Source organism: Buteo buteo, chromosome 4 (assembly GCF_964188355.1).
Source record: "Buteo buteo chromosome 4, bButBut1.hap1.1, whole genome shotgun sequence".
Lineage (NCBI taxonomy): Eukaryota > Metazoa > Chordata > Aves > Accipitriformes > Accipitridae > Buteo > Buteo buteo.
This window is the reverse complement of record NC_134174.1, coordinates 29,244,193-29,298,512: the sequence shown is the minus strand read 5'-3', so window position 1 is coordinate 29,298,512 and position 54,320 is coordinate 29,244,193. Positions and strand designations below refer to the sequence as shown.

Here is a 54,320-nt window from a genome sequence, read left to right as displayed (position 1 = left end):
TACTGGTTCATAATCCTTCTATGGACGCCAGAAATACAAAGACAACCTCTGTGTACGTTTTGGGTCAGAAATACAGCCTGGTCTTCCATAACGAGTAAATAGGTAGCTAAATTAGAACAAAAGTGACAAGTTGTGTAAGACCAGGAACATTGCCAGATCAACAGGTCCTTAATGACAATCAGGACAGCTTTAATAGAGAAGTCAGCAATCGATGGCACACAGGCAGATTTTGAATAGTGCCTCAGCAGCGCTGGGATCTGCAGCGACTTCAGAGAGGTCCCTACTTGCAGCTGCTACTAAGACAGCACCTGGGCTCCCTGACCAGCACAAGGTAAGAAGCCATCGATGGCATCCCAGGCCTTTAAGCTGTATGCGGCAACTGTCTGGAGCACTAGAGCACAGCACCTCTAACCTGTGAATTCTCTACAGTATATTAAGAGCAGGCTATCTCCTCCCACCACAAGCAAGAAAGTTTGCTGCTTTCTTGCTCTTGGTTCTGGCACCTCAATTGCTCACCTGTTTTTACTGAAGATACTCACAGGGAAACACTTTCACAACTATTTATTTTGGCCAAAGTTGTAAAGTATATCATATCTTAGTAAGAAACAAGGCAACAGAATTCTAAGGACTCTGAAAAACATTTAGCCAAGGTAGTCCATTTATTGAGCTATCAACTAAGTTTTGATTAACACGGAAAAAAAGAAAACACTAAGCAACATAGAAAATAAATACTGAAAATAACAAAAAGTTCCCTTCATACGGATAAAGTTTTCTGAGGACAAACTTTAGAAGAGATAAAATGTATTCTAGTTGGAAGAACGTGCCTCGGGTTTCTTAGAAAAATTTTCCTAGAGAAACAGATTCTCTTTAACAATTTTCATACAGCACTACATTTAGAAACTGAACCATATGCTGGAGGAAAAAAAACATAAGGGAGAAAAGGTTTATATTTACATACAGGACAAACAAAGCATTAGCTGGACATTCACTTTACATTTAAATTTTATACCATTAGTGTGGGTGAGCTACTGAATGGGTGAGCTCTGAGTTTTTCACAAAGTTACACTACTGCAGGCTCTAGGTGGACTGCCAAACTGTGGACACCTTAGTCCTACCGATCAGTACGAAAGCTGTCCGACAGCACTGGTTTTGACAGATATCATTTTAATAGTGCACATTTCCTTCAAGGCAAGTATTTATATAAATGGACAGAGTTTTGCTCTTAGCCTCTCCATTCTTGTTGGAAGAAGACCCACCATCTCCTTACTGAGTTCTAGTTCAGTTTCAACAGCACGGACAGCATCTGGGTACTTCTCACAATAGTCTACCAGAAATGTGTAATATTCCAATGATGTCTGCATATTTTCCAGTTGCTTTTTGCTATCCGAAGTAATAAGCTTACCATATAGTCGTGCAATATGAAATTTAGCCACCATTGCAGGGCGAAGAACATCTTCCTCGAGTTCTTCAGGAAACACCTTATCTGGATTCCTCAAAGAATCTAAGAAGAGTTCATAATATTTGATTGCTAACTGAGCCAGAGAATTAATTTTTTTAATTGTGTGGGAGTCCAGCTCCTCTAACCTGTTACCAATAGCTACCTTTAAATCCATCATCTCATAATAGGTGTCGGCTAGTTCAAACTGAAGCTGCCTACTAATCAACAGATAGTACTGTGGATTCAAGTCTGCATATATAGGCTCCAGCATGTCTATTCTACGCTTGTGCATTTTGCAGCGCCTCTCATAGTCTTCTTCAAAGAAAGCAAGTACCTTAAACAAAGCACTGTGATCCTGAACAATTTCAATATGGTCAGTAACATAACCATCAACCTGAAAGAACTCTTTTGCTTCCTGAACATAGTTCTGACCAACTAGGAAGATTTCTCTGGCTTCTTGAAAATCTAAAGGATATACACTGCTCACTTTCTCTTCCATGGCTAAGACAGAGTCACATATATCACTTGTCCCAAAAAGGACAGCTTTTTTCCTGCCCTTCTCTTTTTCATCCTCTTCTTTTTTCCTTTGGGCTTTAAGTTCCAATTGCCTGTCTGGATCCAGCTCTCCTATGTTATCCTGAAATGACAAAGCACACTAATTAAAAATGCATGTGGCTTACAAAGAGAGACTTACACTGAATCATTTTATTTATGAGTTACCTTTGAAATACAAACTAGTTAGCAACAAGACAGAAGAGAAGATACGTTGGCATATTAGACCTTACATTCACAAAAAGTCACGTAAATTACAGTCTCGATTCTGTAAAAATATAACACTAAGACAATTTAGTCTCCCTACCCTGTGTGACAATATAGCCTAAACAACAAATGTAAAGCCCAAAGGCCCTGCTTCTGCAAAGCATTTCAGCAAATGTCAAGTTTTAAACATTCGAATGAATGCTTGCATGAATCAAATGCTTGAATGAATGAGAATACCAGCACACAAAACTGTTGCATATTAAGGAGGTGTTCTTACTAGCAGTTAAATAAGAAATAATCTGCCAAATCAAGCTGCAAGAAAATGCAGCAGAGAGGAGGGAAATTTCTGAAGTTGCTGTACGAGCAGTGCACCGATCTCACACTACAGAGCTGATCTCCTATCCGTGCTTATTTCTAAGTGCTGCATTAAAGTCAAAGCATACTATGAAACACTTGCTACATTGCAAGCATCTACTGTAGTATTCATTGGGCAATTGTTTATCACTTGCTACCAACTATGAATTGATTCCTGCTACAAACATCAAAACAGACTTTGTTTGGTTTTAAACATTGACAGCTACAGAACAGGTTTTCAGTTACCTCAAGTAATTTCCGAGCGCTTTGCAGGAGATTCAGGCAATACTTAATCCAGCATCTTGCAATTTCAGCTTTCCTCTGTCGAAGGTCCTGTTGGTCTTGCTCCGTTTCATCTATTGAATGGACATAAACACATACAAGCTTTAAAGGAACTCAAGCACTCCAGCAAGAACTTCAAATGTTACATGCAAAGAATACATTACTTGTATTTAATTAATTTTTCCTCATTGTTAGACAGAAACATGTTCTCCATGTTAGTCTATATAGTAATTCTGTAAAGTGTCATTCTGGTAGAAATCCATATAGATTAACATGGATTTGTCATGCATGACTTCTTCAGAAAAATAGATCATAATGCAGGTTTAAAAAGACCTTTGATCTTGAAGGTGTTTTACTAGAAAATGTTTTTGTGACTCTTTGTAAGAAGAGAAAGAAATCGGGGTAATTCATTTTCTGAGATCCAGCCGCCTGCCCAGTAACTGTTTCTGAGGACGATTAGGGCATTTGTATTGCAATGGACCCCAGACTTGCTACCAAAAAAGGGAACAGAAGTAGGGGAAACTGCCATTGGTTTATCTGCCTGGTACTAACATAAGATTTATTGGCTCTACAACTTCTGTATTTTTCTCCCCACAGTCTCCCCACCGCCATAAGTAGCAGCACTGCTGATGTCTCAGGATAACATTTGCAGAAGCCAAATGGATTTCAAAGAGAACTCATTTCCCAGTCTCTAGGCAGAAGGCACTGAGTTAGCTGAACAGTGAGGGGATGCTAGGATTCCTGTTCACCAAATAAAAAGCCAACTTCACACTCAGATCCACTGTGTTCATTATCTTTCATTAGAGCCAATCCAGTTGTTCTTATTAAGGAAATAAGAATTGTTGCTAAGAAAAGGCACCTTTATTAAATTTCTCTGTTTACATTCCGATTAACATGATAAAATGAATGTGCTTGAGAGTAGCCGATGCTGACTGTGTATTAGTCTTTCTGTAAGTTAGAACTTTCTGCATCATGTTCTTCAAGTCCAGCTCTCTGTACCGTGAAAAGGAAGGGAAAATAGGATAAATGTTTACTCCATTGAAACAAACACAAGTATCACTACTCCTATTTGGTGTAAGAGAAAGTCAAGCTAGAAGTAAGTTGACATAACCAAAAGTCACACAAGAAATATATAAAGTACAATTAAAAATAGGACTCTCATCTGCCACTTCCAGTCTTGCGCCTGAATTTGAAACCATAACTGACTCTATTTTCTACACACATACCAAAAACATAACCTCCTTTTTTGGCTTAAGTAGCATATTAATGAACTCTGACAACTGTGCTGTCAAGTAGCTATGGAAGCCCATAAACACCAACTCAGACATACTGAATCTTTCATAACATATTGTTTTCAAACAGCCTAACAGATTAGCATAACCTGACTCTGACAGCCCTTTTTCCCTGAAACTAAAAAGCTTTTGGACATCATCCTCAAAGTACTTAAATAGTAAGAAAGGCAACTGCATAAGGTTCTGTATTTTTGAGCTAAGAGAAATACTAAAAGCAATTAAATTAATGTACTGTCACTGAACTCCAATTGACTAAAGCTCAGTTGTGTCTATTCAGGTTGTATTTTAACCTCAAGCAACAGCATCAGTAGATTAAAGAGCCTGTGTTATAAACAGCTCGAACCATTAAAAGTTAACCAATATATTCACTGTTCAAAGTCAGAGTTATAAACTCACACAGGGGCTACCCTGAGTACTTGCTCACTCTCCACGAGTTAAAGCTCTATTTATTTGAAGCTTTCAGTTGCCCAAGACACAGAATGTAAAAGGCTGTGCTGTAGATAAGCAAAGACTAAGCCTAAAACAGAGGACTTACGTTGAGTACTGACACTACCATGTAACCACAGGTCCTTAAAACTGTGGTTATTTCACTAAAAGTTTCTTTTATTGATCTTCACACTGAACCACAAAGTTGTTCCTTTGCATCAACACCCAAAAAAACAACAAGGAGGGGAGCTACAACTACAAAAAAAGCTGTTAATGAGGCTGCGGCATCCAGCAACAAAAGATAATACAAGTACCTTCTGGATTTGGGGTTTTTAAGACTAAGACTTTTAAAACTGTTCCCAGGAAGCATCTGGTTTGGTTCATTGAATCATTGCCCTCTGATGACCAAGCAGCAAAGGTAAGCTGCATTTTAAGGACATGTACAAAGACAAATGGATGAATAGAACCATTGCCACTACTGAAATGGATATTGTTTTAAATTTCACTTTTATTCTGGTACACTTTCTGAAACACCAGCAACAGACACTTGAGTTTTTCTCACCAGGTTTCCTCATAGGCAATCTTAAGCTGTAGTAGCAGCAGCTCTTCAGAAACATTCCAATTTATTGTTAATTAACAAGATTTTGGAAAACTAACACTGGCATAAGCTTTGTACATATTGCTAGACTTCACTTTTAACATTACTTATGCTTAATTCACAATATTTTATTCAAAACTTTTATATGAACTTACTGTCTTCAGCAGATGGCACCTGTCCAGCTTGGCTAAAGATGACACTGGCTGCTGCTAAACAGTGTCGGGACTCCATAAAGCATTCCTGAGAGAAACAGAACGGCAGCGTTTATCACTGGTATAAGCAGCCCAAGCACTGCTCTCAGCTTGACTAAACCCCTCGCCTCAGATAGTAAAGATACACAAACACAAGAGAAATGATAGAACTGAGAGGCCCTGGAGCATATTCCCCTGGAGACTGGAAGAAAAGACACAATTTTTCCACATCTACTATTGAACACAGTATCTTCTAACCATTTTCTCTCTACCACAGCCACAATAGCAAGCCTTGCTTTTAATATTAGATACATACATTGTGAACATTGTCACTGTTCTGATCTATGCTACCATCGCTTCCTTGCGGTAAAGGAAGTGATGTTTTGTGGTAGAGATTGCATCACGGGGTGTTAGTCGGAATGAGCTGGACATACAAGTCAACATTATGAGGCAGATTCAGATTCCTTTACTCATATTTGGCAGTGCATTGTTTAATGATTAGTGCTATCATCAATGCATCAAAAAGACATGGAAATTACAAGTTACTATTGAAATTAGCATTAACTGGCTTAGGTGTGGTAGAAGTCTTTTAAGCATCAGAAAAGAATATCTGAATAGTCTGGAATATAGAAGTTCCTAAATAAAGCTGAAGCATCGCCTAACGCAGTAAATTATTTAGAGTCAACACAGGCGTGTGGAAGCAAACAGCTACCATCTTACATATTGACTTTAATGTTCACATAGGCTCAAACAAGTCCTAAGCACATGCTAAGGTACAAAGGACAATAATTTATAGGAAACATGCAATGTGCAATACCTTGGCCCTCAGATGTTTTCGTTTTTAAACTCTTTATTGTAAGATAACATTATAAGAAATAATTTACAATTAAGTGATTATAACCTTAAAATTTTACTTACAAAAATCATGTCACATCAATGCTAATAATTCATTAACTATAGAGCTTTTCTTACATCTACACCCCTGCTCATTTTTCCCATTGCCATCACAACACTACAGGAAAGCCACTATGTCCTCTTCAGAAAAAACTAACAGATGTTTCATGTCAGAAGACAACTCACGGTTTTGTAGGAGCACATTTTTAATTCGACGTGGAGCCCTGTTCAAAAAGCTGTTTAAACAATTATCTTCCCTGGTAGTTATGTTTATGATATAATTACAGCAGAAAAACATTAGGTATATTACCTTAGTGAGATAGTACTGTGACAAAGTAGCAGCATTGAGTGCCCATTCTACTGGGTAATAGCCACAATACTCAAGCTGTCGTTTAAGAGTAGTATGGCAATACTGAGCAGCCTTCTCAATCATCTCCAGGTGTTGGTAGACTTGTGCCAGATAATACAGAGTATGTGTATAGGCTTTTTCAAATCTGGAAAAAACAACAGCCTCTTTAGATCTCCTCTTCTTTTTTTTTTTTTCCCTTCCCTAAGTACACCCTCATAAATTTATAAAAAAGTAATAATAATCTAGGTATGCTGCTACACACCCACCTTTTGGATCTTTCTTGGTCTGTGAGTTTTTCTTCTTCTGCCATGAAATGTTCACTGGGATCCAAGGGAGGATTTCCATCCTGCAAGAGTACATGAAATACTCAGTAAAAGACAGTTCTCTTACTTTGTAACCTAGTGCTCCCTCTTCTGGCTGCAGATGATTTACCATTTTCAATCCCAAATCCAAGAAAATTTCACATAACACACCTACACCTATCTCAGTGTCACATCTCTGGAGCAATTCCACAAAACTTAGGAGATTTAGAGGACAAAAGCCACAATTCCACCTGGAATTAAAAGGTTTTCAGCTTGTAAAAGACTTCTGCTTACATACTTTAAAGTTATGCATGCTGCCTGCACCAGAAATACTCAACCTGGATTCTACAGAACTACAATTGGGTGTCTTTATTTTGTACAATAACATAACGGTTTTTAAAGCATCAATTTAATACTAAGCATGCCTTCAAGTGTGAAATACTCATTTGCCCAGCTGCACTAATCAGTAACAAGAAAACATCCTACAGGAAGTACTGCAAAGAACATTACGTGCAGAGAGTGCTCAGCAGACCTGCTGTAAACACCACTTTGAAAGGACTCCCTTTATTCACAAGCTGGTAAGACTATTTACTCAAATATATCAATAAGACAATAAGACAACAGGCAATGTCTTTAGAGGATGAAGGCACTAAACCATGGTATAAGGCAATGACCTACATGCAAGTCGTTAGATGTGAACTACTTCATTTAGGAATGCTTTTTTGTTTTTTAAACCACGAGTTCTGTCAGAATCCTTATACAGACAACTATACATCTTTCCGCATTGCTCTGCTCAACCTTGCCTTAAAACAACCATCAATAAAGAGTCAGCATAATTGGCAAGCCCAACAGATTAACATTGTTTATGGCAAAGTTTCATTAGTCTGTGCTTATCTAATTTCCTTTGTAGTTGTGAATAACTTCAGATGCCGATTCTAAAACACTTCAAATGAAGGTGTCTTTCTAAAGGTGGCTTTTTTCCATCACACAGTGCATCCTAAGGGATGTTCAACATGTCTGCTAGCAACAGAGCCCAGTTTAGTATGCAACTTTCCTAGCCCTTTCTTAACCCTATTTATTTCTTAGCCCAGGAGAAAATAAGGCAACAAATAAAAAGCAGTCCAGAGAAACACTTTTCATAAGATAATACAGACTCAGGCAGGAACAGGAGCAAGGTAGAGGATGCTGTCACTTTATAGGGAAGAAAACATATTCTTACGTTTGTACTTCTCATTAAAAAATCCTGAATGGATTTGTTTGTTTGCTTAATCAAAATGTTTTATCCATCCTCAAAGATGAACAAATGGGTCTGAAACAGACAGTGATGAATAAATAAAAGTGTGTTTAGCCTACCAGAGAGGCGTAGATTTTTTTATATGACCTTTTAATCTTTAGGGTTTTCTGTTTATAACTCATTGGTTTTTAAGATGTGAATTTATAACCCTCCATCTTGTTTTCTCTAGATACAAAGGTTTACAACCTTACAAAGGTTCCCAAACCTTACAGCAAGTTTGGAGTATATTCTGGCAAGACTAGAGCTATTCCTGCAAAGAAAGCAATTGAAATGACGCAGTAAGCAAGACCTTTGCCTCCTTCCTGTATCTACAGATTTACCCTCTGATGTCAAGCCTTACACCTTTAATGATCCTTAGGAAGAGCTCTGCAGCTCTCCCTTCCAGGTGGACTTCATTAGCCCAAGGTCCTGCCCATAAAGTTTAGCACCTTCAGATTTTCACTGCAATGCATTAAACAGTCAAACAGCTTTCCTAATAGCAAAATGTTGTTAAAATAGCTAATTATTTTTTGGAAAAAAAGAATTAAAATATATGTAAACTCAAAGCATTCAGGAGCAGAATGTAAAAGGATCTTTTGTCTCTACCAAAATAATTTTATTCTTGCAATTGCCTTGGTTTTGCTGGAGTTGCTTTAGGGGGAAAAAACCCAACCCCACCCAATTTGTAAGTTAACTAGACTCAGTTAGTAAAAAACTAAATCCACCAGTTCAGGAGAACACCTCAATCATAGAATCATAGAATCATTAGGTTGGAAAAGACCTTTAAGATCACCAAGTCCAACCATCAACCCAACACCACCATGCCCACTAAACCATGTCCTGAATGGACAGTCATCATTAACAGTTTAGCAAAGATTCCCGGACAGGAAGACTTCCTGATAGCCTAAAAATGTGGAATATTAAGAAAAGTATATTCACATTTTTATAATTTGTGAATGATGAATGTTGACATGATTGTATAAATCCTAAAGATCAAACACCACTGCAAGGAACTCAAGTCCTCTCTATAAACCAGTAAGCAGTTAGACAAGCTCCACCATGCCTGTTTTTTTGGAGTTTTTTGTTAATTCTTTGCAGATTATGTCAGAGTTCAGCATTTTCAGAGAAACATGATGAAAGGCAATAAAGTTACTACAAAAATCAGTCTTTCGTTGTAGTTCCTTCTAAAAAAAAAAAGTCTTTAAGCATAGCTACGTGTCATGGTTTAACCCCAGCCAGCAACTAAGCACCACACAGGTGCTCACTCGCTTCCTCCCACCCAGTGGCATCAGAGAGAGAATTGGGGGAGGGGGGAAAGTAAAACTCATGGGTTGAGATAAGAACAGTTTAATAGGACAGAAAGGAAGAAACTAATAACAATAATAAAATGACAACAATAATAATAAATAATTAGAATATACAAAACAAGCGATGCACAATGCAATTACTCACCACTTGCCGACCAATGCCCAGTTAGCTCCTGAGCAGTGATCCCCCAGGCTAACTCCCCCCAGCTTATATGCTAGGCATGATGTCACATGCTATGGAATACCCCTTTGGCCAGTTTGGGTCAGCTGCCCTGGCCGTGTCCCCTCCCAACTTCTTGTGCCCCTCCAGCCTTCTTGCTGGCTGGGCATGAGAAGCTGAAAAATCCTTGACTTGGTATAAACACTACTTAGCAACAACTGAAGACATCAGTGTGTTATCAACATACTGAATCCAAGACATAACACTATACCAGCTACTAGAAAGAAAATTAACTCTATCCCAGCAGAAACCAGGACACTATGTTTGATTATATAATGCCCTGAAATATAAGTGGCAAATAAAAAAAAACACTGGGGCAAAAAAATGTGACAAGTGATCTGACATGGGCTTATTGACAGTCATGTATGTATATGCTAGTCAGGCAGCAAAGCCCCAGGAAGAATACTCACTAGCCACTACTAACAAAAGTTAACCGTTTCAGAAAAGTCCACAGTGAAAATGCGAAGTATTTGGCAGCATTGTTTAATCCACTGAAATACATGGTATTACCAGTTCAATTTCATTATCACTGGAGCAAGTGCCAAAATCTTTTAGAGGCAATGTGGAAGCTAACAATATCATGGCTGTGCATAAATATCAAAGTTGAACATCAGGAATTAATTAGAGAGGGGGTCTGTGAAGAGAGGTAGTATCTCTAGACCGACCAACTGATCCAGAGGGCCGAAAACAAACAGACAAGCTTTTCAGCACAAGCGGGTTTTTTTCTGGATCCATTACCTCCCTATCACTGTAAACCAGCTACAAAGGTGGGAATATGGCAGTAACCAACCAATAAAGACTAACACATTCTAAAATTTCCGTGAAAATTATCTGTGCTATAAAATAAGTTCATATAAAACCTGAACTGTAATTTTATGAAACTAAGTTCTGTCCAACCTTTATAGCTGTCCTGAGACACAGATACTGCTCCTTTAAGGCCACAAATGTTTTTAGCTCACTCACCAACTGTCCCTGAGGCAAGTCGGTGTAGTGTAGGGACAGCTTGCAAAGAGCTTAAAAATAGCACAAGGGAGTCTTTGTCAATACACAGCAGAATCCACAACTCAGAAGGATGTTTAATATGCATGAGAGGTTTAGCTGTTTATAAGATTGTCCTCATGGATATGGAACTAAACTACTTGCCTCCACACAATACTGTGCACAGTCAGAGCAAACCATGCAAATGTTTCAGTTTTGTTTCCTTTTCCCACTGAAAGCAATGGATTGACATTTTACAGCATTTCCAAGATAAGATTAAGAATAGTATTAATTAAAAGCCAAATTCTACCTGACTTCAACTTTGGATTATCAATTAAAAGAGTTTTCAAAAAGGACCATTATTTTCAAGCAAAATTATTTTCCTGAAGAAGTGCATTTTGAAATTAGCAAGTGATCCTCTACTTTGCTTCTTCCTATGCTAGAAGTACAAATCAAATCACTTTTCAAAAATATCACAGCAGCCAGTATAAAGTGCAGAAACTCAAGTTCCAGCATATTTTTTTTCAGATTACTAGAACTGTAAATGGCACGTGAAAGTAAGACCTGACACAATATCAAGGAACACAGTACCTCTTTCATGTATTGATTATACAAGGCTTCCGCAGATTCCAAATAAGTTTGTGCAGTTTTAATTTCATCCCTTTCAGACCACAGGATACCTAGATTGTTCTAAAGGTAAAAGGAAAAACAAATTAGTTACTTTCCCATTATGTTCCATTTACGTTATACATTTTCTCCAAACAATTTATCAGTCCTCATCCTTATATATGCGTGTTCTAAAACAATGGATTTCAAAAAGCAAAAGTTATGCCTACCCATTTTATCGCAAGTTGCTCAAAAGGGAGGCTTCTCACACAGCAGCAAATACACACAAAAGTCACCTCAAAAACTGTAACTTTCTGTGTTTACTCTGCTAAATAAGGACTGGTGTGTTCAAATAACAAGCTTTTTCCACACAGTATGCTCTGCATCTGATTCATGCAGCTTTTATACTGTATACAAATACCATAAAAAGAGCCAATGAATTAGAAATTTGTCATCATGACTCTGTAGAAAAATGTAACAGGAAAAAGATACACTAGGAATGAATGCTTGTATATTCTCAACAATGAAAAGAGATTAAAAGAACCGTTAAGATGTAAAAGCTACAGATTACTACCTTCAAATCTAAACTGCAGCAATATACGTAGTAACGTTACTGCATCTGTGAATCCACCTTTTACAAACAATACCTCTAATTTTATTAATAAAATGAAGACATTAATAACAATCTATGTCTGATGTGCTAATTTAATTCCTAGGCAGTGTTGTTACAAAATCCAACAGGACCTTCAAAAGAGTTAGAACGTGTAGCTGTGTGCCAGCCCTGTGTCACTTTCAATTCAATTTATTTTATTTTTATAAGAAAGCACCACATAGCATGATGTTTATGAACAGAAATACTTTGCCCACGGCCGAGCAGTGGAATGGACCAAATTTAATTAGACAGAAACAGTGATACACATCCTTATGCAGAAGCTCAGGAATTAGAAGTAGGGCTAAAGAAACAGGCCCAGCAGGAAAAAAGAATGCTCCTTCTTTCAGAATAGAAGTCAGTGCCATGACAACATATTTGATACGTCCTAGAATGTGGAGAAGTATGGCTACTGTTGTCAACTACTGCTTTTATATCAGAAATGTTTTTAATTAAATACTCAAGTCTTCTACAGCCCTCGGAACAGAAAGCTGAGGGCATGCTCATTTACCATCACTGCTCTCAGCTGCATGCCAGACAACAGTTGACCTGTTTACTGTTGGACCACAGCACTTCACATGCATAACACAGAAACTTTATCCTGCTGTTTCCTAAAGGCCCCAAATCAGGAAATTCCATGCAAACGTTTGTCCAACTGCACTGATTTTGACTGAGATAGAGTTAATTCTCTATTTAAAAAAAAAAGAGAGAAGTACTGCTTTCCAACACGCCAATTCAAAAGCACAGTGGAATCCCTGGCCCTCAACCATGAAAGCAATAACTCCCTGGGAACATACACTGGGAAGATGTTATCTTATTTTGATTGGCTGCTCAAGTAATCTCCAATCTTATAATGAGTAATAGATTTGTAGCGGTGTACCCAAACCGTCACACTGAAAGACAACGAGCAGATGTAACCTCATGAATTCCAGACAACTCGGTTAATTTAACCAACGCAAGACAAGTCACTGTTTAACTAGCACCTTTCCACATGAACACACAATTCCTTGACAGTTTTGCAATGTTTGACAAGGAAGTACTACCAAACCTTTTCTAATTAGAGCAGCCGTTTTGATAGAGATGCCTAAATAACTGCTCTATTTAATTTAAAGCCTAGAGGTAGGTGTCTTAACTACACCCCAGCTGCCACGATGGAGTGGCTGAGCAAAGGCCCTTTTGTGAATCTTCATATGGTAGGAATTAATTTTGTTAACAGTATCACTTTCTTCATTATAAAGAGCTGAATAGTACTACTTCTAGCTCTACAAAACGGTATTTACTCATCTGGAATAAAATGTAATAGATTAAGAGATAACAGGCAAGGCTGAAAAGTAAACAACAAAGTGACAGCTTTTGAGAACAATTTACCTTTTTCAGGATACAGCATAAATAAAAGCATCTCCCAACTTTACTGTGGCAACAAATGACAGTTAAGGAATCACAAATACGTTCTGGACGTACCGAGGTCTTCTACTAATTTATCCTTGCCCAGTTCTTACAAGTTCTGTCTCGGTCTATCCTGGAGAGTACAATGCTTTGTCAACACCCAGTTTCTATTAAGAGAACACACCACTAGATGCTCTGCATGCCGAGGCATCAGCAGCAAGCTTGAGAGAACAGCATTCCTCCACAGCCGCCACCTGTGTATTATTTCTTCAAGCAAGAAATAAACGCCAGGGCTGCCGGTGTTTTATTATTATTATTACACAAACCATACCCATCACGAGTCTGAAGCGCCACGAACCTCCCTCGCTCTGCCACCCGTTGCAGTGACCTCGCAGCACAGCTCACAGACACAGCACGCACCCCCACCACCCCCCCAGGACTCCTCAGACCCTCCGGCCGGCCGCTGCCGGGGCGGCCCACACCTCACGGCCCCTCACCACAGACACCCCCCCCCCGCCTTGGGCCTTCACAGCCCCAGCCCACCTGGGCCTGTATGTAGAGGGAGACGCAGTCTGGGGAGAGGCGGTGGGGTTCCAGGAGCTGCGTGCAGCGCTGCAGGTGCTCCTCGCCGGCCGACAGCTCCTCGGTGTCGGTGTGGTTGACGCCCAGCTCGTACTCCAGCACGGCCCGCCGCACGGCCAACAGTCGCGGCTCGCCGCCCTCCTCGGCGGCGCTCAGCAGCTGCTTGACCTCCTGAAGCAGCGCCCGGGCGCTGTACTTGGAGCGATAGGGCTCGGTCTCCGGGTCCTTGCGCGACTCCACGGACGAGAGCGTCCGGGCGGTGCGGAACTTCTCGCACACCACGGCCCAGCCGCCCCCCGCCGCCGCCGCCATCTTCCCTCCGCCAGCCGCCCAGCGTCACGCGCGCAACCGCCTGACGCGCCGCCGGCCAATCACCGCCGCGCTGCGGGGCCGGCCCCGCCCCCTCCTCCCGCCCCGCCGTCATGGCGACCGCAGTAGCGCCCCGCTGCCGCCGCGTCTCGCCGTGCTCCCCACGCTCCCCTCTCCTGCCGTTTCAAATTCTTAATGTTTTTCCCCCACAGCCTCCGCGATGGGGCTGAGGGCAAACGGTACCAAGCGTGGAGTATCATCAGACAGCACCCCAATGGCCACCAGAGCCCCGGCTACCCTGGGACGCTCTTCAGGAAGGGGGCCGGCAGGCTCGATCTCAGATTTTTCTGAAAAAAATTTTTTTTTAGAACCAGATTTTTTTAATGCAAGGGCTGCTGAACAGGCAAGGTGCAGAAACCGTCCATGTTCGGAAGAGTGCTGTTCCCCCACAGTGCTGAGTTTCCAGTGAAACACTCGTCCCTCCAAGACACATATGGAGTTCAGTTTGACAGCAGGAAAATGGCTGCAGCTGATTTGATGGGCAAAAAGAAGAATCTTCCAAAAAAACAAGTCATTTCAGCAAATGTGATTCTTAGCCATCCTCAAAGACAGGCTGCTTTATCAAGGAATAAAGACAAAGAGCAATGTCTAACAGGCTTTTTACTTTTTGATAAAAATCACCTCAGTCCTGTATCTGTACTAGAGGTTAATCAAGTGACCTGTTAAAATCATGTCCCCGGTTTCCATTCTTAAACCAGTTGTTTCTCTTGAAGCCGCCATCACCTTGCCTCCCATTTCCGAACCTGGAGAACCCTCGTCCCGCCTCCTGGGGGTACTCTTCCAGCTCAGGCAATTCCTTTGCCACCGACAGCTGCCAGCGCCTGGTGTCCCTCCACTGTTCCTGAAACAAGACCAATGTGACGAGACTTTATGTGCCTGCAGGTGCGTCCAACGTACCCTACATCATTAAAAGCACCGTTGAATGCAAAGGCATTTCCAGACAAATCCCACCCGCGCCAAAATAGGTCAGCAGATCCCTCTTGGGAGACAACTCATGGTCCTGTGACAAAGGATAAACGATCACAGAGGGACAAGAGGGAGTGAAGTAGACAGAAAACTGGTTAACTCTCAAATACACTGGAGAGGTCAAAACCCAGAGTAGCCATAGAACACAGGATTTTGTTTAATAAAATCAGGTAATACTGAAACGAGAAAGAGGCATGCCAGGATATTTTCTAACAACTGTGCTGTGCTCTTTCTAGTGACATTGTTCTCTATGCAACATCCTCACTAAAACACAAACTTCATCCTCCCAAACCACCCCATATTCAATCCTATCTATGGCAATCACCAAATTTCAAATCGCCAGGTTCCAAAGCCAGTTCTGGCTACAAAAACATACCTGTATATCACTCAGTTCGCCAGCAGGGATATCAAAGCACACCCCCTATAACAGAATAAAAAGAAGCATTTGCTTTCCAAAGATATATCTAAGAACAGAAACACACAACTCCAGACAGGCAGCACCTGCAACCACTCACACACACTAAGTGTAGAAACCAGAAATGGCAGAAAGCATGGTCTTTTGGTGAAAGCTTTTTATAAGCTGAAGGAAAAAGCAGTTAAAACACAAAAGCTCAAAACAAAACGAATATTCGAATGCTCTGTGCTGACAGCAGCATTGCCTGCAATCAGCCTGCCTGTTTAAAAGACAGTTGTCGTCTGGCACCACAAGCTCTCTGAGAACACACTTGCACAGAATACAAGTGTCAGACAAGTCAAGAGCCAGGCTGACAGTCAGGTGAATGCTCTACTGCTCAGGTCAGGCAGTCAGTCACTGCCCTGCTCTACATCTGTCTTTTCAATGCAGTGGTATACAGTGTTAGCACAAGTTTACAATGAAAGAAAAAAAGTCACACCAACCACTCCCACTATATACGTATTTCTGATGCTTTTTTCTTTTTTTTAGGAGAGAATTTCTGCATTACCTTTTAGGAGCAATGTCTCCATTCAAATAAGTGTCTTCTAAAACACTCAACTAGCTTCAATGGTTGGGTTTTTTTAATAGTGTATACATAAACAGCAGTTTCAGGGGGTTTCCTAACAGGTTACCATTTTCTGAGAAATTAGATTGAGTAGGGATAGAGTGAGGTATCAACATTTCTATACTGGTACTTCAGAACTCCTGCCTTAATCAATGTAAAAACTGGCCCTATGTGTACACACACACAACACCCTCCTTCACCAAGGCTGGGCCATCTTACCATCTTCCCCTTGAGGAAACGCATTCCAGATACTTTGTTATCGACTTCCTCACCAAGCTGTTCTTTTAGTCCTCGCCAGGCATAGCCCATGGTACGCATTTCTATTGAACACATTAACACCATCGTCACAAAGCCCTTCAGGAAACAAACAGAGAAAAACGTTTACAATGCTAAAATTGCTGGACAGCCTGTAACTCACTAACTAATGAGCTATGCAATAACTTGTTAATGTAACATCGTATTTAATCCTAAGAAATCAGCTTCCCAAAAATGAAGCAACTAAAAGTCTCCTAAGAAGCTGAAGGCATCCATCTAACCTAGGATTGCCCATCAATACAAAGGCCAACACCATTTCTGTATTTTTAGCCAGAAGCAGAGACAAATTTATTCAATACATAAAGTTACCACTAGAAAACAGGTTAAAAAAAATCCTGATACAAGAAGCACAGTCCAGTCACATGCTATTTCCAAAACTCTGTCACCACGCAATGAACTGGGCCAAGTTCTCCCTAAATGCATCAGAAAAAGGAAAGGCTGTACTGTACTTTTCTTCTGTCAAGATCTCTTTGAAAACAGGTAATCACTGCTATCACTTGAAATATTACAGAAATGTAAAGGCTTCCTGGGAAGGGAAAATTACAAGAGCATGAACCACTCTATTAGTTTGTAAAATGTCATTAGTTAAACTCTCTTAGATCATCAAAGTCTTCTGTCACTTAGACCTCTGGAGAAATTCTTTTAACTCTCACAATAAGAGAACTTACTAACTGATTTTGAGTTTCTCTGGTTTCCTGCAGAGTGCCAGCAAGAGCTGATTTCACTTAAGGAACGAGCAACAAACCAGGAGCTGGGGATAACAGCTATTTAGAAATCCTACTGAAAGAGCCTGAGAAGAAAAAGCTACACTTGGACTGGATGCAAAAAATTCATTCATCTATTTTTGTTAACACACGTATAATGTTACTTACCGCCGTTGAGTTGAGTAAGGAGCGCTGCTGTATGTAAGATGCCCCAGAAATATGGGCTAGAGCTGCAGCCAGAGCAGCAACTGCACCTTTTTCATCTATAAGCTCTTGAGCAGATTTTCTGAAGTAGTCTACTGCAGAAGGAGGAATGGCCTCCAACAACCTACATGGTGACAACAAAAGTTTAAGAGATCAGCAAAGGTCAGGGTGAAGTGCAGTCATGTTTAAGACATAGGCTTCAGACAGCTTTCAAGATTAAGGAATTATCTCCAAAAGCCCTGGCTATCATGCCTATGCTTAACTACCACTCATTTAACTCAACACCTTCAGGATGCTGAATACCCACCGTATCCGTTCCATTAAGCTAAGCCTCTTGAAAGACGCATTCAAAACCAAGGATGTACAACGTGGCATGTTTGAAAGCATTGATAAAAACATCAAGGGAAGGCTCTAAAATACCAGCATTCTCAAGGCCACGCCCAAGAATCCACAAAAAAGTGTTGCCAGGAAACCCAAGAATCCTTCACTTTTACTTGACAAGGAAGAGAAACAAACCACTACAATGCCACTGCTGGGCTGGGGCAAGGCACCTCTTGCTCTCAGTGCAAGCTGATTAAATTGGTTATTTCTGGGAGAGGCAGTGAAAACAAGCTGGGAAACTGAGAACAGCTACTTCTCTAATGTTATTGTTGGTACACCAGCACTTCCCACCATTATTCAGTACGCAGGGAACCCAACACCATGCCCATCATCTCCTTTACACTGGTCAAATCCTCACTAATTATAATCACCTCTGTCAATGCATTTCCACCAATGGGCAGCAAATGTAAACACAGCTGCATGGAATAAAAAACACAACCCTTGAGAATAAAACGATACAAAGAAACACAGGACAGGCCTACAATACCCACAGTACTGCAGAGTAACTCCTCATTATACTAAGTATTACTCTTTACACACTGCTACTGTATCATCCGAGTGGACAAAATCAGTTTCCCCGCATGACAGCAATTCCCCCTTCTGCTATTGATTTCTGATGATATAAAAAAAGGCTAATTTTTGCAAGAATTTAGAGAACATTATGTTCTATGAAAAGGTCTGTGTTAAAGCACATAGAAGTTTATTGATACCAGCTGATGAAAACAAGTCAGTGCCTACATGCAAACCAGCTGACTTTTACGACATAGGCAAAGACATGCTCACACACAGGTCTGATTCCTTAAGGATTTGCATTAACAGCATTGTTGTTGGTAAGATCTCTAGACACCTTTTAAGAACAGGCAAATAAACTTACTTTTTGGCATCATTACTTGAAGCTTTAATTACATCTGTAGCAGAGGGAACACCTATACGCTTAAATGTAATCCCCTGAAATCAAGAAAACAGATTACAGTTAAAGTTGTTATCAGCACTCTACAACACAGCTCTACCTAAGTCACATTACTGTGACCCCTAGTCACTCTCTGTTTAGAACATCCGAGTTCCTGCCTTTGTTAATCTGGAACTACTTTACGTCAATTTACATGCAGATTGTAAAGGCATGGTCTCCTTCATGCATTTCGGTCACAATCTGCTGGCTGGCAACAGCAGAATACTGCCAACATGGGGAAACTCATGAGACACTAGAACAGGTTGATACAAAAGCATTTACAAATGCTTATCAAACAGCAACATTTTAGTCCTACTGGACTATGGGACATGAGTCTCACACTGGACTCATAAGCAGCACATGGTTACAAAGTCTAAGAGTGGCAGTCTTTTTAGGAGATGAGTCATTTCATTAAGCAGAGGTCTGAGGTACAACTCACCGCTTTGTGCTCAACTTGTTTCAGAAGATCTTCTTCTCTTCTCTGAAATAAACAAATGCAGATCCCGGTCCGGCCGGCTCGACCCGTACGTCCAGAACGATGGATATAGGAATCAACATCCTTCAGAAATTCAGATTAACAAGACAAAACCTTATGTCATTTAAACTGTTGACATTCGTACGAGAGAGAAAATGCAAGCTAAATTCTAAGTCAGAAGCCTAAGGAGCGATACATCATGTCTCTACACCCAAACTCATAACTACACACAAACCACTGGGATTTGTGTATGCTACCCTGCCCAAGCTATGCTGCCTCAGGTTTAACAAACACTATTGACATAAGGGTTTTTTTAAATAAAAAGCTTCACTGCAGTTTCAAAAGAAGAAAAAGGCAGCAGGGGTGTTTTAGAATTATTACGAAACTCAGCAACGTTCAGAAGGGATTCAGAAATGCTGAAACAACGTCAAAAGCTATCTTACGACTTTCCAGAGTAACCAAAACCCATTACTTTTACTTTAATCAAAGCTCAAAACGTAAAATCTTTACTATGAAATTCTGGGCCAGCATTTACAAAAAATCCACTTCATCTGTGAATCAGAACATAACTCCGGTGAAACAGAGAAATAACCCACTATTCTGTCACAAAAAAACAAATTACAATTTTAGTTTCCCCTAAATGACTTACTTTTGGTGGTGAACACTGTATAACAAGGTCAACCTCAGGAATATCCAAACCACGGGCAGCTACATTTGTTGCAATCAGAACTTCAAACACACCATTTCTAAAGCCTTTTAATGTAACTTCTCTCTGTTTCTGTGGAATGTCACCATGCAATGACTGGGCATCCTGTCAGTGAAACAAACCATTAACATGTCATTTAATATGGGAGTCTAGGCTGCAGTATCTAAAGACATTTAATTACAAAACCCAAAATATCATGCAAAGCAACAGAAAATAATTATACAGCTGATACCAAAGGAATATAAAGCATCCTACTTTGTGGTTTGATCCTTCTCTGGGACAATAATACTCATAAGCAGCAGTTTTACCATAAACATTATTATTTGCAGCACACCCACAGCAAACTGTACAATTTGCAGTCTGCCATGCCAAAAGGGCCCACTTCAGCTTTTACTTCAACTGGAACAAATGGAAGCAACTTTACTTAGGCAGTGCTTGTCAATAGCTGGTAAGAGACTTTGCTCCCTTCCCTGGGAAGCCATCCCAAAACCCACAGAAGCTGAAATGAGGTTTCCAGGGCATTCCCAAATCCTACAGGTGATCTGAACAACCTCCACATTTAATGGGACAAGGAACAGATCAAGTCTTTGACAAGGAGAAAGGGAAGAGTCACAAGCTCAGAATTCAAACAAGTAACATGCTAAAGCAGAACTTACTAGCCTGAGAAGAACGTGTCACATAGTGACACAAGAACGAAGTCAATGGATTTACCATGAAAGCAGCAGGACCAACCAACAAAAACTGTTGCTGTGAGATTTTAATGTGGATGGTATATGACATTTATCAAATACTGGGCAAACCATGTATTCCTACCACTGTTCTTTCTCCATAAATTAGTATTTAATATCAAACAAAACTTTCTCTGAAAAAAATCCAGCACCTTTCCCCACACTCAAAAAAGGGTAACAATTCAAGCAAGCATAGAAAACCTGCTCAATATATCACCTGAGTTCTGAACAAACTATTAAATGACCTTCCAAGGGCAACAAGGCATTCCATTCTATCGTTATTAGTTGGATTTTCCTGAATACTGACTGTTCAAAGAATGCCATTAAGAGATGGGAATCTGAAAAGCACACTAACATGAGATGGAATATGTGCACTATGCTAGCTCCTGTTTATTACTATCTCCTGGTTATTCAGCATAAGCTACGTATTTTCCATTGATCCTGTCCTGCATGGTTTTAAAGCCAAAGGAATAAATTCATAACCACAGCCAAGAGGGTATTTTAACTGCAAAGCTCTACTTTTAAAAACAGCTTTCATAAGTCTTAAAACCACCCACAGAAACAACTTCATCCACACAGCTGCAACCTCATATTTATTTCAGGGCATTCAACCTCGAATATCTGTAACTGCTACTCCCCATTCAGACCCCAGTACCTGTTTCAGTGAAGCATTCATAGCTAGTTCATTTGCTTCCTTTTTGGTCTCACAAAAGACAATGGTCCGCCCATGGCTGCCACTGTAGACTTGAATGATATCCCCAAGAACTCCTGCTCTCTGAGATGAACGACACTGTATAGCCAAGTGCTGTTTGGGAAAGAAATATGATAAGCATCTATGTTAAATCTAAGCCACGCACAGGACAGACAAAATGAGCACAAAAAGAATTTATTTTTAAGCTTGCAAACTACTTTCCCCATATGAAAGCTTTGCTTAAAAAATTTGTGTCAATCATGTGACAAGTGATTCCATACTCCCATTTGTAAAGTCAATGCCGAACCCATTTCATCCAGGCTACACGCTCTCAGGACCTGCACTGCTCTGCAGCAGAATCACTCACTTCCACAGTTGTGGCAGTCCTTTGAGTCTTCTTTCCAATCAGGTCAATCTGTTCATATTCATCTTTCATATATTTTTTTGCTACGTCATACACCCATCGTGGACAAGTTGCAGAAAACAGCAGTGTCTGGGGGTTGTTCTCAGAACCTGGAAGGAAAGGCCACTGATTTCAGTCATCACAACACACTCTGACACTTGAGAATTGATGAAATAGCAACAGATTTGCTCTCAAACTGAGAGGTTTATATGTGCAGTAAGTCAGCTACAAGAAGAAAACTTAGAAGCAATTAAACGTTTTTAATAACCTTTAGATACCAAAGGCAAAATTACAGTAATTTTAACTGGACCAAACTGAATCGACCCTTCGTCCTGCCTGAGAAGAAATGCAAGACACATTTCTAGATCATCTGCTAAAAATGGTTTAGACCGTGCCTGAAGTCCTCCCACATACCTGAAAGAACTCTTGTCTCAATCCCTTCTTGCCTGGTATTCCAATACTACCTAGCTGTGAACAGTATGGCTATGTGCAAAGGAAAAAGGCAGGCTAAAAAGGACACTCTGCAGACCGGGGGAAGAATTACATAACAAGATAGATTACCCCAGGTAAGAACAGTTTAACAAACAGTATCTTGAAAAAGTTTAACCTACCTTCATTGGTGCACACAATCAGACAGAAAGAAACACACATTGCAAAAGCACGCTTATTATTCCCTACAATTTATTTTCCAGTTATGAAGAAAACTTGTAAGATTGAATACTTATGACAGCTCTTCCAAAACCTACATAGATTTTCTTTTTTAGAAGATTATCTGTACTTTTTGGCTGTCAGGACAAAGACCAACTCTGCAGAAATGGGGAGAATGTAGCAGTCAAGTAAAAATGACAGTGGCTGTACTGGGTCAAACCTAAGATCCATGAAGCTCATGTGCTCTCTCCAACAGTAGTCAAGTCTAGTTAACAAAGATGTGAAGAAACTCTGCCAGCAACCACCTTTCTGTGGCTTCCAGAGCCAGAAGGGATAACCTTCCCTTTAGTAATCCTTGATATTTCTACTTCCAGTAATTCAAGTCACTTTTCAAAACTTTTGGCATTAGTACAACGTGGCAAGGAACTTCACATTATTAAAATAACCTCCTTCTGCTCTGTACCTGCTACCCGGTGGCTTTGATGAATGCCCACTACATCAGAAAAGAGCAAATATTCACTAGTTGTCAACTTTGTGTGATGAAAAGCATACGGACACGCCATAACCCTAACCCTATGCTCAGTCACTGCTCTCAGGATGAAGAACACTAGGGCTTAGGGAGTTGGATTGGGTTTGTTGTTTTTTTGCTTCCCCGCCCCCCACCCCCTCCTTCCAGAGATGCCATTCCAGCACTCCCTCCAACTGTCACCTTGCTTTGAACCTTTTCCAATTCTGCCTTACGCTTTTCTCTGAGGTCCAATACTAGCATCACACAAAGGATTCAAGTTGGGGGTGCACCAGCAGTTTTCAAAGTAGCATAATTGTGTTTTCTGCATTGTCCCCTATTCCTCTCCTTTTTTATGAAAATTTACCTTTTTTATAAGCAAATCCTAAGATTTCTTCCACTTGTTCAGCAAAGCCCATGTCTAACATGTGATCAACTTCATCCAAAACAACATGTTTCACGTCGGTAAGTTCCAGCTTGCTATTCTGAATGTGGTCTTTGATCCGTCCAGGAGTTCCCACTAGAATATCAATGCCACTTTTAAGGAGATCAACTGGAAGAAAAGACAGAAAAACAAGGACAGTGTCAGAATGCTAAGACACAACAAGGTAAAAAAGCTACCAGCAGACAGCAACACTTCTAATTTTAGAACCAAAAAGCTACTGCCCTTCATTTTAATCTCTGAATAAAGCACTACATCCAGTCCGGGTAACAAATAAGTAAGCTTAATGGTGGTCCAAGTTGCTGTGTCAGGAATACCAGCTAAACCACAAGCAAAGTTACAGTAAGATACGCCAACTTCCAAGCAGGAATCAGCTCGCATTAGAAATCTCCAGAGCTTTATTAGATAAAAACACTTTAGTTTTTCCACTGAATTCTTTTTCACAGCTACCTCTGGAGACAGAGCCACATGCACATACACATTCCTCTCTTTTCCTTGGACGGTCATCTAGTCCCAGTATATGTCCACACAAAAACCACACAAACATGCAGTAAAGAAGAAACCTCAAAGGACTCGTCACTTCACAGATCTACAACCATCCTTTTAAATAAATATTTATTGGAACTAAAATAACTCAACCCAGGCTGTATGCTTCCTTTGAAAGCAATGTCACAGTTCCCAAATGAAGTGAAACTCCGAGGGGGAAAAAGCCAGTTTTATTCATGGAATACATTTGGATAAAGTCAACTCCAACCCAGCAATAATTCCTTAGCATTTACTTACGCTGTTCTTTATACGGAGTTCCTCCATAAAAACAAGCCACTGACAGTTTCCTGGTGAGACTCTTGAAGTCTCTGGCTACCTGAGTGGCCAGTTCCCTGGTTGGAACAAGAACCAGCACCTGGAGGGAGTGAAAAGAGACAAAAATGCAGATGCGCTTGGGAGAGGGTGCTAGGAGAAAAGTGTTTATTTCACATTAAACAGCTTGTACTCCCATTCTTATCCTATACTTGTTGCAGAGGTGCCCACAGCTGCCCACCATCCCAGCAATATTTCCTGCCACCAGGAGCCTGCACAACACAGCCTCATAGCCAGAAAGAGGAAACAAGGCAAAGCATTACAAGACTAGCTGAGATGTAGGACAGCAATATTTTTTTTCTTAAGTTACTGCCACATAAAATAGACATTTCAGTAACATTACGAAGGACAATGAAGCTGCAGTTCAGCATTAAAGCACAGGAACAGTTACTAAACAATTTGCAGTAGTAAGATCTTAAAAGATACATAGCATGACACACTCTAGCCATATATCCTCCTTTTCCACCTACCTGCCTTCTTCCAGTATCTATCCTTCCCCCCTCTATTTTCTTTAAGAATTAAATGATAAAACAAAGAGCTGAATTCTCTAGAAATCTTTCAGACAATAAGATTTTCAAACTTACACTGCCTTTAAAGTTAATAAAATAGAAGGATGAAGTAGGCAATAAATCTGCAGACTTTAACAGTTTTTCAGTCCAATGATAAATATATACACTTCATCTGCATGGGAATATGGTATCCAGTCACAGGTATCTGGTTACCAATTCCACCTCATGCTTAAGTAGAAAAGTAAACAATACTTGCATCCATTAAGTTGTCTCCAGACATAAGGAGAAAAAAAAAACAACCAACCAACCAAAAAAACAAAAGCCTTCAGTTATTGCCATGGAATTTATAGTGAGAAACAACCTCAGTGAATGGAGACAAGTCCAGCTGACTCAACCACTACCTCAGAAGAGGCAGGGGATTGAACCCCAAAACTGCACGCTAACTTCCTGAGGACAGCAGTCTGGAAGTCCAGTAGCTACTACTGCAGTGCCTTGACCTTTCTCCCAAATGCAGTCACAAGGAACCCTAAACATGAAACGTGTTACCACTGTGATGCTGCAAAATCTGTCACACTGTAGCTCCTGATCTGAGGAAAGTGTCCAGTATTACAAACACCAATAAAGGAGAAAGAAGTCCCAAACAAAAGTCCTCAAAGCCATTACAAAATCACTTTTGAAAACTGCCATATTCTAAGGTTTTGGTGTTAACCCTTAAGTGGTAAGTTACTTTTGGTGCACGGCCTCTTCTCCCATCTTGCGAGACACTCTGAAGTTTTTCAGTCAGCGGCAGAGCGAAAGAAAAGGTTTTCCCAGTTCCTGTTCGAGCTTGAGCAATTAGGTCTTTGCCATCATATATGGGCTGAAAAGTCTTCACTTGCACAGGGAACAGGTATTTTACACCTCGAGCTGTAAGATAATCCAAAGAGGTTTCATTAAAAGGTGAACAATTAGAAGCCCTCATATATAAGTAGCCTGAATATGTAGGGCACAACATGCCAAATCCTGTACACAACAGGAGATGCAACTTAGAAGAAAACATCATATCTTTGTTTTTATTCCTACTTTAGATCAAAAGGTATTCCCCGCCGCCAAACACACAGCTGAGTATCCACACAGTATCCACAATGAAATACAGCCTTCTTTGTGATGTCTAGCATAAGACAACAGGATAGGAATTAAAAAAAAACCCACAACATGCTTTTTCTGATACAGCCCAAGATTTTGTGGTAGCTTGATTTTGACGGTCAGGAGGAGGTGAGGGTGTTTGTTTCACAACATTCTAAAACTTCAGAGAGATTTTGCACAGTAGAAGTGAAACAATCCATCCAAGAGAAACTTCCAAGCAAGGAAAATGTAAAGGAAGAAGAAGAATTTTGTCTGAGGAACAAGAATCACACAGCTTCCCAACACAAGAATTCTACAGTGATTATTTCCTCAACAAAACTAATCGAGAAGAGATATGAAAATGCCCAAAAGTATGAGAATAATCATAGACAATCTGTTCACAGGACCCAAATAGTCTTCACATCATTACACTTATTTAAGAAGTGATATTGTAGACAACAGATATGGGAACTGAAGTAAAGATACACAGTAAATAAAATGATGCTAACAAGAAGAGAAACCCTGTCTCTGGAATGTGTATCTAGGAATAACCACACCACTGAAGAATAAACTCACCTTAAGGCCCTTGAAACTGAACAGAACAGAAACTTTGTTCCTACTAACAAGAGTAGATTCTTTGAATCTACAGTGACTGCTCACGTGCATATTCTTACCACACAATAAATGTAAGACGATTTAGGACAATTTACCCTGGGTTTCTGTCTCTGCTTATAGGGGTAACAGACTGCAATTCTGGACAAACATTTACAGAAATTTCTTTTACCACATTAACTAACCTTTGAGAAGGTTGATGGTGTTTTGGGAGAGAGGAAAATTGGAGAAGGCGCCTTCTTTTGCTTCTTCTGTCAGCTCCTAACAGGGTAAAAGAAAAAAAGAAAAAAAACTTATCAGCCCTAAGAGATGAGCAAATAACATATGCTACATAGGCACACAAGAAAAAGAAAACCCTTGTGATGCAGGTACTTCACAAACAAAAACATCATCACAGCATAAAGTGGGCAACTTGAATCCAGCCACCCTGTATTAGAAGACAAGACACACTGACAAAGGCCGCATCACTCAGTGTGACAGAATTCCTACAAGCAAATCCTGTTTTTACATCAGTCTTGAGTAAAGACTTCCTGCCAAGGGTCTTCCTGCTCTTGTTACCTGCAACAACTTGTTCAAAACCACGACTGCTGCTATCTCATCCCTAATTCAGATATACCTGCACCACCTTTTAAGACCCATGGCAAACAAAATGGAACAACTGCCCCTTCCACGTGACCTTACTGCATCACGCATATATGCTCAGCAAGTCAGGAAAGGGAAACTACTTGTTAAAAAGCTTAAGTGGAGTCCACTGAAATCATTAGAAACTGTTTTTCAGAGCAAAACATATCTGGTGTCACAATTCACTGTGTGAAGCAGGAATTTCCCTCTAAATCACACCTACTTGGTACACCATGCAAAAAGCTTAACTTCGCACACTAGTACATACTTACTGAAAACTCACAATCTAGCTTCTACTTCAAAGATCTAAGAGATTGCATCATTAGACCCAACATACAAAAAGTACTCTCTCTATTCACATTCCCATCTTAAACACAAGAGAGAAAACTACCTACAGAAGGCCCTAAACAGGGGAAGACAAGCCACAGGGCCCTCTCGGACATATGTACGAGGCCAAGGGTGAAACCTGAACAGGGAAAACTCCAGAAACGGGAATCAGTGAGGATAACCGTGACCTTCCCTTACAGGACACCTTGCCAAATACTTCTTCAAAGGGCCTGCTAGCAGAGAAAGTGCCGTCACAGCACACAGCGGTGCACACTTCTGGGATGGTGACTGCCTGTGCAGCAGGGAGAAACCCTTGCGCTGCTGGACACAAAACGAATTGCTACAAGAAGATGAAGGTAACCGCTTCCTGCTAGCTAGCCTCCTCCACCGCACGATAAGCTACTCCAAAGGGCTTGACATTTACCACAAAGGGGAAAGCACAAGGAGAGACAGCTACCACGTGTTGGTGCACATGCTGCCGCACTCCACTCACCCGCCCACAGCTCAGGTGGAAACAGGCGTGATGCTGGGCACTCCCTGATGCCCAGGAGCCGGTGCCGTAAATTTAAGGGGAACAGCAACAAACGCTGCCTATGACAGCGGCCTAACGCTCCCGCAGCCCTCACATGCCATCTCCGCACAGCACCCAGAACGCGTTATTAAGCCCAGTCATCATCAGCGGGATTTTAATTAAGCAAGACAACGGTTCTAGAGCGTTACTACCTCTGATTCGCTGTCCTGCTCTCCAGCAGTCACGTCGTCACCAGACGTGCTCTGGACTGCCAGCGACGTCGCATCGTCGCTTACAGCGGAGGAAGGTTTCACCGTACGCTCGGAGCCGTTGCTCTTCTCCTTAACTTTTTTGGTCTTCTTGGGCAGGGGGGGCTCAAGGTCACCGTCGCTCAGCTCGCTCTCCTCAGGCTGGGCCTGCTCGCCCTCAGCCTTCCCGCGCCGCTTCAGCTTCTCCCGCCGCTTCACCTTCTTCTCCTGGGTCTCCTCCTGCCGGGGGAGAGCAGGCGTCACATGGAGGAACCATCGCCCTCGCCCGCCCCCTCAGACAACGCGCTGTTGCTCGGCTGGAACGCCTGAAGCCCCGTGCCCGGACATCCCCCCCCCCACACACCGCGTTCCCCCCAGCCCGCGGCGGGTCCGGGCCTTACAAAATGGCCGCCCCCGCGCCGGCACGTGGCTGAGGGCCGCCCGCTCCCACCTTGACTTTCCTCCTGCGGCCGCGGCGGAGGGACTCGTCCCCCGCCGGCGCCTGCGGTTCGGCGGGGCTGACGGCGGGACCGGCGGCGGGCATGACGGCCGGCTGCTCCCCGGGAAGGTCTACGGCGGCGCTGCCACCCGTCTCGTAGCGGCGGCCCCAGGATCCGCGCCCCGCCCCGGCGCGCAGGAAATGAGGCGCGGCGCCGAGGGCGGCCGGCGGGCGGACCGGCCCCCGGGGCAGCACCACCGCCTCCGCCAGCAGCAACAGCGGGCCCGCTCCGGCGCCGGACAGCCAGCCCAGCCGCCGCCGATCGCTGACCGGGGCCGCTGCCACCCGGGCCACGGGGAAACCCAGCCGCGCAGCGCGGCCCCACGCACCCCCCATGCGGCCGCCTGCCCCGCCGGCCCGGCCCGGGGCCGCCCCTTCCGCCGGCGCTGCCCGGCCGGTCCCTTCCGCCGGCGCTGCCCGGCCGGTCCCTTCCGCCGGCTTCCGCCGGCGCCCGGGCCGCCGGGTCCGGTCACCCGCTTGCTGCACCGGCAGAACAGTCCTTACCCTATGTAATAACGCATGGAAATGCCTCCTCCATCATAAAAAAAACCTGCTCCGAGCGCGTATACTCAAAACTCTGCTGCTCGCCTTTGCCACCCTTTAAAACCTTGTAACACAATATGAACTGGTAAAATAATATTTTATTTTTCTGGAAAAATGTACAGGGTTGACCAGCAGTTAAGATCTATATATTACACAGTGAGCCAGGCTACAGTTCTGAATGCGACAGCCATATTCTGGAATAAAGATTTAGGCCTGAAAAGTCAAAATGGCGATACGAGAAAGAAAGGGAACGGTAAGTTTTATTTTTTTCTTGTGTTTTTTAAAGTGAACAGGATCTTTTTTTATGACCAAAGCGGTACTGAGAAAAAAAAAATCTGAATGACAGATTTTTCCAAGTGGTACAAACACACAGGAATAGCCTATTTTACTGTAATATAAAATACTGCAGTCCCATTTTTTCCACTTCTGGATTGTTGAAGTTAACGATCAAATGCTCTGTCAAAACTTCGTTTCTGGCCTCTGCTTCTGAATCTGTTTCTACCAGAGCTACCACGCCGCCCGTTCCTGGAGCTTGAGAAGCTTCGGCCATTTCCTCCACCACTTCCTCCTCCTCGCTGCGATTCTACTAACTCAGGTAATTCAGTTGCCACACACAAACGCCACTGTTTTGAATCTTCCCATCTTGCCTATTGAAATCAAGTCAGACATAGCAAGTTAAATTCTAGGAATGCAAATACAGGGTATTTCATAATTCCTAAATTTGCTCAACCGAAAAGGCAAAATTATGAGCTGATACAGGGGATTCAAGTTTCTCACTAAAGTGGTCAATATGGATTTCAAACTTTTAAGCGTAAGAGCTACAGCTGTCTGAGTACACCTCAGATACTATAGAACAGAACGGAAACCCCACCTTAGAGCTTTACAGAGCAGCAGCATCAGCAAACTCTTTCCCCACCTTTCATTTATTAAGAATACCACTATAATTATTACTGATCACAAATCCACACCCTTCCCTCAATCCCCCTCTAATCCAGAACGAAACATTGTTTTAGGAGTGAGTGAGAATGCTAGGGCATGAGAGTGCAGAGATATGCACTAAGGGAGAAATACCTGAAGGAAGGATTGGAAGTCTAGGGAATTTTGGCGTGGGAACACTTAATTCTGCCAAGCAAAAACCTGAAATTCACTTTTCTGTGGAGAGAATTCTGAGTGAAAAGAATGGGGGGGAGGGAATAGGAAAAAGTGGATTTTATAGTGTAACGGAACTCCTTGCCTACAAAAATTAATCCAGCAGCAGTAACAAGGGGTGGATCATTCACACAACCACTCTTCTCAGTGCAAGTTTCAAGCTACAGATTTTTGGAGACAGGGGAATACTTTAGGAAAGGAACACTGTATGCTTGTTCTGTTCTGAAATTCCTTCAAAGCCATCCCTTTTGCCCCTAGGAAAGACAGGATATAGGCTACGAAATGTTTTCTGCCTAACTCAGTCCAGCCAGTTTCATCTACAGTCTGCTGTAACCAGAAAATTCAATGAATGTTACCTCTATTTCCTTTTGGTCTGCTGCAGGAATATCAAAGCACACACCCTAAAAAGAGAGAATAATTTTAATGGATACAAGTCTAGCCTTTTAATTGACTGCAACAACAAAAAAAATAAAGCCTACAATCTATGTACTAGAACAAATAGGTTTACATTTCAAAGTGGTTTTTTAATAGATTTAAGATACTTCAAAATCTTTGAACTTTGAGAGAGTTGCATCAATATTCCTTAAAACACCAATACTTGCACTTCCTTAATGTTTTCCTCAGATATACACATTTTTCTTTCCTCTGCATAGCCAGTACTTCCAATTCACATTTTCTTGCTCTTTAACAAGAGGCTCATAACCTTCTCCATCCCAAACTGTGGTCTACTGGCTTCTGCATTACTAATTTTGTAAATTCTTTCAAATCAGAAGTTTTAACCTATACTAAGAAATTTATTGTCCTGGTTTCAGCTGGGATAGAGTTAATTTTCTTCTTAGTAGCTGGTACAGTGTGGTTTTGATTTAGTGCGAGAATAATTTTGATAACACAGTGATGTTTTAGTTGTTGCCAAGTAGCGCTTAAACTAAGTTAAGGATTTTGCATCTTCCCGTGCTCTGCCAGCAAGCAGGTGTACAAGAAGTTGGGAAGGAGCGTGGCCAGGACAGCTGACCCAAACTAGCCAAAGAGATATTCCATACCATAGAACTTCATGCTTAGTATAGAAACTGGGAGGAGTTGGCTGGGAGGGGCCAATTGCTGCTCAGACATCAGGCAGCAGGTGGTGAGCAATTGCATCGTGCATCACTTTTATTTTAATTCATCTATCTGTGTCTTTTTTTTGTTATATTCCTTTTCATTATTATTATTGTTGTTATTATTATATTTTATTTTACGTTAGTTATTAAGCCGTTCTTATCTCAACCCACAAGTTCTACTTCTCTGTTTTGATTCTCCTCCCCATCCCACTGGGAGAGGGGAGGAGTAAGCGAGCAGCTGCAGGGTGCCTAGTTGCCAGCTGGGGTTAAACCATGACATGTATACACCCACTAAACTGAATATTTAGGTTCAGACTCAAAATCTGAAGTTAAACTACTTGAATGATTAAGTATAATACAAAGACAATTCTCTGTCTGACTAAGCAATCTGGATACCGAGAATTACAAATCTGATGCAGGGAAAACCATCCAGAGACAGTGTTCCACACATCAAATACAGAACAATGCTGTGAATAAAGAGACAGAGGGAAGGACAATAAAATAAATCTTGCCAATTAACACAGTATCAAATATCATGCATGAAGGACACATTAAGAAAAAATTTCAGAGATGGAAATATTAAAAATAGTTCACTGACATAAAGAAGTGTCCTCAAGTCAAATTTAAAATCAGAAGTGTCTGGTCAAGAAACCGTGTGAACTATGTGTGAAATTCATACAGCAAGGCATGCAGGTTAACTTTTACACAAAGATGGAATGTAGAAGAGAATACACACAGCATTGTTGTATTTATTGTTTTATTTTCAAAAAGAATTGGTTTATTAAAAAAAAAAAAAGTCTTTAAACTCTTGTTCAAGTGCAGGTTGTCCCTTGTTTTAGGCCTTCTGGTTTACCAAGTCTGGGTATCCTCAGTATTGGCATATAGATGTGCTGTGATTTTGAAGATCTGCTAAACTAGGTGCCGTCAACACCTGCCATTTTTACGTCTTTCTCCTTTTGATACTTCCAAAAGGCACACATTCTACCTGCACTTAGAGCAATCTCAATGCTTCTATTAGAAATCTCTACATAAAAGCTCATTCAACACCTGTCTCTGAAGTGACCTCTGAACTGATTTTCAAACTGTTTTGGGGTCTTTTTAGTTTGTCTATTGCCATCCCTATCCCACACCACCTTAAATCATACAAAAACAGGGAAACACAAATGGAGTAGCTCCCTGTAGCAACACGTGGTATATGGTCTCTGCGATGGAAACTTCATCGTAGATATGAGTGAAGTATGCATGGCAATCTAGGTGAAAGCACCAGAAAAATAAAAGAGCAGAATAAGGGATAAGAGAATGGCATGTGTTGACAGCACATAAATTAATTAAATCATCAAGATCACAGCATCTCTCTACAGTTTTATTGATCAGGGTATGTGGAGGAACAAGAAATATACCCAGAAAAAAACAAAGATGAAGCAAATCAGGAATAATGCCTAACAACCTGCAAAAGCAGGACATAAGCATTGCTTGTCCTCTGTGTCACCACAAATAATCCTGGACAGACTATTTGATCACACATTTTCATGTTTGTAAAGACCCATACAAATTCTGTGACAAGAGGGAGGGAAATCCATTTTGTTTAAAGTAACTGTCTCTCAGTGAGCTTTGCTACAGTGGTTGCAACACTCCTAAGTACAAAGTAACTTTCTGATCTTTCCATTTCAGGTACCAGAAATATAATGGACATGCACCATCAGAACTGATTGCCCTAAGAAATCCTGTTCTGTGTTTTGTCATTAAGGCACAGTAAACATGGTTCGTACCTTTCACCTGTTCTGCTATCCCTATAGCCATGCTATATCCTGCATTATACTACCTCCTTAGCATGTCAGTGGAGCAGAGCCCTAAGTCCCTGAGATGCCTAAGCCCTAATAAAACAGATAGAGGCCCATCCTTCTATCGGTCATGACCTTATCAACAGAGCCTGGAACAGGTCAAAAAGGACCAAATATGTCCCCTGACAATTGCTGAGAAAAGGCTACAACCAGAAGAGCTCAGCAGCAAAGATACAAAGAAATCTTACCATTTTTCCCTTGAGGAAACACATTCTGTTCACCTTCCTGTCAACATTATCACCCAACAGTTCTCGCAGTCTTCGCCAAGCATAGCTCATATTGTTTATTTCTTCAGAGCAGTGTAGTATCATTGTAACAAATCCCTAAAGAGTAAGAAATTGGGTGTGCTCCATTCAGTCAGAGGAATAAGCTTCAGCACATCTATCAGACACGAGAAACCTGCTAATTTACAGTTTATAAACCAAGTTTTCAAGTGGATACTGTTGCAGGAGAGCAAGTACATTTATAGCCACTATAGTCTTGCTTTTAACTAAATCAGTAGTTCCTAGTGGCTTAAGTACAGTTCCCATAAACAAAATCATAAGGAGACAAATAATTCTCCATTTAAACAACACAAAGGTGTGTTGGGTTTTTTTCAGATTCAAATGTTAAACCATACACCCTTACCGCATCTGAGTTCAGCAGGGAGCGCTGTTCAATGGAAGTAGCACCTGAAATATGTGCTAGAGCTGCAGCCAGAGCATTAACTGGTCCCCTTTCTTGTATTACCAACCGAGCAGGTTCTATGAAATACTCAATAGCAGTTTGAGGAACAGAATCAAGACACCTAAGTAATTAAAGCAAAAATAAAAAGAAAAAATTATACACTAGTATTTACTAGGCTCTGGAATAGAAGAAAAACAGCAGTCCAAGACTTTTAAGAGTGGTCAGTTCAGAGAGATGGCAATGAACAATGCAAACAGCCCTTCTGAACAAGGAAGATGCAACAGGGCTTGAGTCACCGAACACACCTGATGGCATCTTTGCTGGAAGCCTTTATTATATCTGTTGCAGTAGGAACACCAACACGCTTGAATGTAATGCCCTGAAATTTAAAAAGCAAAATACAGATTAAAGTTGCAGACCATAAATAATTCAGTTCTAAAGAAACAGTGTTGGACTCCAATGAAACAAGCATTTAAATTTATCATTTTTCTTCTTCTTTTCACCTTTTAACACCCAACTTTTGCTAGGGAAAATTACAAAGTTAAGCTTACAGTGAAATGGGTACCACTTAAAAGCATTTTATGTACCAGGTCAGTTTAAATGATCCAGTGACCTTAAACTGAAATAAACAGAGACCATTTTGGCAGATTCCAGGGGAAAGTAGTGCTGCAAATTCTAAATTATTAATTTTAGTCTGATCTACTTGGATTAACGTACAAGTTACACAGCCTTTCTAAATGTAAGTCTGCGTTTTAGGTGCCAAGACTAAAGCATCTCATCTCAACTGAATACTTAATTGGTGAGAAAACTACCATATGGAACAGTGCACAAAGTGCAAAAATGGAAGTAACAGTTCTCAGTAAAGCTACACATATTCAAACCACTGATCAGACGATAAGCCAGGGTGAACATTAAACTGAAATCCTGCTAGCTTTTTCTCATTTCCACAGGTACAATCCACTGGCATTTGCTGAAAAAGCTTGGGCATGAGAATCTGCAGCGCGTTCCCCACTCCACAGTAATTGACAGTGTACCCAAACTCTGCTAGGTAACTGAACCTCAAATGGGTGCTTTATAAGCTATATTCTGTAACTGAACTATTGAACAAAACAGGAAGATTTTACATGCTACCCTAACATATTACATTTGAGTGCTCATGATTAGAAGAAAACTATACTTTACCGCTTTTTGTTCCACATATCTTAACTGATGTTCTTCCTTTCGCTGATAAAAACAGATACAGATCCCAGTTCGTCCAGCCCGGCCTGTGCGTCCAGAACGATGGATGTAGGACTCCACATCCTTCAAAATAAAAAGCCTTATGACTTAGCTAATTTATTGTAATTTAATCAATTCATTGCATTCACATAACTTAGTAGAAGCTATTACAGTTAAGCCTCAACAATATACAATAACTGCATCAGAGAATTAAATTAAAAAACATTGTTTCACTGAAGTCAAATGAATAAGCTTTTCCATAACCCTGTAAAAATCATGGTTTGAAAGCCAGAACCATGAGCATGAATCAACTAAGTCTTGTTTTGCCATCACGACAGAGAATATGAGAAAACATTTTGAGCCTGTATACCTCTATAACAATCCCACTCAGCCTTCTGCATATCAGCTTGAGCATGATTACTCAGATACTAATAGCGAATTCACTGAAAAATTATTTCTTTCAAATCCTCTTAACTTCAGCCCGTGTTCTCACTGTTGGGGTCACCTCCTTGTATATGCCCCTACTTAGTGAATCGTTCTTGCAAGACAAACAGCCTTTTCTTCACTTCTCACTGCTTCCAGACTTGCAATCACCACACATGGCCTTGAAGGGAGAGGCCTCAAACAGCCTTAAAGGAAGGCATTTTAAGGAGACCATCTTTAAACATACTAGGGACTGAAACACTCTGAAAAAATCCTCTAAGAAACTACTGTGTATCAGGACATTCCTTACCCTTAAATGCAGTGCTGGTATACTCTGTTTTATGAATATCATCACTTGATAGCATTTACTACTTGAAAACAAACCTATAAATTATTACAAGACACCCAACATAACCATCTCCTACCTTTGGTGGTGAACTTTGTACAACCAGGTCAACTTCAGGGATATCTAAACCACGGGCAGCTACGTTGGTTGCAACCAGAACTTTAAATGTGCCATTTCTAAAACCTTTCAGTGTGATCTCTCTTTGCTTCTGAGGAATGTCACCATGCAATGACTGGCAATCCTGAAAAACAGTTATTATTATAGGATTGTACCAAAACCCAAGACAGTGCTCCATTTTATGGTCAGTTTTGGGTACAATATCTTGGTATTTGATAGATACCGTACGGAAAGATACAGAAAAACTCAATTACCAGAGTTCATATTTTAGGTGTCTTACAATATTTACTCAGTACTTCTTATTCATATACCTCAAAGACAGAAGTAGGAAATAAAGGTAGGAAAACAGAATTGCAACATGTGTCCTATCTCCACCTCAAATTGTTGTGACCTATGAAAACAACTATGCCCCAACTTGCCATCCACACCACCTATGCAAGGCTTAGCTGTTTCAAAATAGTCATCGACAATTTTCCCTGGCCTTCTTAGTATAAATTTTGACATCTTTTCCAAATATATTAATTTCGCCCACCACCAATTGAAAGACTAAAATATAAGTGGCCCCAAAAAAATGAACTACAGCTTCAAAGATATTTTTTTTAAATCCAAACATTCTCAAAGTCCTTGTGTATTACAGCAATAACAAGTATGAAGACCAAACATACAAAAATTCTTTATTTCTCCACATTTCACAGCTTGCCTGTAGACGGCTACCATGTTTTCCACACGTAAACAGAGAATGATTTGAAAAAAAATGCTAACACAATGCTAGAGTCAGCACAGGATCCAAAAATTTTTTTTCAGACAGTTTTGGATTAACATCAGCTGGTAAATGGAACAGGCATATATTCTGTTAGTGAATATTAACATGCTGAAATAGGAACATCGGAGTAATTTCCTTCTCTTGCATGCCAAGATCAGACTTCTGCATTGCCCATGCAAGATTTGGTATCACTACCACCACCAATAATGCAGGATAAGGCTCCATGCTCAGGTTTGGCTGTTACTGAGGTCATCTAGGAGTGTGGGAGAAACACTCGTGAACACAGTTGTGGCAGATGAAAAAGCTTCTCCTTTCCCTGGGAACATAATGCTATACTGCTTTCTAGACATAACTTAACCCATCTCCTCAATGAAAACAGATACAGAAAACGTAGTTGCTGTGATACCACCACCAAAACCCGAGTATGCAGTGCCAGTGTCACTACACATGATAAACATTGCACCACTACATCAACAAGTTATTTTCCACCAGGGCTAGAGTGTGCCATACCACGAATTTCAGGAATACACTAGAGGTCATTCACAAGAGATGGCAGATTGAATTCTTTCTGTGTATACGTCTTTAAACTCTTCATAACAGCTAATAAACATCTTAATGAAATTACAAATATAGCCTCTGTTATATTACAGCTCTAAACCCTAATCGCCCCCACTGACAACACTAATTAGTGTCAGCATCACAGCTCAGTAACTGCTATTCCAGTAACATGACCTGTTATCCTAGTAGCTCTCTGTCTACTACCATTTTTTAACCCAAGGCAGTCCTCTCTACAGAAAAATTAATTCACAACTGCTTCATTTAATGTCAATGAGAACTCTTATTTTAAGAAAAGAGTCCTTTGTAGCCCCATATCTGTTAGTGCAGCCTAGTCCTGAAGAGTATAATGCTGTAAACTTTCAACTAGTTTGTCAGGGTTTTTTCCAAAGGTTCTTTTTGGCAGTTTTGAAATTATCTGACCACCTGCAAAAGCCTGCCTTATCCACTTTGAAAGTCTCTCTTTAAAACTTACTCAGCATAGGTATGGCATCCTATAGGGTTGATACATCTCTGACAGGTTTTGTTACTTAATACAGATTATAACATACCTGTTTGATTGAAGCATTCAGAGCCAGTTCATTTGCCTCCTTTTTGGTCTCACAGAAGACGATGGTCCTCCCGTGGCTGCCACTGTAGACCTGAATGACATCTCCAATAACTGCAGCTCTCTGAGACCAGTGACACTCTATTGCTAAATGCTATGGAAAAGAATTCCAGTGTTTAGCTTACATAAAACCACAAGATTCTTTTTTAATACATTTGAAACTGTAAAATCCAGAAATACTAAAGAGTTGTACAGTTTCCTGATGGGCAAGATATGCTAACTCACGTTCCTGGAACGTGCAAACTCCATAAGGCTCTTATATCCACCACAATTAGTCTAACATCAAGTGAAATAATTACGTAAGAGGAAAAAAAGATGACAGTCTACAAATCACTTTTTTAAAGCAAGGACAAAAAAACAGGGAGATGATACACCATTTCTCTGGAGGATAGCCAGGGGTGCAAGATTTTGCCACAGTTCTATCAACCAAAGCTTTATGTCAGATAAAGTGAAACAAATACAGTATGTTAAAAACTTTTTTCAAGCACAAGATTAACATTCTTTTAATCTCACTGATACAATTATTATGTGTCCAACTGACCTGTCAAAGTAACTGCTAAGGAGTACTTAAGCAGGAACAATATCTTATTTTGTCAGGTAAAGATAATTAAATCAGGCTTCTACCAAAGCAGAAACAATATCTTATTTTGTCAAGTAAAGATAATTAAATCAGGCTTCTAGGATATATGTATTGTATTCCTTGCTATGGTATTTACTGCACCGCAAGCAAAGGCCTAGTAAGGTAAGATACCACAGGAAGTTTGAAAAAAATCTCCTGTATACAGAACAGCAGAATTTGACTGTGATGTCCATGGTGATTTAAAAGAGCCAGGTTGATGTTAATGTGTGCCTTTTCCTTCCAACGTGGATAAATCCGGATGCCGGTTTTCTCTGAAAACCAACAAAACTAACTGATAACTGAATCCTCACTCTACTTTAGATGTCTATATGGTTACCAGATGCTGTAAGAAGAGAGACAGATCCTAAACCTAGAAAGAGTTTGACTAGCTGTAATGATGTGCCTTATGCTTAAAAAAAATAATTCTCAAAACAACTTTCAACATCATTCTGATAATGCACCTTAGGATGGGATGACCATTTGTAACATAAAGGAAAAGAGAAAAGGTCTGAAAACATTCCATATTCAATACTCACTTCTACTGTCGTAGCTGCCTTTTGAGTTCTTTTCCCAATAAGGTCAATCTGTTCATATCTAGACTTCATGTATTTCTTAGCCACGTCATATACCCAATGTGGGCAAGTTGCAGAAAACAGTAGTGTCTGGGGATTGTCTTCAGAATCTTAAAACACAGTTTTAAAACAATGTTTCACAAAATTCATATGTTTCATCTTACCAGATGTATATAAACTGATTATATGGGTTATTAAAAATATGAGGTCAAATATCAGTATATAAAATAAAGAAGGCAAATCTGCTTTTTAAATTTATGCATTACTGACATCTGGAGAAAAAATACTCTACAAAGTCTAAAGATTTTCAAGGTTAGGAAAAAAGTTTCTATGACCAAAAATCCTGTCTATTTTCAAGCAATGAAAAGTGTAAAAAGCTTCTAATTCCTTTTAACTGGAAGTAGTCCAAGCACGACTTAGAGATAGGTGCCAAAGAAAGTTATTTACAGATCCCTAGCTGCTGGATTTTAAGCTTTGCAAAGGTCCTATGAATGATGCCCACTTTCACAACACTTCCTCACATATTGCATTCACAGTACATTTCCTACAATATATAGTATTGAGTCATTTTTAAACAAAGCCACCTTGCAATTTTCAGAAAAATATACCTGAACTTTAGCAGACTAAATTATTACTAATATTTCCTACTATTTGTTTAAATATTGAGATTACCCTTCTTGTATGCAACTCGTAAAATGTCTTCCACTTGTTCAGCAAATCCCATGTCCAGCATCTGGTCCACTTCATCAAGTACAACATGTTTCACCTTGGTCAGGTCCAGCTTGCCATTCTGAAGATGGTCTTTGATTCGACCAGGTGTCCCAACCAAAATGTCAATGCCACTTCTCATGAGATCAACTGATAAATAGGAAAGAGCAGAAGAGGAGTTAGCAGTGAACTGGGGAGCATTCTCTACGTTACAAACACATGGTAACCATTCATGAGTATTCTCCTTACAAATATAAGTGAGGACAAATGATGAGAAGTGAGGAGAAAACATGGTGGGGGAAAAAAAAATACCAAAAAACCAAAACCGGTAAGATAGAATTTCTACTGCTCTTCCTGAAGGAAAAAGATTTCCCATCTCCCTCTCCTCTCCCCATGATTTAAATAAAGTGGCAAACCAAGAGCTTCTTTTAACATACTTTGGAAATAGTTAGCTCTTCCCAAATTGTCTACTTTAATTGGAAACTTAAAAACACCCTTTATTCAACTATCCAAATTACTGAAACCACCTCCTTCCTGAAGTTCTGCAGGAAAAAAAAAAATTCATCCCTGATGTCTCAAGAGATTTTACGATGAAAGAGCTTATTCTCCTTCCTGCTCTCATTTGCCTTGTTTACAACCATGAAGACAGTAAATTATGCTGTCACAATAAAGAAATTCTTCTCCACTTTAAAAATCCTCTAGATATTCCGTATCACACAAAAAAACCCACACCCACTCACAGCTCTAAGACTAAACTTTTTTTAAAGAAAATATGTTTACAAGAACCTAAACCCAAATACTCTGTATACACACAGTATAATCTCTTTCACTTTATAAATAAAGTACACAAGTAGACAAGGAACATCAAGAATATAATTGAGAGCTACAGTTATTTCTTACCATAAGATCTGGTTCTGACCTACTAAATTCACCATGAATACTCTCCAGTTCTTGAGTTAAACGTGTGTGTTTGGAAGGGCCCAACTGCATGTTTCAAATATGTCAGTCAATCGACATTTCAATTATTAGTGGTAAATGTCACTTACTTTGTCCATTATATGGAGTTCCTCCATAAAAACAAGCTACTGTTAGCTTTCTTGTGATGTCCTTGAAATCTTTAGCAACCTGGTTTGCCAGCTCTCTTGTTGGACAAAGAACTAGTACCTAGATAGAAGACAGACAAACAGATGTTCTCTCAGCATGGCTTCTGCCAAGAAACCACTAGACTTCTAATCATTAGTTTAGGTCTAACCATTTACATAATTTAAAAAAAATATTCTGGTTTAAATAGTTATCTAAGCAAAGATTAAAGAAACACACTGCTTAAGTCTCTTGTAACATCATTAATCTCCTTCAGCACATACTCATTTAGGCCAAGCTAACTTCTTTTTAAATGAGATGGACAGGAGGTACTTAAATCTTATTTAACTTTAGCTCTTGAACAGATCAGCTACAGGTTTTCTTCTACATCTGCATATGCTGTTTGAGTACAAGACTGAAGGATTTGGGTAATAAAAGGTTTTTACGCATGTTCGGTAATGCTTCACAGTCCTGTGAGAAGGTGTAAGAAAGAGCTATCAACTGCTTCTCAGCTTCCCTGTGACTTGGGGAAACATATGTTCAGTCTGCAAAGCTGGTGTTCAGCATGGTTCTGGAGCCTGTGCTGATATCCCCGCAGAAGCAACCAAAGAGCCATTCCCTCCTCCAATACACAGGCTTCACTGCACATGATGGACAAGCTACTAGCTAGGTGTTTTACCTGATTTACTTTAACGTGTGACTGCAGTACTGCTTTCAAACCTGGCATCAGTGGCTTGACAAAAGGAACCTTAAAATCCTTACCCTGTTACTTCTTTCAACATTGAAACGCACTACAAAAAAGTAAGTAGTAGTGTACTATGGCAGAGTGAGGCCTGAAATCTTTTTTATTTTAAGACTTGTCACTCCCTCAAAGAAAGATTTCCCTTCTTCACAAGACTGTGCCAAATCTAGAGCCAGCATTCTCAGTCAGACAGCCAACATAATGGGCAGATGCAAATAAACCCACTAGTACTCATTTTGGAATGAGTTTCAGGTAATCTGTGGGATGGGTGACAAGATGAAATAAACTGTCAAAAAAAAAATATTGCACTATCAATGGGGATACAATAAGCTTTGGCCTATCTAGTTTTGGAGGGCATCATAAGAATTTGGTGAAAAAACATACATGGTATTCCCTAGCAGAATGCAGACAGCTCATAATGAATCTGCATTTTCTGGAGCAGAAGCTTCAATATCTGGTGGCGTTCCTAGTGAAAACCAAGTCTATTTTTAAAACCTCCCACTATTTACATGTTTAAACAAACATGTTTAAGTAGACAGCTTTTATTGATCAGAAAAAGTCACTAATCTGTTACTAATTTGGGAGAAAAACAAGCATCCAGTAACCACTGGACCTGAATAGGTAAGGTGACTGAAGAAAATTAAATAAGGACACGTTGAACACCTGTAGTTTCAGTCTCCCTGTAAGCAGAAAAAGGAATTGACAAGTGGATAGAGCTATTTTGCTCTTTACTCTTGATCGGAGGGTATGAGGCAGCACAGAATGAAGGTAAAGCCCAACAAACATAATTTTCAAAGAATCTTTAACAAGGGTTGGCTTATCCTTGCACAAACTTGAAGAACTTTTCCAGCAGGTTAAAACTCTGAATCACTCTGACATAAGACAAAGCAAAAGCAGCTTTCTAAGTAAGCGTAGTTACCTTTGGTGAACGGCCTCTTCTTCTTTCCTGTGAGTCTCCCTGAAGCTTTTCAATTAAGGGAATAGCAAAAGAGAATGTTTTCCCCGTTCCAGTTCGTGCCTGAGCAATTACATCTTTGCCAGAATATACTGGGTCAAAGGTCTTCACTTGCACGGGAAACAGGTACGTCACTCCTCGAGCTGTGACAATTTCAACAGACTTCCTTAATGAGATCATTTTAGAAGCATTCTTGCATACTCTTCAGACGAAGTTATCCCAAGCAGAACTTCCATCAACTCTAAAGTCAGGAGTCTATCATCACCTCCACTGGTTTATTTAATCACAGAGGTCATCTGTAAAGAGTGCCCTGGGACTGTCCATTTTATTTTCCCACTTCATACCCCCAGACAGAGGGCTAGCTGGGACAGATGAAGTTACTAGCCTTTAATGAAAGCCTTTAAGTACTGTAGCTTTATTTATGTAATACTCCCCACCTACCTATGAAAATATCTTCCTTTCAAATAAGACATACGTCAAAACCACTTCTACTCTTCTCTTAATTGATACATGCACAAACTAATGTCAAAGATACTAAATATAACTGGTTTTCCTTTACTCACACTGAAATAACGGAATTGAAGAATTCTCCACATATTAAGTTGTGGGTTTTTTGAGCTTATGTCATTTAAAATTTTACTGTAAATGCTAAACTGGGCAATACTGCAAAGAGAAAAGTCTATGTTCAAAGATGTGTTTAGAGTAGGCAATCAATATGCCTTCTATATAGCATCTGTGCTTGCATACGCACAAGCAGAGCACATCTCAAAGCTCATTGATTGAATATGTTGAACATAAAAACACATGACGGAGATCATTTACTTTCTGTGGTCACATCATGCCAAGAAATTTACCTTGAAGAAGCTGAACAGTCCCTTTGGAAATAGGAAAATTGGAGAAAGCACCCTCTTTCTGTTCTTCAGTCATCTCCTGTTAGGTAAACAAAAAAATCAGATAACGTTCCATGTGAATATCATATGACCATCAGAAAATTCAAGGTAATGGCACAGGCACTGGTGTCATACCCAAGGGTCAAATTTTCATTGACAGTTCACAGCTGCAGCTAAAGAACCTTCTTTGTTTTACTTACTATCATATTTCAAAGTTAAACAAAAGTGATCTGTAATTTAAGTTAAGACTGTTTCATATCAAATGGCATAATCCTGTAAATGCAAAACACCCAAATTAAAACTCTGAGAACTCTTAATTAAATTTTAACATTCTATTTTAAATAATTATCAATGGCCTAACTCATTATGTTGTAATATGCAAAAATCAGGCTTGATATCCAGCCTATTTCCTACTTCCCAATGAATACAGCACAGTGATTTACAGATACAGAAATCGATACCCAAAAGAATCACATCACGAGGCAGAGCATGAAATTTACCTACTCAGTAATGCATTACTTTCATATACGTTTTAACAGCACAGTGATCAGAATCCAGAGCATGAGGAAAGAATGCTAACCCTGGAAACCATGGAAACCCTGGATGCTTTGTGAAGCATCAATTGGAACAAGAAACAAAACCAGGCAACAGCAGAACATACAGGTATAAAGACTTTTCAAAACAAATCCTAGGTACAGCAAGATGTTTCCCTTAAAAAAAGTATGTGGTTCATGTCAAGCAATTTTAAAGGAACCTAAATCAAATAGAAATAGTCCGACAAAATAAAAACATTCTTACAGAAAGACTTAAAAAGACTTACAAACATTACAACATGATATTTTATTAGATTAAGGACCATCTTACCACATTAACAGCTACTATTTAAAAAGATGATACATAAAAACATATTAATACGTAACTTTTCTTTTTCCACTAGCTAAAACCAAGTAATTCTTATTTCACTAGAGGAGTACTTATAATACCAAAAAGAAGTCAATTAAACTACATTTGTGGCAATGACAATCAAATCTAATGATGCTGAATCATATTAAAGCAGCATCTCACTGCAGCTTGTCCTTCTGCCAACAGCTACCACAGTACCGGACTGTTGAAGTGAGAAAACCATGGTGCGCTGATCTAGAACTTCAGGACTTCCAGTATTTAAATTTTTTGCAAATAATCGACAGAAGGGACAGTTCAAGTAGCTTTAAACCCTGAAAATTTACAGTGGTCTTTCCACTGATAGGGAGGGAAAAAAAGGAAAAATAACCTGTTCTAAATTTAACCTTGTTGCAACGCAGGAGTTGAGAGCTAGACTCATCACTAAATCAACTAAATGTAACTACATCAATCATTAGTTTTACCTGCTCTTGATCACTGTCACCGTCACCACTTGACGTTTCACTAGAGTTATTGTGCCGTTTTCTGTGGGTGGATTTAACGCTTAAGGAAGATAATCTCGTGTTCTCCGGGCTTTCTTCTCTCATAGCACCGTTTTGTTTAACTCTACTCCTTGATTTCTTGAGCTTCGGGGAATCAACTTCATCCTCCGACTGCTCACTTTCATCCGTCTGAGTCTTTCTCCTCCGAGATTTGTCATGGCGTTTAGATTTCTTCTCTTTTTTCTCCTTCTGGTAAGGCACAGAGCAACACAGCGGTACATGAAAATACACGCACGTGATCCAAGCGACACGGAACAGAGAAGACGTCGCAGGACAGTTAAAACTAAAAGTCGACGTTGTAGGGATTGAACACGGGCACTTTCCCCACCACGGGACACCCGGGTCTTCATTTTCGGGGCTCTTCCCCCCCACACACACCCCGCAGCGTGCACCCCACAGCGCTCCCCGGGCCCCTGCGCGACGAGGACGGTTACACGCGTGCTCCAGCAGGCCCACCACCACCCCCCCACGGCGGGGCCGTCCCGACACGAAGCGGGGGCCGTGTCCCGGCACCACAGGCCGTGCAGCCCGCCGACCTCCTCCCGGGAGGCCCCGCCGCCGCCGCGCACGTGGCCGGGCGGGCACGCCCCGTGGCCACGCCGCGCGCAGACCCGCCCCGGCCCACGCCACCGGAGCGGGCGAGAGCCGCCGGACACGAGCCTCACAACGTGGAGGCGAGTCGAGGCGAGGCTGAGCGGCGGGGCCAGGCCGTAGCCGGCCGCGAAAGGCCCCGGAACCCTTCCCGGTACCTTGTGCCGCCGCCGGCTGCTTTCCAGGGCTGATTCGGTCTCCATAGGGCACTCGGGATCCGACTCGGCCCCGCTGCTAGCGCTAAACCGGGCGGCTTCAGGCATCTCCGCACGCCGGTAGCCGCGCCGCGCCACGCCGGCGCCGCCGCCGGCCGCCGTGTGACAGAAACAGAACCCGCCCACTGCCCCGGCAACGGGGGCGGGGCCGCGCCCCTCACCACCCGTCCGGCAGCCAATAGGCTGCCGCCCCCGCCGATAAACTACAAGGCCCAGCATGCCTCGGCGCTCCCGCCCATCCCCGGACTCCAAGAGCCAGCGTGCTCCGCGCCCGCGAGGCGGTGGAGCGCGTGGCGGTGGAGCGCGTGGCGGGTCCCACGCCTCCGCCGTGAGGCGTCCGCCATGACGGGCGCCGGCGGGCAGAGGGCGGCTTGCGGTTCCTGCACCGGCTTTCCACCGGGGCTTGCGTTGTTGCCGTGCCCCTGTTGCGCGTGTGAGCCCCTGGGAGGAGTTTTTGAAGGAAGCGGAAAAGCTGCGGGCGGGCAGCGTGAGGGGCTGAGGGCGAGGGAGCCTCTGGGGAAGGCTGAGGGGGAAATGCCGGTACCGGCGTGACTGAAACCGGCCCTGGACCGAGGCGGACGGGAGAGAGCGCTGCAGGGCTCTGCTCAGCCCCAGCCACCACAAACGCAGTTTCTTCCACTTCTTCACAGCCAGAGACACCTTCCCTAAAAGAAATCTCCAATAGCTTTAAAAACTGGTAACTACAACTTCAGCCTTTTGTCTCCATAGCTACTGGAGACAAGTTTTCAGTAGCGAAAGAGACTAACGTAGTCGATAACAGTATGACCAAGTGCCTCTGTAAGGTTTAAAAGGACCACAAGCCTTTTGTGATTAGCAGCATGCTTCCAGCACAGTCTGCTTTTAGCTACAGGAAGAAATCAGGATTAAGAAGTCAAAATTAGTCTTCTGAACTAAAAGCTGTAAAGTGATCCTGGCAGCTGCCAGGTTGTTGATTCCTTAAAAGAAGGAAAGGGGTGGTCAGGAGCAGAGCGGGAGCGTGCAGGCCTGCAGCAGGGTTTCTTTTGGAGCAATGCCACTGATCTTACCTGTTGTCTCCTGCACCAACGCATTTTCGTTTGCAAAGACAAAATCCTGCTTGCCAGATATAAACACACCAAACAGATTCAGGAGGACAGCTGGGATTTCATCAGGACACAATGAGACAACCTCGGGATTAAAAGGAGTTATTGTAGTAATAAGGTGCGTGCAGCTCTAGTTCATTTGTTTTGTTTTCTGACAGGGGAGATGGAGCATGCCGTTATTTCTGCAGCACAAGTAGTAAGCACTTTCACAAATTACAGCATAAACTGATACAGTTCCTATCAGAGCAACACATATACTTCATTCAGATCTGGAATGGGTTATAAGTTCTCATTTTTATTATCACAGAGATGCAAAAACTAATTAAAGATGAGAGCAACAGAAATACACATTAGTTCTCCAAATACTACTGTCAAAAGTTTTAACCAAGAGCTTTGATTTAGACAGCCTCACAGATGTGACTGATGACACTTACAGTATGGTTACGTTGTTACAAAGGGAAAGTTTGCAAAGCTCATTTAAAAAAAAATAATCAAATATTCATGACCAGAGTTAGCTGAAGCAAGGAATTTTGTTGCAATTGTCCTTCCACTTTGTCATCATCTTTGCATTAGTATATATGCTTTCAGAATTTGGCAGGAGGCTTCATCTTCTTTTCAGTCCATCTAAAATAACAGAATTATTAGACATCAGACTTCACATTCTATAAATAAACTGAGTTGGCTTAGCTTCTGGTACCAGAGATGGCATCGATACAAACAATCAAAATGAACCTTTGAAATATATTTTGCTAAAGAGCATCCAAGAGATTTCAAGTGTTCGTGTCCAAGTAATACTCTAGAAGTGTGCTTGAAAGAGTGCACAGCCAAAAGCTGCTTAAGGTGGAAAAAAAAATCAGCAGAATTTCCTTAAAAACTACAGTATGTGATTTGTTCCTCCATATACTCGCTTCTCAAGGTGACAGTACATATCTAATGAGAACTCGAATGGTTTAATTACAGTTAAATACCAGTCATTTAAGATCTTAAGAATGCGTGATGCTATTAAAAAAATTTATATGATTTTTCCCTCACAGCATTTTAACTTATGTTCTTGCCGACTTCATTAACAAGTTTGTAGGTCTTCTCCACATGCAACTGTTTAAAAATGTTTCATACCAATTTGTTTTCCATTAAAGGATTTTTCAAGTATAGTTACAGGCAAAATGTACCCTGTGAAAGGAAGCAGAAGCTTCTAGCTCAGGTGATGTACACATTCTCCTGTCTGTTGTGAGCAAGTCACATGGTATTTTGTACTTTAAATTTTGATTGAACACCTCTATAAGGAGCTGCTTATTCTTTGTCTACAACTGGGGAAACTATGACAATATCTGTAATATCATATGGCAAGATCAATGCAAGCTGAACCTGCCTGCTAACAGGAGTTTATCAGTCACCATGTTTCTTAACATTTATGCACTTGGCCATCTCCATCTGCAAGGCAGAGCTCCTACTATTTTCTTGCCTCATGAAAACAAATGCAAAATATAAACAGCAGCATTCGTATAGCTGATATAGGGGGAATGTTCATGTAAAAAAGACGTGGTAGAACTATACAGTTTGAGTATTTCCCCTTCAAGTTTTTAAAGATAATAAGAATTTTGTTGTTGGGGAGGGGGTTTTATGATTTACAGCAACATCTGTGCCTAAATTTGATTGTAAGTGTGAAGATAAAACATCTAAGATAGTTACATGTGTTCTCTTACCTTGGGGAGTCAATTCCACTGTCTCCTGTAATGCTGTGGTTTTCTGTCCCTTCTGGGTGTTTCTGTCCTGATATCACCGTACATGCATTCTTAAAAAACAGATCTTTTTTTCCCAGAGGGTTTCTCATTTCTTTGGTCTGTGAGCCCAAAGCACAGCATGCCACTACTTCGCCTATCTCATAGGTGAAGTTCTGCAAAGTGTCAGCATCTGAGTCAGCCTCATTAGTGTGGCAGAAATCTGCTACAGCTGAAGCCTTTGCACATTCAGTAAGGCCAGCTGCTTCTTCCTTTCTGCGACCTATCGGAAGAACCTGACTGCACAAACAACTTTCTTCTGAGAAACCTGGTTTTGGATGCTCTTTTGAGCCATCTGTTGATTCTGCAAAACTAGCACTTTCCTTATATCCATGCTCCCCAGAGTCACGTTTATTTACAGTTGTGTTGTACTGGGTGGGATAAGTATTAACCTTACAGTTTTTTAGGGACATAGCTGTCCCCAGATTTTGCACAGCTTTACTCCAGTCTCTTGTATCTGAAAAAGCATGGCCAGGAGGCAGGTGACATGGTTCATTGCCTTCAAAATTGTCATCCAGATGTAACGAGTTACAGGTGTCACCATCATGTGCGTTTTGGTACAGAAGATGACAGTTATCAGTAAATCCTTCACTTTCCAGCTTCATTGATCCAGGATGGCTGGCACAGTCATATTTAAATATAAGTTCACTCTTTTTATCAGTCTTTTGTCTGTATTTCACACCAATTTTTTTTACCAGGCTGACATTGGCTGTATAATTTGAAAGATGGACATTTTGAAATTCATTTGCTGTTTGATCTAATAGCTCACATACAGTGTCAGCTTTGCACCTGCAATTCTCATCTTTCAGATATAATGAAAATTTTGCATCTTCTTTGCGCACACCATTATCTTCAGTGTAGGAATGAGGGGATTTTTTAATATCCCCAGGAGTTTTTTTTACTGTTCCTCTGTAGATGTTTTCTTCAGAAATAGTACTCTCCAGAAAGTATTTACTTTTATTATCTATTTGCAAAGTATTGCCTTGCAGATAACTAAAGTTTTCACTTAAACTGTCTTTCTTTAGTTGGAGGGAAGACCTACTAGCATGGAGTAGTTTGTTTTGCTTAGCTTTGTCAGCCTGCATTTCAGTAGTCAGCTGTTTGGTTTCATAGTCAAAAGTTTTTGAGGAGTCCAAGGACCATGGCCTTTGTAAAGCTCTGTCTTGCTTTCGAGTCCTGGACTTCAGCTGACTGTTAATAGTACCTTTGTACCCTTTTGCATGAAAGTTGCGTCTCCATGACAGACCCTGAAAAGGGTTCTTAATTTGTTTTTTATATATGACATGGAATTCCACTCCTACATCAGATGGCTGTTGGTTTATGATAGGCAGTGAAAGGTTCTCTTCCAGTTTCTCATTTTGGGATGTTAGCTCACGTATGTGAAATTTCCTGTTGCTTCTACTAATCTGCTTCTCTTTCTTTGATTTGGTTTTCCTGGTGTGTTTTGCTGGTTTACTTTCTGTCTTTTGAATACAGTCCTTTGAAAGATGGTTTTGCCTGACTATTGACACTTCAGCCAAGTTACCCTTACTGATGTATTTTTTTTGCTCCTCAAACTTCTGCATTAAAATTGTGTGTTTAATCAAATTATCAACTGTAAGAGTAGGGTTAATACGCTTGATGATTTCATGTTCAATATCACGTGGAATATTATCTAAGTCATCTTCATCCCTGACTGGCCACTCCTTGGGAGGAAACTGGGCTGAAAAAGTGGAGTACTCCTTCTTACGTTTTTCTTTTTTGGAAGCACTTCTCCAGAAAAGGCCAAGGCCAAACCTTTTGCTTTTCAGTTTCTCTTTTGCAGATGTCAGGGATTTGATGGTGTCCCAGGAACGGTTTTCAGCAGATGTGGAGATCCCGTGAGTTTGAATTGAAGGCTTCAATTCACTGCAGCCTTTCCTACCTCCTCCATTAGGTTCACGGTTCACTAGCTGCCGAGGTCTTTGTTCACAGAGCATATTCTGGTCAGGGAAACAATGGCAGGATCTGTAACGGGATACCGTAGGAATGTTTTCTTTCACTAGGTCTGCACAACGCTCAATGTTTACCAGGTAAGTGATGGAAGGCGATGAAGAGCAATGACTGTCTGCCAACGGGACCCTTCTGTTGTCTTCTGTGGCATCATTTGTGATGAAATATGTGTTGGGAGTCACAATGAAGTATCCTTCTCCCGTATGATAGATTTTCCTTTCTTTAATTAGAGTGCCAAGGATATTATATAAGACATTGTGGGAAGGAACTGCAATGCCTACACCAAAGATACAGATATTTCAAATCAGAAATAAGTTTTCAAATAAAATGGGAGCTGGCCAAAAAATAACTTACGTACGGAAGTTTGACCTAGCAACTGAAGTTTGAGTAGGGCATATTCAATTTCAACATGAAATTGTCCAGTATCAGCAGACAAAAGGCAGGATTTTTTATTTATTTATTTATTACATCACCAATTCTGCTAAGCTTCCACAGCCAGCAATTGTTGTTGCACCCAGCTGTCCCCACCCACAGCCCTGGGCTCCCTGCAGAACAGGGACAGCCCTACTCTGCAGCAGTGTCCACACGTGGAGGACAGCCCCAAATCTTGGGGCCCGCACAGGCTGCCGGCCTGAGTCAGGGAGAACCCTCCTGGGCCAGCCAGGTGAGGGCAGCACAGAAACATCATCCAGCCGAGGGCTCTGGTTAGGTGCAATCCTGCCGGTGTCTTACGGCTCAGTAAAACCCTTTTGAACTCTGCCACGACCAGTCCTCACTGATGAGGCAAGGTCACCCCTGAGGAAGCAGGTAAAGGCCAACTGCGTTTCTGGTTGTCACTGCAACACTGCTGTGATGGAGCTTAGGATGTTCTCCTTCGAGTAAGCAAGAATGTTCTCTTTGTGTCTGTCAGGATACGATATTCATGAGAGAGTTTCTGCCAGGTACAAACCAAACAATGTGTTGTTCAAAGCATTTCTCTCTTGGCAGGTTAACAGTGGCTTTTATCATTCTCTCTGAAGCTTCCTGTATAATTTTGTCAGATGACAATAGCTTACCTCACTGAGACTAGTCTCAGCTACTGGTTTTCCCTCAGGTGTCACAGTCCCAGAGTCATTAGTCTAGTGACATCTGATCTACTGCCCCAGGCTTCTGCTGATCTCCTGCCCGCAGGAATGAAAACTTCCAGCAAGGTGAAAACATAGCAAGAAATATGCTCTCTCCCTACAAACTTTGAGAGTGCTACTTCTGGCTGACCTAAAAATGCTACCTTGTGGTTGTCTCAGTGCACATATGGACTACATCACATTCCTGGCAGGGTTCTGGGCCGGTTTATGGAGTTGCATTAAAATTTTTCCCACTACTGAAAATGCCTGCCAGATCGACCTGTAACGTTTGCAGAGCTATAAGTTTACGACTCAAACGAGGAAGCTCAGTATCGAACACGGTAACCTCCTGCAGAGGGCCATAATGAGCCTTTACAAAGTCTCCTGTGTGTGCACGCGCGCGCACACACACACACACACTTCAGTCTTGCAGATCTAAAGGAAATTGAATATTTTTCAGACTGAAAAGAAAGCGTGGCATTTAAGGGAGCTGGCTGCTACCCCATCAGAAGAGAAGGATTAAAGCTCATTTAGTGTAAGTCATTTGCTTTCAGGAAGGAAGAGGCTGGAATTCGACCAACAAATCTGAACTTGAGGCCAGTTGTATTTTTTGATAGCAAACACTGGTTGTAGACGCCTACCCAGTCCTTTTGCCGTCAAAGTCAGCTATGTTCCTGTCTCTTAAAGAACTCAAAGTCTTTGTGATCTGACACACAGTGTGTTTTGTGCTGTTTCATATGTGGCACCTAAATACCTCATCTATGCTTTCCTACCCTCTAGAAAGGGCATACTCTCAACAGGCTACTACACTCAGTTCCCTCTTATTCTCAAAGAAGATTTATGAAAATCTGTAAAAAGGATTACCTTCAAGACAATGTTAGTGATGCTCACAGATTGATGAGGAGTATGCATACTCACATATTCTACCACTTGCCTGTTAATTTATATTCTTTTGTATTGCTAGCTTTGCTTGTAAACATTCAGTGATCACATGCCCAATATCAGAAACTCAACTTTGATGATACAGTCACTTTTAAAAGGAGGGAGAAACAAACACATTACCTGGATAATTTTTCACTAACTGCTCCATTAAAGTTTCCTGCGTGACCATCACATGGTCTGCATTCATGTCTGATATGGTACGGCATATTCCTTCTGCCAGAGGAATGGAGTGTGACTGTGAGAGAGGATTCATGAGAACAGGAGTCACATCACCTGAAGTCCAGAAGGAGGGGGGGGGGGAAACAAAAAAAAAAAAAAGATTGTTTGAATGGAACAGCATTTCATTATTTGTATCAGCTGACAGATTTTCACTGAAAATTTCTTGTGTTGCCTCAGAACAAGCACCTTATCCTCAGCTAATTTTCTTTGGCAAATTACTCGGAAATATTTCTCAGAGAAGGAAAATAGCTCTAGCGCTTTTCAAGTGCCTTTGTAATGAAGGTAACAGAAGGTTACCTTATACATGTTAGTTTGTTTGTTATTAAATCCCACATTAAACCATCATTTAGCTTAATAAACAGGGAGCTGAGAGAAAGAATTATGATGTCCGATGACTGCTGACTTTTTAGATGACTGTTTACATATGAAACCATGCAGAACCTGTATTTCTCTAAGCAGCTAATGAAAAAGTTCAACATCCAATAATCTAAATATAAAATCTTTTTTCCAAGTCAGAATGCAGGCAAAAAAAGACCAGCAACAGGCTTTGTCCCTTGTGTAGCACATAAATTTGAATAGAAATGGTAAAAATTCCATTTTTAGACTGGGCTCTAGAACTAGAGATTATCTACTAGACTGGGCAGAGGGCAAAAACTATTGTTACAACTGCCTGCATTTTTTAGACTCCATTTTTAGGCTCCATTTTTTCACCGTCTCTCCTGGTGAAAGACAGTAACATTGTCCCTGTTCTGCATGATGAAAGCAGAAGCTCAGAGAGAATTAGGGCATGGCCCAGCTCTCCCAGTAACTCTGCAGCCCCAGCCCAGGGGGCTGAAAAGGGTCTTAGTCCCTCACCTCAACTCCCCCCATCCATAAAACAAAAAGATAAACACTGCCCTCTCCCCTTTGCAAGATGACAAGACCAGTAAGAGCAAGCCCACCCAGCAAGTACTTCTGACACGGTAGCAGTGAATGATGTAGGAAAACCCAAAATAAGTATATTTTCCCTGAAAGCACGAAGCAGGGACTCACCTGAGGTCTGTGCATATAGTAAAACAATGACTGCATACAGCTTCTCAGGCAAAAAAAAGAGCTTTCTTCTTTTTTTTTAATTAGACCGATAGTCTGTTCCCACTACCTGGTGGTGTTCTGTGCTACCCTATTCTGTGTTGCACAGAAAACCCTGGAGTACCCTCAGCTGCTAGAGCAGGCAGAAGGCAGCAGGGACTCCTGGTTACTTCACAAGGTAAAAACTAGTGTTAAATGCTAACAGTAATTTTCCCGCAAGTAAGAAGTGACATTTTAGATTAAGTGATATTCATGTTTAACTAAACTGCAATTGGATAGTCTGTTGGATAACTCTGTAAGCCGATATTTATCCTTTAGGCATAAAACTACAACACAAA

General features: G+C 41.0%; 4 protein-coding genes and 1 long non-coding RNA gene across 5 annotated transcripts; 1 reads left to right on the top strand and 4 right to left on the bottom strand.

Annotated features, from left to right (window-relative positions):
• Positions 1-545: 545 nt before the first annotated feature.
• On the bottom strand, positions 546-14,226 carry KIFBP (kinesin family binding protein). Its single transcript, XM_075025345.1, has 7 exons — positions 13,848-14,226; positions 11,255-11,353; positions 6,850-6,929; positions 6,545-6,728; positions 5,305-5,389; positions 2,798-2,907; positions 546-2,075 (listed from the first exon to the last, which is right to left on the bottom strand). The coding sequence occupies exons 1-7, from the start codon at positions 14,196-14,198 to the stop codon at positions 1,197-1,199; spliced, it is 1,788 nt and encodes a 595-aa protein (XP_074881446.1). The 5' UTR covers positions 14,199-14,226; the 3' UTR covers positions 546-1,196.
• Positions 14,227-14,779: 553 nt separating this feature from the next.
• LOC142029994 (nucleolar RNA helicase 2-like) lies at positions 14,780-29,040 on the bottom strand. The gene is made up of 15 exons (XM_075025343.1): positions 28,633-29,040; positions 28,146-28,421; positions 26,660-26,735; positions 25,486-25,664; positions 24,175-24,292; positions 23,317-23,502; positions 21,761-21,906; positions 21,358-21,507; positions 19,918-20,079; positions 19,233-19,352; positions 18,719-18,792; positions 17,428-17,587; positions 16,460-16,594; positions 15,598-15,642; positions 14,780-15,096 (listed from the first exon to the last, which is right to left on the bottom strand). Exons 1-15 carry the CDS (start codon positions 29,014-29,016, stop codon positions 14,902-14,904), a joined length of 2,406 nt encoding a protein of 801 aa, XP_074881444.1. The 5' UTR covers positions 29,017-29,040; the 3' UTR covers positions 14,780-14,901.
• A 425-nt stretch (positions 29,041-29,465) lies between these two features.
• On the bottom strand, positions 29,466-45,926 carry LOC142029995 (nucleolar RNA helicase 2-like). The gene is made up of 15 exons (XM_075025344.1): positions 45,763-45,926; positions 44,936-45,202; positions 43,536-43,611; positions 42,646-42,824; positions 40,951-41,068; positions 39,869-40,054; positions 39,161-39,306; positions 37,950-38,099; positions 36,043-36,204; positions 35,159-35,278; positions 34,282-34,355; positions 33,938-34,097; positions 33,499-33,633; positions 30,729-30,773; positions 29,466-29,870 (listed from the first exon to the last, which is right to left on the bottom strand). The coding sequence occupies exons 1-15, from the start codon at positions 45,865-45,867 to the stop codon at positions 29,664-29,666; spliced, it is 2,130 nt and encodes a 709-aa protein (XP_074881445.1). The 5' UTR covers positions 45,868-45,926; the 3' UTR covers positions 29,466-29,663.
• On the top strand, positions 29,711-35,309 carry LOC142029997 (uncharacterized). The gene is made up of 4 exons (XR_012650064.1): positions 29,711-29,818; positions 33,141-33,230; positions 34,927-35,024; positions 35,214-35,309. It is a non-coding gene; the product is annotated as an uncharacterized LOC142029997 (long non-coding RNA).
• A 1,256-nt stretch (positions 45,927-47,182) lies between the features above and the next one.
• Positions 47,183-52,978, bottom strand: STOX1 (storkhead box 1). The gene is made up of 3 exons (XM_075026851.1): positions 52,816-52,978; positions 48,605-50,927; positions 47,183-47,525 (listed from the first exon to the last, which is right to left on the bottom strand). Exons 1-3 carry the CDS (start codon positions 52,946-52,948, stop codon positions 47,486-47,488), a joined length of 2,496 nt encoding a protein of 831 aa, XP_074882952.1. The 5' UTR covers positions 52,949-52,978; the 3' UTR covers positions 47,183-47,485.
• Positions 52,979-54,320: the final 1,342 nt, after the last annotated feature.

Coding starts and splice junctions, on each gene's coding strand:
- KIFBP (XM_075025345.1), bottom strand. CDS start 14,198: ATGGCGGCGGCGGCGGGGGGCGGCTGGGCCGTGGTGTGCGAGAAGTTC. Junction 11,354..13,847: donor CCCTCTACATACAGGCCCAG/GTGGGCTGGGGC, acceptor TTTTACCTTTAG/AACAATCTAGGTATCCTGTG. Junction 2,076..2,797: donor GCGCTCGGAAATTACTTGAG/GTAACTGAAAAC, acceptor TTGTCATTTCAG/GATAACATAGGAGAGCTGGA.
- LOC142029994 (XM_075025343.1), bottom strand. CDS start 29,016: ATGGGGGGTGCGTGGGGCCGCGCTGCGCGGCTGGGTTTCCCCGTGGCC. Junction 24,293..25,485: donor GAAGAGGCCGTGCACCAAAA/GTAACTTACCAC, acceptor CACTCCCTCCAG/GTGCTGGTTCTTGTTCCAAC. Junction 15,643..16,459: donor GTTTCCTCAAGGGGAAGATG/GTAAGATGGCCC, acceptor ATTCTGTTATAG/GGGGTGTGCTTTGATATCCC.
- LOC142029995 (XM_075025344.1), bottom strand. CDS start 45,867: ATGCCTGAAGCCGCCCGGTTTAGCGCTAGCAGCGGGGCCGAGTCGGAT. Junction 45,203..45,762: donor GCAGCCGGCGGCGGCACAAG/GTACCGGGAAGG, acceptor GTGCCTTACCAG/AAGGAGAAAAAAGAGAAGAA. Junction 34,098..34,281: donor TCCAGCAAAGATGCCATCAG/GTGTGTTCGGTG, acceptor TTAATTACTTAG/GTGTCTTGATTCTGTTCCTC.
- STOX1 (XM_075026851.1), bottom strand. CDS start 52,948: ATGAATCCTCTCTCACAGTCACACTCCATTCCTCTGGCAGAAGGAATA. Junction 50,928..52,815: donor GTTAGTGAAAAATTATCCAG/GTAATGTGTTTG, acceptor TCTTTGGTGTAG/GCATTGCAGTTCCTTCCCAC. Junction 47,526..48,604: donor AGTGGAATTGACTCCCCAAG/GTAAGAGAACAC, acceptor CTGTTATTTTAG/ATGGACTGAAAAGAAGATGA.